Source organism: Micromys minutus (assembly GCF_963924665.1).
Source record: "Micromys minutus genome assembly, chromosome: 8".
NCBI classification, from domain to species: Eukaryota; Metazoa; Chordata; class Mammalia; order Rodentia; family Muridae; genus Micromys; species Micromys minutus.
In genome coordinates, this window is record NC_137977.1 from 25,338,879 (window position 1) to 25,410,211 (window position 71,333).

A 71,333-nucleotide genomic window follows, 5' to 3' on the forward strand; every position below is an offset into this window, starting at 1 on the left:
TGGCTGTTTTAAATTCTCTTCCCACCCCCACCCAACCCCAGTTCCTATTTTCTGAGGACTTTTCCACATTCTTAGGTTGTGCGTGCACTGAAAACTGAACCTCCTCTGATCCCACAGAAGGAGGTGGGCATGCCCCGTTCTGTAAGTACGCACACCATGGCGGTTAGATATTCTACAAAAGGTGACCTCGAAGATGGCAGCGGGTGTGGTGATGTTGAAGAGGAAGATAGAGGAGAAAGGACCTCCTGAGTGCTGCTGAGCCTGAGTCTCAGGTGATTGTTTTGAACTAATGAGAAATGAGAAAATGATGGATCATGAAGGTGATGATGACAATGGTGAATCTGAGAGGACAAGAGGTAGGAAATAAAGGAAACGAATGAAGGTAAAGGGAAGCTTCCAGAAAGGAGGAGCAGCAAAAAGCCAGGACTCTAGGAATGAGTGTATTGGTTTCAAATCCCACTCCATGGTGTGCCTGGGGAGCTCAGCACTTGCCTATGGTGTCTGGGCTCCGTCCTCAGTACCATTTCAAAGACAAAACAGTGGCACCAATCACTCCCTTAACTTCTCTGAGCCCGACTTTCCTGTCTGTACAGTAGGTCTTGCTATAGCACCTGCCTTGATCACTGGGTATTCAAATAGAACCTGGCTAGTCTAGCTGGGCGTGACGGTGCACACCCGTGACTCTCAATACTCGGGAGACAGAAGCAAGAAGCTGGTAAATTTCAGGCCTATCTGGGCTACATAGCAACACCACCTGTTAAAAAGAGGGCCAGAGAGATTGCTCAGCAGATTAAGGAGCTTCCGGGACTCACGTGGTTGGATGAAAGAACAGGCTCTTGTAGGCTGTCCTCTGACCTAGGTTTGCATGCCCTAGCCTGTGCAAGCTCAGCACCACCAAAATAAATAAATAACCAACCAAATAAACAAAAACCGTAAAGAAAAATGGAAGAAAGAAGAGGAGAATTTGATACAGGGTTAAATGACTTCCAGGCCAAGGGTCACAGAATAGAGCAACCAGCTTGAGAAAGTTCGGGAGCTCTTCCTTGCTTAGTTGAAGTGACTCCTGCCCACCCCCTATGCCACCCCCACCCCCATTTGGGCTGTCCTGAGTAAAATGAGGGATGATGTCTGAAGCTCAGCAGTCCCCTTGGGCAGTAACTCTGTAGGAATGACTGCATGGCCCGTGGGAACGTCCTGTCTGCAGACAGGCCCATGCAGGTGTGTAGGCTCAGGTACAGACTGAACAACATGCCTGTGCCAGGGGTCAAGCAGAGGGAGGTGCTGAGCAGGTTGGACCGGCCTCCTTCAGGAGTTATGGGAAGGCCCGCTTAAGGAGGAGGCTCCTGTGCCCCCTCTCCCTAAAACAACAGTCAAGCTCTAAGTAGTTTTTCTCCTTAGGTCCAGCTACAGAACCTGGTGAGGCTGTGACGGGGGGCCATATTAGCATTTGCTCCCAAGCTTAGCTAAATGTGGGCTTCACTAAGAAGTTAGCTTTTGCCATGTCTGCCCCTTCCTGTACTTTTCATAAAGCTCTTCCTTCTCCCCAGAGTTGGAGGACAGGAATGGGCAGCCAGGGTCATCCACTCACAGTGTCCGATTAAATCTTTTAAAGACTTTCCTCATCTGGACCTTGTCTAAGGATGTCAGAGCCATCTAAAAATCACAAAACAGCAGGTGCTAGCTGAGGCTGCAGAGAAGGGACTATGTTTTCCTTGACCCTGCCCCAGACTAGGGTCAGCTCCTTGTTCCCTGAAAGCCCAGGGTGGGGCCTCAATGTCAGGAGGCTTCATGGGTCTCTCTCTGTTCCTCACAGACATCAGCCACCCATTCACTGAAGACAGATTAGAGCTAAGATTAGAGCTAGGAATGCCTTAGGGTCCAGTTCTAGGGCCACTTGTTCACCTGCTGTCTGGTCCCGGTCAGAGGCTTTGAATATACATCTGGCTGGTGCTTGGAAGCCACGTGGTTCACTTACTGTATACTGAGCTTCAGTCTGTAGTGTGTTGGGTTTTGTTGTTGTTGTTGTTGTTGTAGGCCAAGATGGCCTAGAACTTACCAAGTAAACAAGGATGACCTTGAACTCCAGATTTTATGTATATGTGAGTTTGTACATGAGTGCAGAGCCTAGAGAAGCATCAGAACTCTCTGGTGCTTGAGTCATAGGCAGTTAATGAGACCCTGATTTAGGTACTGAAAACTAAACTCAGGTCCTCTGCAAGAATAGTATGCATTCTTAACCACTGACCCATCTTGAATCCTAGAACTCCTCCTGCCTCAGCCTCCTGAGTACTTTCTCTCCCAGCTTGTGCTAGGCTAGCTCATCTGCCTGTATCACTCCAAATACTTTCCTCTATTTAGAAGAATCAGTCTCAGAGAAGCTAGGTCACCTGTGCAAGGTCGTTATGATAAAAACATCAACGTGGCTACTCAGAGAGCACCTACCCACTAAGGTAAGCACCAACCACTTGGTGGATGAACGGAGCTTCCCTTCCTAATAATAAAGCAGCTGTGTTGAGATAGTACAGAGAGCTGAGATAGCAATCCCCCAGCCTCAAATGCACCTGTCCATCTGTGTTTTCTTGCCCACCTGGTTCTGCCTAAGCTAGGGACAAACCCCCATCTATCCAAGCAGTTCCCACGTCTTTGCTGAGTCAACAGACAGCCACCACCCAAATCTACAAGCAACTATGTCGTCCCCTCTACTGCAACCCCTCTCCCTTGCTTATGCCAATCTATCGAAGTGACCCTCTCCTCTCCTACGTGTCCCTCTCCTCCCTTTAGAAGCTTTAGGTTCTTTCCCTCCCTAAGTACATGGCCCCACACTATGCAGGCTTAGAGGGCACCCAGTTACAAATGGGTCTAATGAGCTTGTGTTTGGGACTGGGAGAAGCTGTCACAGTACCAGCATAATGTGACTTGTATCATCTACGTGCTTTTAAATCAAAGGAAGCCCAGACTCTCCTGGTTTGCTGATCCTTTGGACTCCCATCTCCCTTCCCTATCAGCTACACGATGTAGTCAGGGGAAGGCATGCACGGTCAGAGAAACCAGCTTGTTTCTGAGGCTAGGAAACAGAACTGTAGGAAATTAAGAGGCTGAAAAATGCCTCCGTGTTTGTGTTGCACCCTCAGTCTTTCTCTCTGCAGCACGACGATCCTCCTGCCCTGGCACCTCCACGCTGGCTCCCCACCCCCACCAGCCAGCGTGGGCGCCTGGGGCTTGGAGGTTGCGTGTTTGGGTCTTTGAGGAAGGCGCAGCTTGATGTGTGTGTGTGTGTGTGTGTTTCTGTGTGGTGTGTGTAGGGATGGCAGACCTACCCCTCCTTGGGAGGCAGCTTAGCTAGAAACGCCAGCGGCAGAGACAATTGTGAGGGCGGGGATGCTGAGAACAGAGCCGGCGGGGCCCGCGGGCAGGCAGAGAAGCACCGCACAAGAAATTGATTCCATTAAAAAGTAATCTTAAATTTAATAAAAGTTATGATTTGATTATAGCCACAGAACCTACAGGCAAGAGAGAAGGGGTGGCTTCTAGTGATGGATAAACAGAAGCGGGGGGGGGGGGGCCGGGGTGTTGCAAGGAGTAGGGAGGAAGGGAGAGAGATGCTTAGGTTTGGATGGATGAGAGGATTTAAGGACCCGGGGTGTAGGGGATTAAAACCATTTTCTTTCCCTCAGATGGGAGGGGAAAGAAGCCCGTGGCTGCTTTCCAAAGTGGAAGGAAAGGAAGCAAGGAGGATGAGGAGACTGGAGACGCCAGGAGAGACGGAGCGTTGGGGTGTGCGGGAGGGACAAGGGCAGGGAGTCAAGGCCTCAGCCCCGTGAATATGGCCGTGCCTGTGTGTGTGTGTGTGTGCGCGCGCGCGTGCGTGTGTGTAGAGGATGATATGGAACCTTGGGAAGGACCACAAAACGTCCACAGGGCAGGCAGGCCGTCCTGAGTTTCCATTCCAGATCAGCCTCTCCCTAGCAGCACGAGTGACATTCTCTCAGGCACCCGGATTCCTCAGCTAGTAAACTGAACCCTTTGCACGCGGCTCTCCTAAAACAGAATGGGACAGCACTGTAACTCCTAAGACCCCTGGAAAGACAGTTCTCTTTTGATACTCCCCCCACTAGAGGTCACTGGCGAGCACTGCCCTCTCGCTTTTTGTAAACTCTAGCCTAGCCTCATTCCTTTTCCAAAGAGGCCGACTGAACTCCTTCCTTCAGGCTCTAAGCTTACCCTAGAGCTGCGGTTCTCAAACTGTGGGTTGCAGCCTTTTGGGAAATGACCGGCTTCTTTCACAGGGGTCGAAGACCATTAGAAAACAGATATTTACCTTACAATTCTTTTTTTTTTTTTGAAGATTTATTTATTTATTTTGTATATGAGTACACTGTTACTATCTTCAGACACCAGAAGAGGGCATCGGATCCCATTACAGATGGTTGTGAGCCACTATGTGGTTGCTGGGAATTGAACTCAGGACCTCTGGAAGAGCAGAGGGCTCTTAACCGCTTGGCCATCTCTCCAGCCCCTACCTTACGATTCATAAATGTAGCAAGATTACAGTTATGAAATAACAACAAAAAATGTTTATGGTTAGGAGAAGGGTCACCATAACATGAGAAACTATATTAAAGAGTTACATTAGGAAGGTTGAGATCCACGGTTCTTGATGCTGGCTTTCTTAGGATGACCACTGCCCATCTTTCAGAGAGTGGCAAGCAGAAGAGAACCCTGAAGGCTCAGAAGGGAAAAGGCAGAAGTAGCTCCAGGGTGTATTTCCGGTCCAGGATCAAGGAAAACACTCCCCAGGCAGGCCCCCCACCCCCACTCCCACCTGCACCCTTTCTACCCTGCTCTTTCTCTCCTGATCATCACAGGCACAGGGTTGACACAGTTCATGACAGAGGCTGGGCTTGAACCAGGCCTGCCAGCCACTGCAGTCAGGGAGGTGGACAAAACATGCGGCTTGCATGGAAGTCTTGATGGCTTGCCTTAAGCAAGCCCTGGCCCTGTCTTGAGCTGGGTGGGAGGGTGCTGGGGCCTGCAAGTTCAGTTCCAGCACCTATGAGTGGGGCCTGGGCAGGAAGCCAGGACATCACTGTGAGACGCTAATGGAAGCGAGAACCAGAAAAATCTCAGCTACTCCCATGTCCAGGAATCAGGAACCAAACAAAACCATGAAGAGTACGAGAGCCCACAGGAGACACAGAAAATTCTGGAGCAAGAAAGAAGACCAGCTCTGCTTTGTCATGACCTCAAAGTCCATTGACTTGAATATTTATTTATTTACCTAGTGTCCATGTGACTCAGGCCGGTCTTAGACTTATGGAGCTGAGGACAGACTTGAACTCCTGATCCTACTGCTTAAACCTCCCAAGTATTGGGATTACAGCACTAAGCGATCATACTGGGCTTGATGTCACTCTTAGTGTGACCTTAATAACATCTGCCATTGTTTGCAGTGTGGCTCAGGGGTGGAACACTGGCTCAGAACCTCAAGGTCCTGAGTTCCATCTCTGGCACCGGCAAAAACCATTAACAGAGACAATGAGAAAGGCATTGCAAAAAGCTTTCTTTTTCTCTTATTCTTCCTTTCTCATTTTTTTAAAGACACAGTCTTATATAGACCAGGCTGGCCTCAAATTCTATATGTAGCAGAGTATAGACTTACCCTCCCGATCCTCATGTTCCTGTCTCCCATGTGTTGGGCTTATACGAGTACACAACTATTGCTGACTCCTCTAGGTTTAAAAATAATTTTTTTTCAGATTATAGTATAATTACATTGTTCCCTACTTCTCTTCCCTCTCTCCAAACCCTCCTATATACCATCTCTTGATCTTTTTAAAAATTTTATCTTCTTTTTCTTTTTCCGTTTTTTGTTTGTTTTGTTGGTTGTTGTATTGTTTGTATTTTGTTTGTTTTTTGATACAGGCTGGTTGTCCTAGAACTCTCTCTGTAGACCAGGCTAACTTTAAAGTCATAGATCCCTCTGCCTCTGCTTTCCGAATGAATGCTGGTATTAAAGACATTCAACATGGTCTCCTTTTTAAAAAATGTACACACACACACACACACACACACACACACACTCACTCACTCTCTCTCACTACATATTTCTGAATATATGCATACAACCTGCTCAGTCTATATAATGTTACTTGTATGGATGTTTTCAGGGCTGACATTTGGTATGGGATAATCAATTGGTGAGCTCTTCCCTGGGGAAGTCTATGTCCTCCCACCTCCAACTTCACTCCACTCCTTTGTGGCCAGCATGTCTTTGTCTAGGGCTGAAGTCCCCAGGGCTTTCTCCCAGCCTTTAGCATGTCTATTGTCCTCATCCAGTTCCTGTTTAGGCAGTTGTTGGTGAAACTTCACAGGTGTGCTTCTGACATTCCAAGGAGACAGAACCTCACAGCAACCTCTGTTCTTCTGGCTCTTACAATCTTTCTGCCTCCCTAAACGTCAGGTGAAAGGGTTCTTTTGTGGTTGTATCCTTGGGACTAAGCTGCAGGACTCTGCATTTTGATTCCCACATCTCCAGTCAGATCCGCCCTCACTACTGCTCCCCACCAAAGCCCCCCACAAGGTTCCTTTTTACTTTGCTGGTTTTCTGGGTTCTTTTAGGGTGTTTGTTTTGTTTTTGTTTTGTTTGTTTGTTTTTGAGACAGAGTCACTCTGTCTTTCTTGCTAACCTAGAATTTATTATGTAACTCAGACTGGCTTTGAATTCTCTGTAGTCTTCATACATCAGCCTCTCTGGTCCTGGGGTTTCCAGATGCAAGTCACCACACTCCACTGGGCTCCGTTTTTTGCTTTTTAAATTGAGATAGAACCGCACTCTGTAACTGGCCTTAATTCCAAATGCTCCTGCCATAGCCTCCTGAGTACTGACTACAGGCATAAACCACCACACCCAGCCTCTGGAGGTATACACAGTGGAGGTTGCTATCTTCATTTTACCAAGGAAGAAAATGACATTTGAAAGGACGTGTTACTCCCCCAGATCACAGAGCATGTATTGGATGGGTCTGGGAATGAAAACCACCTGTCCAAACTGTTTAGAGGCTTTAGAGTGTGCTCCCCAGGCCCACTGCCAACCACACGATCACCACCCATCACGACTCCACCTTCTGGAGACTTTGCCAGCACTGTTCTCACAAAGCTGTTCTGCTCCACCATTTTGGATCACCCCTCTAATTCCCATGCCAGCAGCTTTTGCACCCTCTTTCAGGGAGAGCAGCCTGGTCTGCTTGTCCCTTTGCCCATTATAACACCAGGGGCAGAAGACAATGGCTCTGATATCACAGGAAACCCTGGCGTATAGTGACCTGCAGCTGAGGGTCCCCCACAGGGACTTTGGAGGTGATCTGATGCTGCTATGTCATTGCCAAGGGCTTCCAGACCCCTTCTCAGAACCCCTCCCTCTGAACTGGGCTGGAGCCATCGCACCCATGGTTGTAACACTGATGCCCTCGAATGCCAACATCAGGCCTTTGCTGTGCTTCCTTTACTGGTTCCCGTTCCATGCTCTATGTAGACAGCATCTGATCATTCCTGTCACCAAACCCAGCTACTGTCCAACTCTTGACTCCTTCCTCCTGAGCAGTGGCTGAGCTGAACAGACAGACCATGGAAGGAAAAGACCTTTGTGCAATCCTGACTTCTGCATGACACTTACTAATAACTATCTGGGGCAGCTTCTCCCCAGAGCTGGTTTGCCATGGTGGATATAGAGAGTTCAGACAGGGAAAGAGAACATGGGCTGGTCAGGTCGAAAGCCTGTTGTGTGCTGGGGCAGCTAGCCTGGTATATTCAATGGTGAACAACGAAGAACCCCTGCTTCAAAGGACCAACCTGAGGTTGTCCTCTGAACTCCACATATGCTACAAAATGTCCCTGCCATACACATCACACACATAAGGGAGGGAGGGACGAAGGGAGGTAAGAGACAGACAGATAGACAGACAGACAGAGATTAAGTGGTTTAGTCAAAGTCATACAGGAAGGTGGCAGAGCAAGGACTTGAACATGCCCTTGTCTAATGGAAACCCTGTGCTCTTCCTGGCCTAGGTATCTTTCATCTTTGGTTAAGCCCCAGAGTGGGAAGGCTCCTTCACAGGGAAAAGGTCTCCACTCTAACTTGGCACAATCTTTCAAAATGAAAAATTCATAGGCATTTTGAGCCAGCAATCTCTTCTCTAGGAATGAATCCTCAAGAAACATTCACACATGCACACAGTGTCTAGATGTTCTTATTTGCAATGGCAAAAACTCAGGGACAACCTCAATGTCCAGCAACAAGGGAGGGGATAAATATGTTATGTGGCTTCGAGATGACACAGGCCAGACTGTAAACCAAAGAAGAAAATAACAATACATTAGCTATTGGTTACATTTACACGTATTTTATATGTGCATATCTATTACATATATGCATTTTTATTGTTATAACTGAGGACTCTTCATATGTTGTTGAAGGCTCCCCAGTGAGAGGAAGTGAGAGAAGGTGGGGAAGGGTAAAGAGGCTCCCTGGCACCAGGAAGCGCCCCCTCCACCCTGTCTGTCTGTTCTCTGTCTCTCCCTTGAGGATTCCCAATGCAAAGACATAGCAGACATTGAAGTGTGTCTGGGACAAAGGAAGGGAGTGGCTTATCAGTGCTGGGCACCGTTTCCTCCCACCATCCCATCCTGGCCTGGCATCTCCAGAAGTAGTCTCAGCATTGCCCCTACTGGGGGCCCCAGGGTTCACTTCACTAGGTTTGCCATTACAGAGAAGACTGTCGAGGTCACCTCTCTGGGCCACCTCATGACGCAAGGCAACCGGGGCCATTTCATTCTTCCCAGGCCTCGGGTGTTTATCACTGAGTTTTGTATACTGTACACCGGAAGATATCCGGATACATCTGATAAGAAACAGGGCATTTGGAGTAGGAGGCATGCAAGAATCTGTTGAATGTTTTTCTTTATCTTTAGAGACTGGTTAGTAGGGCATCTGTTGCAACCAAGTGCCGACTGACCAGACCCATTCCAGCTGACCTTGTCTTCCTCTTGTTCTACATTGTCCTATCACCTGTAGAGGTTTGGGGCTCGAATGGACAGCTGTCATCTCGTGGACAGACACCCATCGTGGATAGGCCTCTCTGAAAAATCCTCTTTGGTGCTGTGTTCTTTTCAATAAGCTCTCACCCTCCTGCTTCAGAAATGTCAGCTCAGTAATCCAAATAGATCCCTGCCCCCCACCAGAAACACACACACACACACACCTGCCTCACCCCAGAAACACACACACCCCTGCCCCCCCCAACACATACCTCTGCTGTCTCTTCAGACTTGATTCTCTGCTTGCCGTCGTTTCTGTCTTTAGGTTCTCTATGCGTTTCTCTAGGCTGATCTACAGCCTCTTGCATGTAAGCGATTAGGAATCCAAGTGAAGAGGGTGAGGATGTTGCTGAGTTGGTACAGCGCTTGCCTGCTGCAGCATCACATAAAACCATGCCGTGTGTGATGGTACATGTCTATAATCCCTGCTTGGGAGGTGGAGGCAGGAGGAACAGGACTTCAGATCATCCTCAGCTAAACAGACGGTCAAAGATCAGCAGGGGCCCGGTGCAGAGAAAGGAGATGGAGACAGACAGACACAGACAGAGACAGAAACAGAGACAGAAATCCAAATCAGGACAGCTTAAGATTTTTCTCACATAACTGAAAAAAACTCAAGAGATACAGGTTTCAGGCGTATCTGGATCAGGGCAACAGACAATGTCTCCGGGCATAGGTTGCTTTGATTCAGGTCTGTCCTCATTTGTGTTAGCTTTACTCTCTGGGCAGCCAAACCCCCAAAATGCTCTAAGCAGCCCATACTTAAATTCCCCACAGTAGCAAACTCTGCAGAAAACAAAAAGCCCTCTCCCCCAGGAATCAGCGAAAGGCTGATGGTACTGGGTCTGTTCTATTGAGTGGCTTGTGGTTCATGGATGGATGACACAGATTGGCCAGATACATTCCTGTGTCTATTCAGGGGTAAGGTCGAAGAGGCCTTTCTAACAAGACATGAAGAAGGGTAGTTCTGTGGGCAGGATCTGGGAGTGCTCCCCAGAAGGAAGATGAGAGTCTAAGGGCAAATCACACTACATTGGGGCAGCCTTCTTTTCTCTAGGTCATTTTCTCTTATGGAAAGTCGGTGGGGTGTTGAGATGCTCTGGAGCGTTCCTGAAGCCTACTTTCTTTATCTAGCCTTTAGCCCCATGATCTAGATTCAAGCAGCTACTTGACCTAACTCTGATAGGACCATTCTCACCATATACCCAGGAGACACTCTGGTATGGATGGGAACAGGGATGTGGGGAAGAGAAAGATGGATTGGAGAGGGAGGTAGCTCCCAAGAGCCTTCTACTCTTCTATGGGGAGACCAAGATGGAAAGAGCAAAAGATTGGAAGTGAAATAAAAGAGGCAGAGGCAGATGCGAGGCAGGTCCAGTGAGTTAGCACTCAGTGGAAACATTTGCCCCCTAATCTGGTCTGTGACATGCCACAACCTTCCCCACAGTCTGCTCTCACACAGTTATCACACACTCGGTACCCAAATCCACCACATTCCCCAAGTCCCTTGTCTGTGTTAAATCTGATAATTCCAGCTTGGTATGGCATCAAAGGTATGCAATCCTGTCAAATGGGAAGAGGAGGTAAGAGAATCAGGAGTTCAAGGGCAGCCTCAACTACACAAGTCCCTCTTGAAGAAGAGCAGGGTGGGGATAAAACCTTAGACACCCTACCCTAGACTCTTCCTCGTTGTACTCTGAAAAGGCGGCAGCTGAAGCAAATGCATGAAAATCTAGTGCATGTACCGGTTTCCCATTCAGCGCCCAGAGCAGACATGACCACTCAACACTAGCATGCTCTTCTCATGGTGTGTAAGACCTTGTGAGTGCTTTGCCACTCCTGGACTGTTTGGCCTCTGAAGGCTCTTGCCCTGCTGAGAGCTAAGGATTGTTTTGACCTTAGGGAATGATTCCCACTCTCTCACCTCTCCTTCCCCTCCACCTCTCCATTCTGTTCATTTCTGTTTGTCTGTCTGTTTGCTCGGTTTGTCATTGTTGTTCTTTGGGACAGGATTTCTTTCTGTCCCAGACCTTGCTCTGTAAACCAGCCTGGCTTTGAACTCACAAGGATCCAACTGTCTGCCTCCTAAGCGCTGGGATTGATGGTGTGCACCAACACCACTCAACTCCCAGCATTTGTGAGATCCTTCCCATCCCTCCCTTTCATGCTGTGTTACTGAGTTCTGCCTCTGAGTCCACACCAACCATTCTCACTACCTGGTGTCTCTCAGGTTCTGTCTACTGTGGCTCAACCTCGGGCTCCTTGTAAGTTCCACGTACCGAGCTGCTCTGTGGCACCAACTCCGAGAGATGCAGGCATTGACAGAGACCCCGGAGGCAGTCACAGGAGGGCAGAAGGAATGAGTCCTAAAAATTGTTTCCAGATAGCAGAATGAGCAAAGCAGAAGCTAGAGTTAAATTTATGTATCAAGGCTGTCTGGACAGGAATGGGGAGGGGGATCTGAATGAAATTTGTCCTGGAGTCCCCAAGGTCACAGTGGGAGGGAAGATCAGGTGAGACCTAAAACCACAAAGGACAAAAGGAATATATAAATTAGGATTTCAAATGACAAACATGAAAGGACAGGGGATTTTGGGGGGACTGTGAAGAATTGCCATAATGAGGTGAATAGGCTTTAGAGGTGTGACTGGGTCCACAGGTGACTGATCAGAAGAGCTTGTACCAGAAGGGTAGGTGCTGGCCAGCAGCCAATTAGAGGCTCATCGTAAAGCCTTACCTAGGTTACTGGTCATGGCTTATCCATAAGAACTATCTGCAGCAGTTTTAGACATCCAGGAAGTAATGCCGATTTTATCTAAGGGCTATGTGTGCTTGTGGGGTGTGCACAAAAGTCAATGGGTCTAGAGAGGAGTGGCCAGAGGAAAAGAACCCTGTCTATAATCTGAGGGTTCAAATCCCAGCTCTTCTCTTTTCTAACTGTAAGACTCTGGCTTCAAAGTCCTTACTTGAAAAATGAAGATGAATATCACCTACCCCTAAGAGTTGTCTTTTAAGTAAGTAATAAATAAAAATGTGTATGAGAATGATTGTAGTTGTTAATAAATTACTCATCTGAGTTTAATCCACAGAACCTGGGATGGTTTGTATATGCTCTGCCAAGGGAGTGGCACTACTAAAAGGTATGACCCTGCTGAAATAGATGTGACCCTGTTGGAGTAGGTGTATCACTGTGATTGTGGCTTTCTAACTCTCATATTAGCTGCCTGGAAGTCAGTATTCTGCTAGCAACCTTCAGATGAAGATGTAGAACTCTCAGTTCCTCCTGCACCATGCCTGCCTGGATGCTGCCATGTTCCCACCTTGATGATAATGGACTGAACCTCTGAACCTGTAAGCCAGTCCCAATTAAATATTGTCCTTAGAAGAGTTTTCTTGGGGGCTAGAGAGATGACTCAGTGGTTAAGAGCACTGACTGCTCTTCCACAGGTCCTACGTACAAATCCCACAACCACATGGTAGCTCACAACCATCAGTAATGAGATCTACTGCCACACTTCTGGTGTGTCTGAAGACAGCTACAGTGTACTTATATACATAAATAAATAAATCTTAAGAAAAAAAAAGAGTTGCCTTGGTCATGGTGTCTGTTCACAGCAGTAAAATCCTAACTTAGACAGAAGTCAAGTAAAAAATGTTAGGTGTGGTAGTGTGTTATAATCCCAGCTCCAAGGAAGCAGAGACAGGTGGATTCCTGGAGTGTACTGACCTCTCAGTTAATCTAGCTTAACTGGTGAGCTTCAAGTCAAAGGTAGATCTGCCTCAAAGAGAGGACAATGGTTCTGAGGCTGATACTTGCAGTTGTCCTCTGACATCTACAATGTGAATGTGTACACACATTCCCCCACCTCAATGTGCACCATCCTACATGAATACATCAAGAAAAACTAAGAGTGAGTGTTGGAGTCAGGTGTGGTGGTATAAACCTGGAACCCCAGCTATTTGGAAGACTGAGGCAGGAGGATCCCCAGTTGCTGGTTTACATAGCTTGTTCAAAGTCAGCCTGTAGACAAATTAACAAGACCTTGTCTCAAAGTAAAAACATAAATGAGCTGAGGCTATACCTCAGTAGTGCAACATGTAAGGATCTGAGTTCAAACACTGTAACAACTATCAAAAAATGTCACCAGGTCTAACAGCTCCTGGCACTTTGAAGGAGAGGCAGAAAGATCTGGAGTTCAAGGTCACCCTCAACTTCATATGAAAATTGAAATCCCAGGGCCATCCTAAGCTTCATGGAAATGTTGTCTCAGAAACAACAAAGAATGGGAGCTGGGGACACAAGCCAGGGGTGGTATTTGCTTAGCATACCCAAGCTTTGTGGCATAGACAGATACACACATGTGTGTTTATCAACTTTAAGGGTAGGCTAAAGGCTGCGTCTTTCTTGGGCATACCATCTAACTCCCATGTGATACGTAGTGTTTGTGTAAACAAAAGATTGCAGTCCCAAACTGCCCACTCATGGCATAGGAAGAGCTGGACGACATCTGCAAAGCTGTAGCAAAGGAGTCAGTTGTCTGGCACACGGAGGCCATATTTGGCAGAAGAGCACAGGGATGACTGGATGGACAGAGGGCTGAGAATGGCTCACGGACACTGACAAGATAAGTAGTCAAGTCTTTAGACCAGTCTTATCTTCTCTGTCATGGAGTTGTGGGCTGCCTGGCCTGTCCAAGCTGCCTGGCCCATTCTCTACCCGTCACGGAAACAGAAAAACAAACACAATGTCTGGAGCTCCTAGGAGGCCACCACCAACCAGAGGTGGCCTTCCTGGGCCCAGACTGCTGTTTTGCAGGCCTGGCTGACCATCCCTGGAAACAAGGGGTGAGGCTGGTGAGCACTTTCCTAAATCCCTCTACCCAGTGTCCTGGCAGCTGTTCAGAGGTTCTGACTAATGATGACTAAAGAATACAAGGTCCTGGGGTCACTTGTACCCATGGGATCTGCCACTTGGGGGAGTGTGGGAGCCAGGCCAGTGCAGAGGGAGACCCCAGCTTCCTTGAAAGCTACTGTCTCTCTCTACCCAGATATCTGGTCCCAAGGCACACGGTACTACTTGAAATTGAAAACACACCTGCTTTTCAGATTTTATATACCTGAAATATATATTTCACGCTCTCAGGCTAAGGCACAGAGAATGAAGGGAAAGGGCTATGGGGTATCCGAGTTCACATTCCAACTTGGTCATTTACTACTGGGACCCTTGGGTCAGCTCTGGGAGCAATCTGCATCTGTTCCACCTATAAGTTAGGAACGATAAAAATGACGTTCACAACAAGATTATCCACACATAATAACAAGCTTGTAGCATTTTAACCCAGGTGTGGAGCACAGGAAGTACTTGAAAGATATTAGCCATTTTTTTCTTCTAATTAATTGCTAGAGCTCACAAAGTCCCCAAATGTACTGCGATCAAGAACTTAAATAACTTCCAGTCCAGAATGCTGAAGAGAATTCTGCTCAAGTAAAGTGTGATGTGGTCTGGCCTGCAGTGGAGGAGTGTCCTTTCAGGTCCTTTCCTATGACCACCTGGTGGTACTTCAGGGAGCAAAGGCAATCTCAGAAGGACCAACACCTAGACTCCCTTTGACCTTTGTCCTAGCTAGGGCCCAGGAAGAGACAGCAGCAGGCCAAGAATAGGTGATCTTTCTCCCCTCCCTGGGAAGCAAAGCCACTAGAAGCCCCCCTGAGGGAAGGGTTCAAACCTGTGTCTGTAGGAAGGGGATTTCCCTGGGTTTTAGTTTAGTCAAGGCTGCCCTTGGGGATGGAGTTAATATTTAGTAGAACATACTCATGAGAACAGACAGGAAGTCTTGGGAGACCCTACATACTCTTTATCAGAGGCCTTACCTCAGGACTCCTCCCCCCTTCCCCCCCCCAGCTATGTTCTCTTCCTTCCTGGCCCCTTCCAGACTCTACTACTGCTTTTTTTTTTTTTTTTTTTTTTTTTTTTTTTCCTCTCCTCAGGAACAGCCTGTGTTCCTGTGTTTACCTGGGCTGTTTCGTCTGGGTCTTTCTGTTTGTGGGTCCTTCCTTGTCCCCCACCCGGCGGATGCCTGGACTGAATTGTGTGTTTCCGGAGTTGCCAACTTGAATCACAGGCTTTTATTTTTAGAAGATTATGAAGGCGGGGGCTGGGAGGAGAGGAGTAGGGACCCAGAGTTAGAGTGGAGGAGGATCTGAATATGGTGATTGTGGTACAGGAGTGGAGTGAGGCACCATGTGGGGCGAATAAAGCAGATTGGGGGAATAGTTGGGATGGTAGGGAGAAAGGGAGATGAGGAAGCAAGGGGGTGGGGGGTGAGGGTGGGGGTCCTATTCTCCCTGGGGGCCCTGAGAGGAATCGGAGTCTCTGGCTGGGGAGGTTGAGTGGAAGGGCCCAGGTCAAGGGTCAGTCTCTGGCATGCAGCTGGATCCCTGGGGAGGCTGAGGAGCCTGAGAAACAGGCTGAAAAAAAAAAGTGGCTCCCTTCCCCCCTCCCCAGAGGCTTCTGGGACTGGAGAATAGCTTCCTGTATGGACAACTTTTCTGTCCCTTCTGCTGAGGATGTCTTAACTCTTCTGGTGCTGGTGTCAGAGAACCCATGTGCTCACTGTTCCTTCACTTTGTGTGTGTGTGTGTGTGTGTGTGTGTGTATGAGAGAGAGAGAGAGAGAGAGAGAGAGAGAGACAGACAGACAGACAGACAGACAGATACAGAGAGACAGACAGACAGAGAGAGACAGAGAGAGACAGAAAAAGACAGAGAGACACAGAGAGAAACAGACACACAGAGAGAGAGAGATAAACAGAGAGAGGGAGGACATCAGTCAAACCCAAAGCTTTTAGGGTTAGAGAGTCCTCCTCCTGAAGGAACGAGAGGAAATTAGCCTTAAAGTCAGAAAGAAAACATGGCTTGCATTTCTATTGCAGCTGGGGGCTGTGACCTTGCAGAGTTCAAATCTGCCCTTCAGACGCAGCCTTGGGAAAAGCAGGAGGGACTCAAGGCAGAGATGTTGGTGCCAAGAGGAGCAGAGGGAGAGCACCTACTGCTTGTCCTCCGGGCCCTGCGTCCCCTAGCAAAGCCCTGAGTGCCCCCCACCTGCCACAACAAAAGGCAAGAAGCTGCTTGCTTTCACCCCTGAATGGGTATGCTCTGCACGTGCGACACCTTGCACACTCCGAGCTGCCAATAAGCCAGAGATGCAGAAGCAAACTAAAATAGATGGGTGGCCTACCTTAACTTCAGGATAGGCTGTCTTTTCCCCTTCCACGGTGCCTCCTGACGAGTACTAGATTAGAAGGCAGAAGAGGCTTGGATTCAAGTTCTGACCGATACAGTGGTGAAAGGCTTTGAACAAATCCCATTGATCCACGGGGCCTCAATTTCATTTAACTGCAAAACGGAGATCAGAAATAAAACTACCTTATGGTAAAACACCTGCCGATGACAGATCCAGGCACCTTTGTCAACCTCCAAGGGTGCAGAGAGCCAAGGCATGACTGTCAGTTGTAGACCTGGTCCAGAGGTTGGATGCAGCATGGGCATTGTCAGACAGAGGCAGCTTGAAAGTGTGACCTTGGTTAAGGGCCTTGGGTCTCCATCTCCTCATCTGCAAAATGAGGGCTCTGCTAATACCTACGGCATGGACTGTCGGGAGTGCAAATGAGATAGTACACACGAATGGTTATACAGTGCCTAGTGTTTGGTGAGCTCCATAAATAGTGGCTATTGTTGCCTTCACACACACACCCCCCCCCCCCCGACCATCTCCCGCAGCTCCCTACCCTCCTGCTACCTTCCCTGAAGGATAACAGATATGCCCAGGTCCTTACTCTGGCCTCATTGGGATGAAAATATATCTTCCTGAAGCTGGGGCTTCACAGCATCTGAAAAGAGAAGGGAGAGCCGGTTGCTGAGAGAAAAAAAGAGAGAGAGAGAGGTGGGGGGGGGGGGGAGAAAGCCCTAGGCTGAGGGTGCTGGGAATTCACTGGGGGAGGGCAGAAGGTCAGAGGCCAATGCTCCCTCTTCCTTTCAGCTGCTGGGGTCCAGTCTCTCATCCTGCTAGGCAGGGCGAGTGGAAACTGAGAGCTCCTTATCAGGTTAGCTTGGAGTCCATGTCTCTGGCTGTCTCTGCACATTATCCGACCCATCCATCCGCTCTCCTGCCCGCCCTTCCTGCCCCCAGTCCTGCCTGTGCTAACTAGTTAATTGGATCTTGGCTAACCTGGTTATGGACAGAGTCAGCGGGCTCCTCTGCCTCAAGAAGCCCGCGTGGGGGGAGGGGCAGAGCCGTGCATGTCTGTGTAGGAGCATGTGTATCTGTGTCTAAGAGCCTGTCTCTGAGCTCTTATCTAAGCCTCCAGGGATCCTATAACCCATAGGCCTTAATCTGCATGCTTCAGAGGAGTCCAGAGCACCCAGCTTCACTGGAAGAGTGCGGACACGGATCACATGACCTTTTCCTGAAAGCCAACCGGACCTGCTAACAGCCCATCTAGCCTGAAGGCATATAGATGGAAACTGTAGATGATTCTTAGCTTCCTCCTCTGTAAAATGGGATTATAAAACCTATCACCTCAGGGGAGTCATTTGTGAAGATCAAAAGGAACAGCAAGCACAGCTGGGCTTGGTGCTTAGTAGGCGCTCTGTGCGAGGTAACCGGCCACCACTACCATTAATTAAGCCGAGTTTCAGCCAGGTTCTTGGGATCCTGGGGGCTGGGCAGAGGGTCTCAGGGTGGAGGTGGAAATGCTTTCATTCAAAGAAGCTGGCAGGTGCGTCCTCAGAGGCAGGACTCCAATCTCCTCAATTGTTCCTTATGCAAATGTTATGCTAATGATCTCGTCAATGTACCCCAGTGCCCAGCAAGAAGAGGGCGGGCTATGTCCCCAGGTTTCACTTTGACCAAGCATGTCCCTTCCCTTTCCAAAGAAAAGCCAGTGTTGATCCTCCTAAGAGGCAGTCCTCAGAGCACTGAGCTAGAGAGGCTGTTAGAGGGAAAACAAAGAAAGGCCTGGGTCTGGGTAGAAAGACAGCCTTATCTGGGCCATAATCATCAACATCAAAACGGCCTTTGGAAACGTCAGATTCTTCCCCGCCCTGTGCAGACTACTCTTCAATTACGGAGGCCCAGCCCCTGGCCCTCAGGGTTCTGGAACTGGGGAAGGGGTGGGAATGGAGAGAGGGGAGGGGAGGAGTGAGGGAGAGAGAGGGAGAGGGGGGCAGGGAGGGGGAGGGAGAGAAAGAGAGGAGATCATGAGCTGACAGGCTGTTTCCTAACAAGCTAGTGTCCTTCTTCGAGTTCTCCTTGAGCCAAAGGCCAAGCTCAGGTGAGGAGGGCTCAGAGGACAGTGACAGAAGTGCTTGTCCCATCTTGCTTCCACTTTCTTCCCAATGAGCTGGCTCCACTGAGGTCTTATGTCAGTCCTCAACCATAAACCCTGAGATCTGATCATTCCTGCCTCTCCGGGGTACAGTGAGACTTAAGCCCTAAGTGATGGCCAGATTGATAGCAAAGTAAAGGCAGGTGGCCCTGCTGGCTTCTCCATGGCCCTGTAGGCTCAGCCACGTAGCTGTTCCCCCTCTGCACCTGCAGCTTGATAAGTCCCTTCCCTGTGGCAAGGAAAATGAGGCAATCAAAAGGTATGTGCCTCCAACTGGGTGGGTGAGAGTTGGGTCTCCATTAACCTTTCTGCCCTCTGGATGCCTGTCCTGTCTTCTAACTCTGGATTCTCCAACTCTGTCCTCCAGATTAAACAACAACAACTGGAGGTGCAGGGTGATGCTGTAGGCACAAACTCAGCAGCAGGTGAGGACTGCTAATCAGAAAGATGTGGACACAACCTCATCCCTGGGGATTCTGTGCCTACTCTGCCAGGCTCTTTAGCTAAAACACCCAGGTCTGTAGGTCACTTTCTTTTGGTTCATCCAGTTCCTATAGAGAGACTCAAATATTCCAAGGCAGACCAAGCCTTTGGCACTTAGTAGGTGCTCAATAATTTTTTTTTTTTTTAAAAGGCAAAACAAAACCACCAACTGGAGGAACCAGAGAGTCATACCTGAAGACTGTCTAATAAATGCCAACTTGTGCAAGTAGCTAGCTGCTGTAATTAGACCAAGGAGGGCAGTCACTTATTAATATTGGACTCATGGCAGGGTTAACAGTCATTGAGGGTAGGGATAATAAAGAGAGAATCACTTCTGTACCCTCGGGGGCGTCCTTCTGTGGTAGGCAGCACCCATGTGTCACTGCTAACTTAGGGTCCCTGGGTCCTGTGGCCTTACTAGTGCCTCAAATGGTCTCTGGCCTGGTGTCCCAGGTAGGATTCTGACCTCTCCTGCTCCTGCCTTTCTCCTGGAGCCCCATAACCCTTATGTCCATTACCTTATGATTCCTATCAGTAGAGAACTCAAATGAAAGTTCTGTACACCCAAGACTTTCCTTTCCCTTAAACCCAAAGCTTCTGAACCACAGGCAGATTTATCTTCTGCCCATTCTGTACCCACAGATGTGGGAGCAGAGTCCTCCTGCTAAAATGGAGACCTCAAGCGTTTGTGTTGTAGTAGAGCGTTCCGGTAGAGAGAGGGTGAGAGATAGAATGAGAAAAAGAAAAAAATAGAAAAACAGAAAGGAGAGAATAACAAAGAGGAAGGTAGCTTCCGAGAGAGAAGAGAGAAGAAAAATGGAAAGAAGGGAGGGAGGAAAGAAGAAGAGAGGGAGGGAGAAGGAAGGAGAGAGGGAAGAAAAAAGATGACCATGTCTGTTTTCAGAATCACAGATCATAAGCATGTTCTTCTTGGGGACTTACAGGTTATTGGGAAAGATGAGGTGGCCAAATACATCGCCCTGAACTTCTGTCCCTTGGTTTTGAAGCCTTGACTTGTACCTGCTCTCTGGCCTGCCAGCCCAAACCCCTCTTTCCTCACTGGCTGCCTCCCCTTGGCAACCAGTCCCTGAGGACATACTCCTGGGTACCATCCAGGGGTGGGGGCCCACTCAGGAGCCATGCCAAGCTGGGAAGCATGGCCAGGAAAGAGTCGGCAAAGCAGATGCCGCCCTCTCCTGCTGCCTTGATTAGAGAAATTGAGATGTTAATAATATTCTGAGATGCAAGGTGCTAATTAAAGTTAATTACTGTTTCCTTGTGAAGTAACCTCTCCTCGTGTTTACCAGGAACAAGGCTGCCAGCCGCTCCCCTGACTCGTGCCAATCACGATGCCCGCAGCTCAGTGTACCCCACCCCCCCACAGGTGCCCTCAGCTGCCCCAGCACAGCCCAGGCAGGCACCAGGAGCTGAGGTCCCCAGGCCCTCCCTCTCAACTAGCCCTGTCAAGTAACACAAAGGCCACCTGTGTATAAGTGACCATGTGACCTAGAGACAGGGCAGAGGACCTGGGGCTGTCACCATGTTCTCAGTCTCTTTTCCTGCAGGGTCTTGCCTGTCTCTTTCCAGCTCATTGACCTGGAGCAAGGTATTTAACCTCTTAGCATCTGTTTTCTCATGTGTATGTGGGGCTCATAATTCCTACCTCGTATTGTTTTTCTGAGAGTCAAATGGGACACGCCTGTAAAATGTTTAGCATAACCGCATACGTAGCTGGATTTAATAAGCTCTCAATTAAGATTAACTGTGATTGTTTTTGTCTGTTAATAATCATCTACCTTCTAAATCCCTCTGCTGTGTGGTCTGGCTGCAGGACATAAGTAGGTGAGCTGAGAATATATACAGTTATCCTCTATATACTGGGCAACCACCCCAGACACAATGCACATGGGCCCCACCCTCACCTCCCTTTGTGAAGGGCTAGCCTTCTCTAGTCTCCTATCCCTCTCTATAGCCCCTTACCAGGTTACCTCACTTGGAGAAGTGGCCAACCTCAGTATGTGAGCGGTCTCCCCCCCTCCCCCCTCACACACACACACACACACACACACACACACACACACACACACACACACACGTTCTCCTGTTCCAGACTTCATAGAGCTTTGGGGAAGAAGCCACCCTCTTGGGATCCCGTCAAGTTACCATGACAACTATTGCAGGTGTTCACCTTCAGTATCCTGCTCCCTCCGAGCATCCCCATCCCAACACAGCCATACTGGCCAGTTCTGGGGAAACAACACCTTTATGATAAGAATTGCCCAACACCTTGTCTGGACTACCTCTTCTGTCTTCCTGCTGGCTTCCAGTACCTTCCCTGGCTATAGGAAACCCCTGGTCTTTTCTCCGGAAGTACTGGCCAGCCAAGCCTAGGCCACCTCTTTTTATGGGCTTAGAAGGTAAGAGAAAGGCATTTTGTTGGACATCCAGCCCAGATTTGGTGGTGACTGTGATTTGGAGGGCACTGATGAAGCCAGCAGGCTCTGGGAAATCCCTAAGGTTTGGCTACTCCTGAACTCCCTCATTCTCTCTGCTGTGGCCCCAGATCCCAATCAGGCTTAGCCTTGGTCAGGACAAATCCTATTTTTCAAAACTCTGACTTATAAACCCTCTGGAGACCTGGACCCTACCACCAAAGTCCAGTTTCTGGCCCAAGATCCAACTACTTCCAACCCAAGTCCTTCCTGATTTCCATCGCCTCCCCGGGTGTCTCTAGCCCCACCCCCAGCAGTCCTCTTCTCCCCCACAGTCTCACCTTTACAGACCTCCAGTGACCCTAGCGCAGTTTCTTGCTTTGGCTATACAATCTCGAAGTAAAATTTCTTCCCTTTCCTCCCTTTCTTCCTTCTTTCCTTTCTCAAACAACTTTGGTGGAGGCAGAAAATAACATAAACAAGGTTCTTGCCCTCGGTAAGCTTTTATTAAAGTGGGAGGAGACAACTTAAACATGTGACAAAGGAATGGCCAATGGGGATAAGGTCAGGACACAGGGCAAAAAGAGGCCTGAGGCCCAGGTTGAAAGGGGAACCTTCAACTCCACCAAGTGGATAGGGAAGGGTGGTAAGCAGTTCCCTGGGGCTACTAGAAAGAACGTGGACAGTCTGTCCCACTACTTACCCTGCTGCTGTCCTCTGCTACCAGCTGCTCAGTCAACCATGGCAAAGGTGTCACTCAGGGTGGTCTCCTCCCAATGGTCTGCACTTCCAGCTTTCAATTCATAATGCTGAGGGAAAGAAGGCTAAAGGTGCCAACTCCTGGGAACTTATTTCTTTTTATAAATAGTTTTGGTTTTATTGAGACAGGGTCTCATTCTATGTAGCTCTGGCTGTCCTGGAGATCACTATGTGTGCCAGGCTGGCCTCAAACATACAAAGATCCACCTGCCTCTGCTTCCCGAGTGCTGGAATTAAAGGCGTCCATCACCATACCCAGCTTTAGTTAAAAAGCTTTAACTAACCCCCTTACCCGGACTAGTCTTAAAATCCCTATGAAACCCTGTGGTTGTTCTGAACTTATGTCAATCCTCCTGCCTCAGCCTCCCAGTTTATATTTTTATGTCTACACACATGGGTGCAGTACTCTCAGAGGCCAGAAGAGGGTGTTGGATTCCTCAAATGCTGGAGTCACAGTTGCTGGGAACAGAACGAAAGTCCTCTAAAGAGCAGCAAGTGCTCCGAACTGCTGAGCCATCTCTGCAGCCCTCCAGGAAAGTGTTTTAACATAGCCTCCCTGCTACACAAATTCCTACTGCTGCAAATAAAATATGCATGCCTTGGGAGGACTTCAGAAGGATCCTGGGCAGGAAAGGGCTCATGGGGGCAGCTTTCTGTGGGTACATGGTTTTGAGGGTTGGGAGTACAGAGGGCACTGGGCAAGTGGAGGAGGTCCAAGCCGAGTAGAAGAATCACATGCGCACTGGCAAACACAGCCCAGGGACTTTGCCCTTCCTGGTGCTGCAGCACCATGAAATATTCAGGCTTCTGGATGCTGCTCATCCCTTATTGTCCCCCTCAGCAAGGATACTTCTTCCTTTACATCATTTATGGCTGTCCTCTTTCCTCTCCTCAGAGGCAGGCAGGGCAGGGAAAAGCAGACCCGAAGCTAGAGAAGTCTTTCTGATCCTGCGGGTCGGAGGCAGAGTCCAAGCCCCATCTCACACATAGCTTTGGCCTTTGAAAGAGGACAGTGTTTGAATAGCATCAGGAGCAAGGGAAGGAGATGCGTCTGGAGCTAGGATGGGGTCAGTTTGCTTCCCATAGATAAAGTGCTTCAAGAGAGAATGATGTTCCTGAAGGACTCCAGAGAAGAGTCTGGACTGACCATAAAACCTGCCGCTTATTCGTGTGTGTGTGTGTGTGTGTGTGTGTGTGTGTGTGTGTGACTCTGAGTGTTTCTACGTGACTCTGCTGTCCTGAAACTTACTATGCACACCAAACTGACCTCAAACTCACAGAGATCTGCCTGCCTCTGCTTTCCAAGTGATGGAACAAAAGTTGTACACCATTATGCCTGGCTATCTATTTAATTTTTTGACATGACATCTCACCCCCTTACCTGGAGTAGTCTTAAAACCACTATGAAACCCTGTGGTTGTTCTGAACTTATGTCAATCCTTCTGCCTCAGTCAACTTATGTCAATCCTCCTGCCTCAGCCTCCCAAGAGCTGAGATCATAAGCATGTTTCACCATGCCCGGCCTAAAACTACAATTTATCAAGTTCTCATTGAACCTTTACTTAGCACTCTGTATGCATTAGCGCCATAAATCCACAAGACAAATTTTGGCTTTATTATCCTCATTTCAGCTAGGGGAACCGATACTCCCCCAAGCCAATTAGACAGCACCAGACTGAGCATTCACAGGCCTATTCTCCTCAATAACCTCCCTGGGCTCAGAGATCTCAGACAGACCCAGAGAGAATGAGAAATAAAGAGACACAGGGAGACGGAGATGGGAGGGAAACACAGGTGGAGAAGGAAGCAGGAAGAGGGTGTGGAGGGACAGATGGGTGACTCTCAACCTAGACTGGGAGATCTCATCCTGAAGTCCCAACCCCACCCCTTCTGACTCCGCCCACCTTCTCCCCCTTATTTCCTTCCCCTCCCCCAACCTCTTCTGGAGAACAATTCTAATTAGACTAAGTGACTAAGAGGTGGTTTCAGCCTGAACAGCCAATTAGGTCAGGAATAAGAAAAAGTAGCTCCCCCAAGTCTCTCACCCCAACCTACCCACCTTATCTGCCGTTTGGAAGTCTCATCCCAAGATTCCACACTGTCACTCAAGTTCCCCCATTTATGCTCCTTTCTCATTGCCCAGGAGCAGCACTACCTGCCCCCCCATCCCCGTTCCTAGTCCTCGCTCAGTCTTCTATCCCAACCCCTCTTTCTCAATACCTGAATCCACTGAGTTTTCCCGGCAAGTGGACACAAAGCAAGGGTAGGGGGCTTCCCAACAGGCCATCTTGTAAAATCTTTTTTTTTTTTTTTTTTGTCCCTCCTGACGTTTCTCTTCTCATTCTCTTCCCACACCTTCTCTCTTCTTCCTCTGGCACTTATTTCTAACATCCATGGACCAGGCCTCCCAGTTACCATGGAGACGCAGTGTGCAGCTGGATGGTGAGTGTATGTGAGGAGCTGTATGCACTTTGCAGTAGGGGAGGGTGGCTCTGTGGGAAATGCATCAGTGTGTAGGAAACATTCTTCAAGGGGAAATTAGACAGGGATCCAGGTCATCTCCCCGAAGTGTGACTGTACTGGGGGGATACTCTGGAGGGCCTTAACGTTTAAATAATAGATCTTTTCCTCTGGGAACACTGTCCCCCAGGTTAGATATTCAGGTCTATCTATCTAGTCTAGGCATCGGACAGGCTGATTCTGGGGGGGACCAAAGCTGCCCCTGCAGCCTAAGGAGAAGTCCAGGAAAAGATTAGCAGTGGACCAAGCTCAATTGATCTAGAGTCAACTCCCCTCAGAACTGGGAGAAGCAGCTGTATAAGAGCTGAACAGATGGGCTGACTGATGAAAAGACCAACAGCTCCCCAATACCATTCCAGTGAATGGCGGGGGGGGGGGTGTCAGCAAGCCGGACACTATTCTCTTCTATTCATGTCCCCTGTATTTAAAGAGGTCTAGGTACCTGCCTTCATGGGACTTCCTGGGATGCATGAAGAAGGCTACCTCCCACCTGGGACCCTTTGCAACTGCAGTTCCTAGCACCTGAATGTTCTCCCTAAGGGCCAAAGCTTGGAATTTCTCAACCACAACAGTAATAAAGCTTCCTGGGTACAATGAATAAAGCAGCCCCTTCCCCTACGCCACCTCCATCTGTCTTTCTTCCTGTCTCACTGTTTCCTTCCCCACACTTAAACACAATCTATAATTATCTCATTTGTTTGTTTGTTTGTTGTCTGTTTTCTCAGTTGGAATGTAAGTTCCAGGGGAGAGAGTAGGGACGCTGCCTAACTCAGGGCCCAGATGTCAACACCTGGCACAGGGCCTTCCATAGGCCATGAAATAAAAGGAAAGACTTCACTGATCCTTATAATCATTCTATTACCAGCCCCATTTTATAGATGAAAAAACTGAGGCTGTCACCTGCCCCAACCCTGATCACCTGGAGTTGTACAGACAACTTTCTGTTATAATCAAGTTCACAAGTGATGGAAGGACTATCTTAATCAACCTGAAATAAATCTAATTCCTCTTCCTGTCTTCCTGCCTGTGTGTGTCTCTACTTCCAGCCCAGACATCCCCAGAGAAAGTTGAGGCATGGAAGGAAGGAATACAGAATCCATAAAAAATGTAAATCTGACCTTTTCTCTTAGAGGTGTGGACTCCTTCCACGGCCCTTCCCCTCCCCCTTCAGTTCTTAGATGGAGGAGCAGGTCCTGCAGTCCTGGCTAGTATTTCTGCTCAACCGCTCTTGATTTTCCAGACCACCCTATCTACTCCACCTCCAGGTGCTCACATCCCGGACTTCCTGTGCCTGCAACTCACAGGCCCCTCCCTCCCTCTGTGAGCTTTCAGTCACATGCCCTTTGGAACTCATCATTTGGGAAAGCCTTCTGGCCTCGGGAGGAGGCAACCCCTTTGGTTCTTGAGCCAGAATTTCAGGCTCAAGTCTTGGCTGAACACAAGATGTGTTCATTGTTTACCTGTCTTTATTTCCCACAGAGATCATGTGTCATTCTTGGGGTGTCCCAGTATCTGGCTCTTTACTGGTAAGAGGGAGAGGCCCAGGAAATATTTGTAGAGTTAGTAAGTGAACCAGGGTCAGGATTCTGGTACCCAGCTGGCCACTCCCCATCTCCTTCAACTTCCGTGACCTTTCCTTGACACCCCCCCCACCTCCGCTTGGTCCTAACTGGAAGGCCTCCCCATCCTCCACCCTCTCATCAAATGAGGGTGAGGAGGATATGGACCCTCCACACTGCCTCCTCATCCAATGAGCTCTAAAGCCTGGAGGAACCACCACCATGGCCACTGGTAGAGGGGAGGGCTTATGAGTCTGTGGCTGGGGTACAGGGGGACTTGGCCAGGGAGCTGACCTAATCCTGCGGACTCAAGGCTGCCAAGAACTTTGCTTCCCTCATCTCTTCTGCCCCTTCTACCAATGTGCCACATTTAGGATCCAGCTGTGTCTTCATGACACTTTCACTGCCCCTGCCCCCCATCCATCCTCACCCTTCAACACACGGCTAGCTACAGGTCATCTCAAAAGTATCAGAGGCCTGGGATGCTGGGATGAGACTCTAGACCCCATGTAGGAACTGGATAAAGGGAACCTAGCGACCAACCCCACCCCACCCCACCCCGTAACTCCTCTCTGTCCTCGTCCCTAGTCAATCCGGGTTTACATCGTGGCTCATCCAGGATTAGTCCCTGTGCTCCGCTAATCCCAGTGGCTGGATGGACCCAGAGTCCGAGGCCTGGAAAGCACAGGCCCCCGCAGGCAGCGCGTAGGCGGAGCGACAACAAGTCGGGCTAGGAGAGGACGCGCGCGTCCGCAAGGTGGGGCGGGGAACTGGCCGATTCTTTATCAGTTCTTCGACCTGTCTCAAGCCGGTGCTTACCCGGGAGCTGGACAGGGCACTCCAGGCCGCTCCATACGGAAAGGGGATAAAAAAGCAGTTGAAGCCCAGGACAGAGACCTTGTCAGTCCCCTTCCCCAAAATCAACTTCCAATCCTCGTTCTTGAGCGTGGGAGGAAGCGCCAGACACACAGATGCTTCCCGCCCTCCACCCCCCCCCCCCATCCAGTTCCGCAATGCCTACTCATTGCCAAAGGAGCGGGAAGTGATACACCAGGGAACGACACAAGGGCCCCAGTTCCCACCCTCAAATCCCACTAGGGCTCCCCACTGAAGAAGGTAACACAGCACGGTCCTCCCAGGGAGCCTTCCGTGCCTGACCTGCACCTGAGCTCGGGGCGGATGAAGTGCGTGGAGTGCCGTGGCAGACAGGCGTCACATTGAGGTGCACAAACTAGGTGTCTTACCCTAAGTTCTTTTCCCACCCCGCCCCCTGCCTTCAACCCTGGAGGGCATCATTGATCCCAGTGTGGGTCTCTCTCACTCGTCTCCCTAGCCCAAGGCATCCACCCAAGAATAGCTCTATTCTCCCAGGGCTGTAGACCCGAGGGACTGGAAGAAGCGGAGTGGGGTCCGGTTTTCACACTTTTATTGTAAAGCTCGGGGATAATTACACGGGTCTTTCATTGACAGCTCAGCAAACAAACCGGAAACGAACCGAACCGGAGGGGGTAGGGGCGGTGCCTGCGCATGCTCGCGGCGAGGGGAGGGAGGTCAGAGAAAGAGAAAGACAGAAAAAGACAGAAATCATTACAAATCAACGGGATTGTGCTCGCAGCGCCAGGGGTGGGGATGGTGTGGGGGCGGGGCCCTTCCCGGGAGGAGCGAGGCGGTGGGAAGTGGCACGAACCGAGAGAAACACGACCCCGAAGTGGGCACCCGACGCGCCCAAACCCCCCTCCCCAACCCTCCCACCCGACACACGAGAGAGACACGGCCCCCCTCCCCACTCAGATAACCCGAGGAGACACAGTCTCCCCTCCCCATGGGCAGACAGACCCGCCCTGGAACCCCCTTGGGCGAGACGCCCCCAACCCAGAGAAGTCTCACAAGGAGATACTCCCCTAAGAGACTTTCTCATGGTCAACACAAGCCCTCCCAACACCGGAGACAACCAGGGAAGAAATGGCTCCAGGGGGCCAGGAGCAAAGACAACTCAGAGATGCTCAGTCTCATTGCAAGTGCTGCAGAGCAGACACTCCCATCGGAGAGATGGGGGTCAGAGACGTCTCTTCCAGAGAGCTTAGGAGACAGCTCTTGCCTGGAAAGAGAGCAGGCCCAAGACTGACTTGTCTTAGGTACTCCCAGGAACCCTGGGAGGCAAACAGGCTCCCCAGAGAGCCTGGGTAGGGAAGGGAGACATGTTCCCATGGTCCCCGGTGGGAAACCATGACCCCAGAGACTCCCAAGGGGAGACATAAGGAGTAGGAAGCCCCCAGGTTCGGGATGCCTAGAAACAGCTCCCTTCCGGATGTGAGAGATGCTTCTTCGGAGACCCTAGGAAATATGTTCCCACATACCCTTCCCCTACTAACAGACAAGCTCTGAAGTAGAGATGGAGACCAATTTGGTCCCCTCTAGGAAGACACTGACAGGGTCAGGCTGGGTTTGAGGGAGGTCTCCTCTGGCCAAATGTCGCCTATTGGTACATAAAACTGTACGCGACACAAGGCATTGGGGAGGGGTCTCAGACCTAGGACCAACAAAGCTAGTCTCTAGTGCTGTCACCCACCCCCTGCCCACCTTTGGTTTCACCTCTTGAGTGCCCAGGTGGTGACAGACTCAGTGCCCTTACCCCAACCAGGGGGTCAGGGCCCTGCTTTTGTCTGTGGAAGGACTTCTGCTCTGTGCTTCAGAGCCCTCCCAGCCATCTAGGCTAACCCCTTCCTTCTGGCTTCTCCATTGTGCAAAATGTTCCTCTGCCCTCCTGCTCAGTGCTCAGGAGTCTCCAAGGCTAGGGGAGGGTACCCAAGCCACCAGGGGCTTCCAGTGGGCGTCTACTGACCCCAGGGATGCCTCTTGGCTGGATTACCCTCCCCACTGAGCAGACAGGCCTCATACAATCTTTTTGTCCAGATCCTAACCTTCAGGACCCAGGACAGCCCTCCAGGCCACTGCCCCACTAGCCAGGCAGCTCATGCTACCAGCCCTGCCACTATTGCACCTGCCCCATTTGTGCAGGGGAAAGGGGCTGTGTCTTCAACAAGCCCCCGGTCCACTTTCTGGGCCTCCCCCAGGGATGGGAGCCTTTGGCCAACCCCTAGACCTGGCTGTTGTCACTTTAGCCACCCTACCCCACTGCCCTCCATAGAAGGGCTGTAGATGCCAGGGCCATCACCCTAATAGTGCACTCCTTCCCAGCACTGTTACCCCAAACACAAGTGGGGGTAAGGAGGCAGAGAATAGGGTGACTCTACAGCCCCTGGCTTTCCTGGGGGTGGGGGTGGGGTCCTGGGGTCACAGGAGTTAAGACTCCAGCAGCACAGCTCCCAAAGGCACCAGACAACCCAGCAGCCTGTCCACCCCCTCCACAATGGGCCACTCTCCCCAAGCTTAGACTAAGTCAAGTGGGAGCCATACCCTGAGTCTCCAGCCTCCCAGCCTGGGCCCTTGGGGAGCTGGAGAGGTAGGGGCCAAGGCAATGGGGGCTTCTGGAAGGAAGAGAGGCTATGAGATGGCCACAGTGGGAGATGGGGGGGCTTCTGCAGGATACCCCTCACATCTTGGCCCCCCCGAGGTGAAGAAACACCCCCACCTCATCATGGCTGACTGGGCTTCTCTGCCCCCTAACCTCCCCACCCCCTCCCCATGGGACCCCCTGACCCTGGTGAAGGGAAGCCCAACTGGAAGAAGGGGCCTGGAGCCCAGGGTGCCCTGAGGCAGCCCTTCCCACCCCCTGAGATCAAGGCAATGGTGGTTTTACAGGCTGACGGGTCAGTCATGGCAGGGGCTGGGGGTTGGAGGGCAGGGAGGAGGCAAGGTCCCCCATAAAGGAGGCAGCAACCAGCCACCCCCTGAGCAAACGTTCCTGCTCCCAACTCACCCAACCAGGCCAGAGGCACAGTCATCCCATCCCTGTCCAGCTGTACCCCCCACAGCCTCAGGGCCCCTCTTGTGATGCTCATCTGGGTGTGGGAGGCCAGTCTGAGCGGGGGACACCCCCCCTCAGGGCACAGCGCAACAGTTCCAAAAAAATAGAGATTTGTATTTTTTTTAAAAAAAAATTAAATAAAAGCCCAGCTCTGCTGATAGGCGAATGTTACCCCTGTCCCCACCCCCACCCCCTTTGTTTCCTTGGCCTGCACCCCCATCCCACCACAGCCCCAGGGGTATTTACAACATGGAACAATAGAGGCCTGGGGGGCACTGCGGCAGAGAGGAGGGGCACAGGGCAGGTCCCCCCCAGAGGGGCCCCCCAAGACAACACAACATCAACAAGAAAAGTTGCAAATCAGGCAGAAATGGGGGACATCATTCCAAGGTCCTTATATACAGACACCGCAAGACCAGCAGGGAAAGGGGTGCCCAGATGGGATGAGGCATGAGCCTGTGACAGGCAGGTGGGCCAGCCCAGGAGCAGTACCGGAAGAGGCCTTCACAGCACTCTTACCCCAATCCCCACCCCACCTTTGGTAACAAAAGCCCTTCAGAGAGCCCCTGGTGGTGGAAAGTTTCCTTTGAGCATTCCCAGGGAGTAAGTCCCTTAGTTTACCCAGCGGCAAGGCTACACTGCCCTGGTCAGCCATACAGGAAACAATGACTTAAAGTGTGCTGCCCACTCTTGACTCCACCATCTGCCCAAAGCAAGGGGGTGCTCCCTAGAAGTAGATGGAAGGGAGCCCAGTCACTGCAGAGGAGCCCTCAAGGGCATCCGCTGGGTGGAGCCCCATAGTGGGGGAAGAAGGGGCTCCTTGGAGCTAAGGGGTAGGAGTGGGGGAAAGGACTTGGACCCTGCATGGGGGCAAGGGCCAACGTGGTCTTGAAGCCAGTATTCCCGCGGATCGGGCCCTGGCCACAGAGTCCACGCTGGAGGGAAGGAGTGGGGTCCTGGAATAGACCCAGTTGGGAGCTGGCCGGCGATTGGGGGAGGGGTGGCCGCCGGCCAGAAGGGGGCTCACAGGTAGATCTCACGCTTGGCGGCGGTCTGGGCAGATGCCGGTGTGGCTGTGGGTGGGAAGTCCGAGGTCTGGGTCAAGGGAATTTCCTCCAAGGTGGCCGAGTCCTTGCAGGAGTCATGGCTACTGTGGGAGAAGGCACTGTAGGAGGGCAGGAGGCGCACGGGGGCCGTTTTGGTGTTCCGGTCTTCCGGGGGGCTGGGGCTTCCGGCGCCCGCAGGCTCCTGCCCTCCTCGGTCCTGGTAAGGCACGAAGGTGGAGAGTTTGAGGGCGCTGCTCTTGGTCCGGCGGCTGGGAGACGACTGGCCAGGCATCCAGCATGTGTCAGAGTGACCAAATTCGCTGCACTCCCGGGTACATGTGCCCGTCATGGCGACGTCGGGCAAAGGACGGAGGTCTGCAAGAGAGCAAAAACAGCCATTAGGGATGGCAACCTCAAAAAAAGCTCTGCTCCGTGGTCTCTCATCATACACATTCTGCTTCTGAACTGGGGTGCGGTTCCTCCTGCCCACCGAGCTCAGAAGCACACATCCCTCAGGCAAGCACAGCCTTCCTTATCTACCTGTGGCCCGATGTCACTACTCTCTGCCCTCTAGGTCAGTCCCCCATTCCCCTTACGTAGGTGCTGTTCTTTCAGCCTCACCTACTCTCCGGAACTCTTCTCTCTCACACGCCAAATCTGCCTTCAGATAGGTGCACAAACAGCTCATCTATATGAACCCTCACCTGACTCCAGACAGGTTCAATCAAGGAATTCCACCTTCAGGTAGGATTGAAGATACCGCATTGTAATTTAGAGCCCCCCCCCCACACGTAAGAGTCATGGTCATATGAATCTACTCCATCAGACACTTCTGTCCCCAGACAAGGACTGCACATACCTTCCAAGTCCCCTCAAGCCTTACATGCTTCCAGCTGCCTTAAAGCCCCACCCCACCCTAGCTGAGCAATGTTTTACTTTAAAGCGGAAGGGGAAAGGGGGAGGAGACAAGCTTCTATGTGGGCTGTACACACATAAGCACACACACACACACACACACACACACACACACACACACACCAAGCATACACATGCAGCCCCTGCCCACCTCACACCAGCCCCTCACCATCCACCACCCTGGCCTTGCCCCCAGATCCCTGCCCAGAACACCCACGGGAACAGGAATTGGCCGCCTGACATCAGCAGTAGCCAGTATGGTTGCTGGGCAGCGAAAGTCTCCATGGGAACGGCTGGGCCATGAGCACTTCCTGTCACAGCTGCCCCTGTGCCACCCTCACTCAGGGACAGTACCAGGCAGTGACCCTCCTCAGGGACATGACTGAGAAGCTCTGCCTGGGGCAGGGGCTCCCCCAGCAACAACCCACCCTAGCTTGGCCTCCTGCCAATGTACGGTGAGGAGGGGATCCTCTTGTTGTTAACCCTCAAAGTGCCAAAGCTATATCAGCCTTGGGGGACCCAGTATGGCACAGAGCACTGGTGGGCGGGGCTGGGTGCTGGGGCGAGTCCCATAGACCCCAGACCCCAGAGCAGCTCCCACCTACCTGGCACTCTGCCTCAGGGCCTGCTCCGGCCAGCCGGCTCTGCGCGGGCACAAAAAGGACGAGACTGGTATGAGGTCACGCATGGAGTGGCAGGAGAGGGGGCAGAGGGTGCTCTGGGCCCAGGGCCTGGGAGGTTAGACGGGGGTCCTATGACTCAGGGTGAAGCCTGGGATGTCTCATCTTTTGGACTGAGAGAGGTCTGAGGCCCAAGGACAGCTCTAAGTCGGTCTTTCTATCCCAAGGGCTGGCTTATCCACAGGCTGCCACGGATGCCTTCTCTCTCTCTCTCACACACACACACCTGTGCACACACACATGTGCAGCACCAGCACACTCTTACAATATATTTCACCATCCATTCCCACACTCACCTCTCCTCCAGCTCCAACCCCCTTAGACAGTCTAGGCCCAGCTTCCCAGACTTTCTCTCCCCTGGCTCTTCCTTAACCAAACCTTCTCCCACTCTTCTCCTGGGGCAAGGGAAGAGTTTGTCCCTCCCTGAGTTCCTCAGAGCATCATGAGAACATGTTCTCATCTCAAATTCTCCCAAGCATTTGGGGACCACCATCCCCCTTCCAGCTTCCTAACCATTATCTGAACCTCCTGGTCACCATTGCCAGGATCCCCGTGGCCAGTAGGTAGTGTAAGGTGATGCTGAAGCCAAAGGCCTTGGAGTTGGATTTAGATATAAATCCCTTTGAGGTTTATTACTTTCCAGATGTATAGCTTTGGGCAAGTTGCAGAAACCCCGACCCTTCCCTGAGACTGTTTCCCCGACCGACTGTAACTTGAGTGTCACAAAGTTCTCAGGCGAGGAGAAAATGAGTAAACATATCTTAAGGATTTGGTGCTTATGGTACACAGAGACAGAGCTCAGGACTTGGAGGCTAGTTTTAAAGCATCATCACCCTTTTGGATTTTACTCATCCCTGGGGTGCCTCAGCCTGCTTGAGGATCCTCACCATTCTCAGGGTGCTCCATTTCACCTATGCTGCCGTCAGGGGTGGTGCGCTCATAGTGGTCCTCGGGGAGGGCCAGGGGACCAAGTCGGGGGCCTGAGGATGACTTGCTAGATGGCGTTTCAGACTCTTCCAGGCCACTGTCATAATAACTGTGCTGTGATGGGTCCTGCAGCTCCTGGGCCTGACTGGTGGCCGAGAAGGTGACACGGCGGTGAGGTAACTGTGGGGGAGAGAACAGTGTTACTCTTGGCTGGCTAGCCTCCTCCGTGGGACCCAGCACCAGTCCCCAAGCCCAACAAGAGCCTCCCAGGCCTCAGCACCAGCAGCCAAAAAGAGGCCCAGCCCCATAGTACAGCAAAGGCCCCGGAAAGCACAACCTCTAGCAGAGATGCCTCAGAATTTGAGGCGAGTTCCCAGTGCAGCCAAGTCCACACACTGAAAGTCCCAACAGAGCATAGGTCCCACTATTATCACAGTCCCCAGATAGCCATCCCACCTCTAACCCAGCACTACATCATTTCAGCACAGCCTTTCTAGGCCTAGCCCAGCTTCCCAGTACAGGCATAGCCTCCCTTGCCTTTCCAAACAGAAGTGCCCGTAAAGAGTAGAGCCCAAGAGCAAGACAGCATAGTCTCAGCCAACTCCAGATGCCAACCTGGCCTCTAAACACCAGCACAGGTCTCAAGCTTCTCAAACAGCTTCCCTGAAAGCATAGGACTTCTAATTCCCAAACAGCTCCTCTGCACAGAAGAGTCTAAGTGTGCCTTCTAGGCTTGGGTTCCTCACCTGCCTCACTGCTCTGAAACGTGTGTCATTGCCTCCATCCAAAAGGTACAAACCTCTTGCATCTTGTTCCTCAGACCAAATCTGTAGTGCTGAAACCTCAAAGACCCATCATACTGAGACCTCACCCCTGCCCCCCAAAAATCCCTTCATAGAGGCCTGGGTGTGGGAGCAGATGGAAAGAGGAGAGAGAACCTGTTAAGAAGTCAAACCTGTGGTGTCAGAGAACATAATTGGAACCTCCCAATGCCCCATGTCAGAAAAGGGGCTTTGGAGGGCAAGACCCTGTCTGGTAGTGCAGGTAACACCCATCAAGGATTGGGAAGGCTCTTCTTCAGGGAGACCCCTCTAGGAAATGAAGAGATCTAGGAGGGACCTCCTGCTTGGTGGAACCAGACAAGTGTAGACTTGGGTGCTGGCATCGGGAGGATGGAATGGTGACAGGCTGTTTCCTGCCAGTAAGTCCTGTTTGCCTGCCACGGGTTAACGATCAGACCAGAAACCTGGCAACCTCAGCCTGGCACTTGGCAGAGCCATCAAGCCACCCACCTGGGACCTCCACTGGTTTTCCTGCCAACCAGAAATTAGGAGTTGGTGAGGGCACAGATCCTGGGCCCCTGGAGGCCAGAGGAGTAACAAGGCCCAGGTCCTGTTATTGAGTCAACAGACAAATCCTCCAGGATAGAAGCACCTTTTGTCTCAGCTTTGTGGCCCTTTCATAAGAGGTCAAGGAAATATTCAAAAGAGATTATCTCAAGTTTGTGAGCACACACTCCCACTCCCCAGCCCTTCTGCACCCTCTATTAATGTCTGGGGTTTAGGGTCAGGGTTGGGGTATTGGGGTATTAGGACACAGAACTTCACAACAGTAGAAAGGCAGCCCACTGTACCTCCCAATGTTTTCAAGAACCCATCTGATCCCAAACGAGGAACTCTCTAAAACTGACCTGCCCCTTGGGGGCAGCTTATACAGGAGCAAGGTCCATCCAGTGTTGGGATAAATGGGCTCGAGGATGGTCCTCAAAGGCACAGGGTAGCCCTTCTCTAAAGAACCTGGTAATCAAATCCTTTGGTCCTGCATGTGGGTAAGTCCCTTGGCTTTTCCCCAGGGGTTTTGTTTATCTTTTACTTCATTTTTTTTCCCAGTGAAAAGCTGGGTGATTATTCTCAACTTTAACTGCTTGGGCAATTCTATCAAATCTTAAAAGACCAGGTCCTAAATCACTCAGTCTCCAGTCCTGAGGGTCCCGAGACCTTGATAAGCATTTCATGGGCTACTACAGACCCTCCCGATCCAACATGTCTGAAATGAAATTATTTTTCATCGATTTGTCTTCCACACAGGCAGTGAGCTCATTACTATCCCATCACCCACACTCAGAGAGCTGATACCCACCTGGGAATCCTGGGAGTTTCTCCCTCATCCCCAACCCCACTCCCTATCAAGTAGGATCTTGGCTATTACTGGCCCTCTCTCCTTAAATTCAGCCAAATCCATCCACCCGTCATCCTCACTGCTATCCGTAGTGGTCCGTTGCTTACCCTCCACTCCCAACCCCCAACCCCAGTACAAAATGGGAACTGAGCTAGGACTTTACACAGGATAAGCAGAGCAGTGCTCTTTCTAAACTTCCGTTCCTCTGGGAAACAGACAGAAGGGACTTTCCTTCCCTTAGCAAGGTGTCCAAGTTCACTTTCCTTTCTCCTACAGCTTGCAGTTCAACCAGAATGGTCCCCTTCCACTCCCTTTTTGCTTCCAACCTGGTCATACTCATCCCTGCTTTAAGAGCTGTCCACACAGTGATCCTAGGCAAGGGTCTACCCAAATCCTACCCATCACTGACAAGCTGGCTCTGGGTTCCTATTCTCCCAGAAGCCCATTTCTATTTCCCCATATTATATCCTAAAAGTAAGAGGAGGCATTAAAGTCAAACCAATGTGGGAAACTCAGCTATACAAGTTTAACAAGTTCACCCTTCGTTGCAGGGTTTTGCAGAACCTTTTATAGGCTAATGTGATAGCTAGTCTCTTGCTAACTTAATCATGAAATCATCTTTTAATTGTATAGCAGATAATGGCAGACTCTGGAAATCAGACTCCCCGATGCTATGTGCTTAAATTCTGACTCCATCAATGGCTGGTTTTCACTTATGTGAAATAACTATAATAAACTGGCCCGTGTCACAAAGTCATGAGCGCTGAGTGAATTCACATATGGTACCTGGCACCTATCAAGGCTTCCCAAAATGGGAAAGAATAACAGTAATACAAGCTCCACATAATCCAACGTGATGGCCCATGAGTTAATTCAGGCACTAGGAAGGCAAGGGCAGTGGATCTCTGAGTTCGACGCCAGCCAGGTACACATAGCAAGCTCTGGGCCATTCAAGGCTACATAATGAAACCCAGTTGACTCAAAAAAAAAAAAAAAAAAAAAAAAAAAAAATCCTATGGCCTTTTCACTTGTCACCTAAGATTCATTTCACTTGTAACCATTTTTTTTTTCTATCAAAGCCGAGTACCATGCAGAGCATGCAGTAGAAACTTGGCTTATATGTTCTGATGATGACAACAGGTAGTGTGGTTTGGTAATATTCAAATGTTGGCAGGAAGCATTCAGTATGGTCCCACGAATGGGTTGAGTTGGATCCCAGTGAGGGACGAGCCTTTAAACCTTGAAGAAATAAAAGGATCAGCGAACTAGAAAGAAAGGAAGACTCATCGGTCGCCAGGCAGAAATGGAAGTGTGAGGTCAGGAGTTCCTGGAGGTCACCTGACAGAGCCTGACTTCTCAGGAGAGAGAAGTCGTAGCTAGATAGACCTCCCCACATCCTGCTCCTCCAAATTCTTCAGGTTGTCTTTTCACTTTGGGGGTACCCCAGGGCTTTTGGGAGTTTATAGATGGAACAAAAAAAAAGAAAGCTGGCACCTTGGTCCTTCTGGGAGTGTCTCAAGCCTCTTTGGTCACCATGGAGATAAGTTGCCTCTGGCCTCAGAGACTCCCCCAGGGCAGGAGGCCCCTCACCCACAACTTAACTTCCCTCAGGCACAACCAGAGACAGGGAAGACTCAGGAGAGCAAGAAGTGAGAGACGGAGGGAGAGAGAGAGCTAGCTGGCAGTTCTGGCTAGAGTACAGAGGTGAAGGAAGGGGAGGGAGGGGACCTTGGACAGAAGGCAGAGCTGGGACACCTCATCCTATGACAATGGCCTACTTAAGTATGAGGGTACAAAGTGGGCTGTGTGGAGAAGCACCTGTTTCTCCCAGGGACCTCCCTATCTGGAGCCTAGGCTGGTAATCATGGCGAGACACAGGGCAGGGCCAGCTAATTGCTACGTTGTTGGTGTGATAAAGAGGCTGGGAAAGGGACTTTGGGGAAGATCTTGCCCTGAGGGACGGTAGATGGTGTAATGAAAAGGTTCTCTGGCTTCACCTGGGGCAGGAAGGCTGACTGCCACCCCACACAGATGCTCTGTTATCTCCCAGAAGCTACTCCATGTAGACAGATGGGGAAAAACTGTCTTGGACGAGGGAGACAGCCTCTTCTGAACATGGGTTGAGGGAGCATGCTGCGTACCCCTCCATTTGAAAGCTCAAGGTTTCTCCAGACATGGAAATGGGTGTTGGGGTAGGCCAGAGATGATAGGCTAAGATAGGGCTGGAATAAAATGGGCAGGGAGGGATAAAGGGGACACATGATGAAATCAAGGTAGGATTTCAGAACAAAGCTACTTCCAGTCTCTCTCGCTGCTTCTCTCAGTTCCAAGAAAATAAGAAACCAAAACTCAAAAAATAGAGAACTTTATTGTGGGGCCACATGAATAGGGCTGGGGTAGGGGATGTGGGGCCAGCCCCCGGGGTCTGGGGATGAGGAAGAAGTTAATACACGGTACATATAGAAGGCACAAGTGAGGAGGTTCCCTCCCCCCTCCAGCAGAGTCCCCACCCAGATTCTAGGTCTTCCGTGTCCCCTCCAAAGAAGCACCTACATAGCTGATCTCCAATAGAGACCCAGGTTTGAAGTAGTTTTCTCCCATCTCCGCCTGTGCCCTTCTGTCTCCAAACCTATAAACCTGCCCATCATTAGCTCCACCTGAAAGACCCAGTAGCTAGTTCAGCATACTGGGATCTGACAAGTCACAGACTTCTCCCTTGTGGGGAGGGGCAGGGAAGACACACAAAGCCCCCTACCAGTTTCCACTCAGCCTAACCCTCCATTTCCGGGCAAGGCAGAAGGGTCCTTAGTTAGGGCCTCAGTTCCCAGAGACCAGTGTTCCCACCTCCCACAGTTAGCTCAGGATGCTCCCACATGATCTAGTTGCTCAAGGCAGGCAAGACACACCTGCTCTATCACTCCCACACCTCGGTCCAGATGGCCCCATGGTAGGGGTGGGGTGGGGGCTGGGGCGTGCTAAGCCGAAAGGGCTGGCCTACCTGCTTGCTGGGATATTTGGGGGGGTTGGTGCGATAGCTGTAGTCGGAGTACTGCTCGGAGCCCGTGGACGTGGTGTCCCCAGTGCCCACAAATGTGTTTGCAGGCGGCAGGTCCTGCACCACCTGGTGCTTCTTGGAGGCCGAGGGTGACTGGGGTTGCAGCTGAATAGAAGGCAGTGGGGAGTTGGAGCGGTAATGGCGTCCCAAGTCGGGGCTGCCTGGTGGGTAGTTGAGGGGTAGGTGGATTCGGGGACTGTCCCCAGGGGCATCGCTCATTAGGTTGAACTTGAGGGACTTCTGTAGCCCAGTGTCATCCTCATCCTCCACTGGCTTCACAGGTTTCGGTGACTTGCTTTTCTTCCCCTTGCTCTTGCTTCCCTTAGCAGCTTTGCCGCTGGGCTTAGGGGCGTACAGGTCCTTAGTCTCCTTCTTACCAGCCTGGTAGCCACTCTTGGCCTCCCGCTGCCGGCAGTAGCGCACGAGTACTGCCAGGGCGATAAGTAAGGCGACGGCCACCACTCCGGCGACAACTCCGAAGAGAATGTTGCCACGCTGCTTGGAGCGCTCATATTCTGGATCCCCAGCGATGTCAATATCCAGGGGCGTGTCCAGGCTATGGACAAGGAGGGTCTCTAGCAGCGTGCGATTGGCTAAGGTCTCGTTGACGTAAAGATGGACCAAGGCTGTGCCATAGCGAGGGGGCTTGCCTCGGTCGCTGACCTTCACCACGAGGCGGTGTAACCCATGGTGGCGCCGTTCGATCTCCTTCTCCAGGGTGATGGCGCCTGAATGTGATCCAATCTGGAAGAGCCCATAAGGGTTACCTCCAGCGATGCTGTAGGTCAGCTCAGCGTTGATACCAGAGTCAATGTCCTCCGCTGTCACCTGGCTGACTGTCTCACCGAGACGTGTCTGCGGGGTCAGCAGTCGGTGAGATGTGTTGGAGGGGGCAGTGATAAAGGGTGCATTGTCATTCTCGTCCAACACATTGATGGTGACACCGACATACGCCGAACGAGGTGGGACACCACCGTCTACAGCCTTCAGTTGGAACGTGTAGGTACTCTGCTGCTCCCGATCGAAGCTCAAACTGGATAAGATGGTGCCTGTGCCATTCTGGATAACAAAGTCACCATTGTCCTGCTCTACTGAGAGCTGCACCCGGGCATTCTCCCCCTTGTCTCCATCAATGACAGTCACCATACCCACTGGACTCAGAGCTGGCATGTTCTCCATCACTGAGAAGTTGTAGCCACTCAGCATAAATTTGGGGTCATTGTCATTACAGTCAAGCACATTGACAAGGACCGTGGCGGTGCCCTGAAGGCTGGGACTGCCCCGGTCGGCTGCCACCACCTTCAGCTCATAGCTGTCTCTCTGTTCCCGATCCAGCGATGTCTTCACCCGGATCTCTCCGTTCTCAGGTGAGATGGTGAAGAGCCCTTGGGCAGCCGGCTCAGGCTCCAGAGAGTACACCAGCTCCGCGTTAGAGCCAGAGTCAGCATCACTGGCCGTGACCTCGGCCACCACTTCACCAGGCTTGTTGTTTTCTGGGAAGGCGACTTCAGTGACGCTCTGGGTGAAGACAGGGGCATTGTCATTGATGTCTACCACCTGCACCTTGAGGGAGTTGGTGCTGGAGAGTGGAGGGTTGCCGGAGTCCACAGCCACGATCTCGATGGTGTAGTCTTTGACTTTCTCATAGTCAAGAGGGGTGGTGGTCTGCAGAAAATACTTTTTCTTGCTGTCGCTGCCTGTCTCGCTGGCCTGGCGTAGCTGGAAGGGCACATCACCTGCGACTACACAGGTGACAGCTGCATTCTCTCCCTCATCTCGATCAGACACCTGCACCAAGGCCACAGCGGTCTCCTCAGCCACGTCCTCTGATATGTTAGCCATTCCATCTTGATGAGTCACCAGCCCTATGCCCCGGATCTCAATGGTCGGGGCATTGTCATTCATGTCTTTCACAGTCACAACTACCTGGGCACGGGCACTCTTGGGGTTGGCACCTCGGTCCTTGGCGAGCACTGAGAAACGCAGCGTGCTTAGATCCTCACGATCCACGGGGCCCTGGACGGTGATAAGTCCAGTGTTTCTGTCTAGTCGCAAAAGGCGCCTGACAACCTCAGGTGCCTGGTGGAACGTATAGTCGATCTCCGCATTGGCACCTTGGTCCGAGTCATTAGCTTTCACCTACAGGAAACAGGGACAGATTAGTAAGCTAAGATGCACACACTGCTAATGTCCTTTCCCACAGGCACATCGATGAAGCTAACCCAGCACCCTTTCCATAAGCGGAACGTGGTACAGTCTTCCCCCTAGGCTAGGCACTATGGTAGACACCACTAACCTATTTTCCTAAAGAGACCAGATGCAGCTTGCAAATCCTTCTTAGTGATGCTGTATCACCAGGACTGGGCAGAATTATATTCTATTCTTCATTTGAGCAAGTCCACCTAAGCACAGAGATGAGGAGCTACCGAGCATTTCAGACAAATGAACTGTCCCTCCCCCACAGCCTTCTGAAAGGATGAGAAAGGGTTTGAGCAGTGAAGATGGTAAGCATGCATACACTTATGTGCATACCTTGTGTGCAGGCATGTGACATTCTTACACACAAGTGTGTGACTGTAAGCTGTGGTTTTATTTGGGTTGGAGAAGGTGTGCTTGTTCATGTGTGTGCACCGCATCAATGGAGACCCCTATGCCCAAGCTAGAGGCCCCAGTTGAGGGGATTTCTATTGAAAGCAGCCAGGTAGAGATACGGGTCAGAAAGAGCCCAGCAGGCCCAACCCAGCCACTGCTGTCAAACTGGGGAAACCTGTTTCTGTAGCTCCTTAACTGTTGTCTGCTGCTGGCAAGACACCAGTGGAGGAATCCGGCCTGAGCCTGAGGCCAGAAGGGAGGGGCTGGTGCAGGCCACAGAGCCTGCTGGCAGCGGGCTGGGCTTCCAGCACCAAACAATGAACTGCCTGTCCCTTTGCAGTGGGCACGCCCTCCCACGCCAATGCCGCCCTGCACTAGGACCAAGTCTATACAAACATGGGTGGTAATGGGGCAACAGAAGCCAGGTGGAAATGGTCATGCAGTATTTACATCCAAACAGAATGCAATGCAGTGTGTGTGTGTGTGTGTGTGTGTGTGTGTGTGTGTGTGTGTCAGGGGGAGAGGGTGGGAAGGAGGAGTAGGCATATCTTGGCAGTCTCGAAGGAGCAAAATGAAAGCCTTGAGTTCAAACCCCAGCTCTACTGCTTTCCAATTAATTATATGGCTTTGGGCCAATTATTTAATCTTCCCAGGCCTCACTCTACAAATATATAAAATGGGGAAGAATAATAGAACATATTTCATAAGCTCGTGATGAGGGTTAAATGGGATAATAAAGAAATAATACCTAATATTGAGTGGAACATGGCACGTGTTAAGTAATTCCTCTTTTCTTTTGATCTGTCTGTCAATCCTTCATTCATTCATTTACCCAGCCATCTGTTTCTAAAGAATCCGATTACAGTGCTGAGCACTGTACCTAGAAGGCCCTCATGCCACTGTTGAATTTCCATCCTTCTCCTTAGGAAGGGAAGGGCGTTCCTGTCAAGGCTTCTCTACAGAGGAGACTCCTGGTCAAGGGCTCCCAGCCACCCTGGTGTCCCTTTGAACAGCCCCCACCCCCAAAACATGGTTTCTCTGTGTGGCTCTGGCTGTCCTGGAACTCACTCTGTAGACCAGGTTGGCCTCGAACTCAGAGATCTTCCTGCCTTTGCGTCCCAGGACTGGGGTTAAAGGCGTGAGCCAGCTTTGCCTCTTCACACTTTTGAAGGCAAACCTCCAGCTTTCTCTCCACCCCAGCCCAGCGTCCATCACCAGCTCTCCCTCCTCGGCCTCCCTGTCTCTAGACTGGTCACCTCAGTTCTTAGCGCTCTCCTCCCCCCACGCCCATCTTTGTTTCTGTCTGTGCCTCCTGGCGTCCCACTCTTGCTGCGTTCTGACTCTGCCTCTTTCCACCGCCTGTTCTTTCCTACCCACTCTTTAGCACTGCCAACCTCTAAGACTGCCTTTCCTGTGTCATCTCACCGAGACGATGTAAAGACAGACTACTGGGCATGGGCTAAGGTGGGCTCTGACCTCAAGCAAGTTTAGAAATCTCTATGGACTCAGTTTCCCGTCTATAAAGTAGGGAATGCTCGCTTACCTTGTACTATAAGGATTAAATTATATAATACACACAGTGCATTTAGAACAGCGCCTGGCACCGAGGCTATTACTATTCACCATTCTGAAGGGCTGTCTTTCTATTCTTTCTCAGCCTCGTTTCTGTATTCTAGTCCACCAGCCTCTAGAAAAGATAAAAACTGCCACCCACTCACTTGGGCTTCTGGACCTAGAACGAAGGGTCGCTCAGGTTGGGTAACGGTGTCCAGGCCAGCTGAACTCTCTTTGGTTTGCTCACTTGGTGGATACAGAGAGAGGTAGCTTCAGCCCGTGGGGAAGGAGAAAGAAGATGGTCTGGCAGGAGGCCAAGGGCAGAGATGACAAAGGGAGATACACCCACCTGTCTGCAGGGACGCTTCTCTGCTCCCTCCCAGGCCCAAGCCCCACCAAGCTGCTGCCCAGCCCCCGGGGCAGTTCCCATGAGAACTTTCAAAGAGTTACTGGGCCCTCTGCAACCAGCTTAAACATCACACACCAATGGCGCCCTATGGCTGGGGAAGGAGGGAAGTGTACGAACTGACTATGAGATTTGCCAAGTGAGGAGCCTTCTGACTGAATCCCAGGACTTGGGCAGGAGCATAGTGAGGTGGCTTCAGCTAAAGGAAAAATCTCACCCGGCTAAAGGGACCTGCTCCTGGGTGGGAGGATGGATACTCTCATGGTAGGTGAGAATCTACTGGGCAAAAGATGAGTTCCTTGATCAAGGAGAGGGCACTCCCTAGGCTTGGAGCAATTTCACTTCCTGGAAGTTTCCCTAAGTTGAGGCTGATGGGGAGGTATGAGGCTCTTGAGAAGCTCTGTCGCTGTCATCTAAGTAGTTTGACAGTGGAAGAAAGTACCACTTGTTAAAGTGGAGGAGAGGGAGCTGGTGAGAAATTCTGCTTTGGCTGGGGCTGGGGAGAAGGAAGGGCAAGTCCCACAGTATTCTGTTTTGTTATTTCCCCAAGTGAAAGGATCTTCTACCTGCTTTTGGCGGATCCCATCTCTAAAGGTGGCTCACCCTGACAGGTTAGATGGAGTGTGCCTCTCACCTGGATGACCGAGTGGCCAATGGGACTATTCTCGGACAGCTCAGCTTCGTAGGTAGGCCGCTCGAACTTGGGAGCGTTGTCATTTGTATCAAGCACAGTGACACGAAGCAGGGCGCTGCTGGCACGTGGAGGACTGCCGCCATCCTGCACCTTGATGGTGAGGTCGTAGGAGTCCCAACGTTCACGGTCCAGGTTGCCCATGACAATGAGCTGTGGCTGCTTCTCCTCCTGGTCCTCAGCCACCTGCAGTCCAAATAGCTCCTGGGCCTCAGGCCCAGCCTGCAGCTCATAGGATGCTACGCCATTGGGGCCAGCGTCACGGTCTGTGGCCAGTGGGATGGGAAAGAGCGAGCCGATGTTGGTGTTCTCGGGGATAGCCAGGGTGATGACCGGTGAGGCAAAGTTCGGCGTGTTGTCATTGATGTCTTGCACCTCTATCTGTCCCTCTAGCAGCCGGGGGCTGCCGTTCTGCACGAGGTCCGTGATTGACACCTCAAACTCCAGGATACAGGGATTCCCATAGTTCTGGTTCTGGCATTCACGGAGCCCCTCTCGATCAATGGAGGTCTCTGTGGTGAAAATGTCTCCAGTCTTGCCATCCACTCGAAGATATGGAGCACCTACCTCTAGTTTATAAAGATGACCCACGTCTGGCAAACCGTAGTCAGCGGCAAGGCTCCCAATGAGGGTGTTGGGTGGCTGTTCCTCCGGCACCTTGTATACGACCTGCGTGGTATAGCTGGCAGACGGAGCCAATAGGAGCAGCAGTGCCAGCAGTAAGGGGGGCAGCAGCAACCGCTGCCCCCCAGGCCCTGGGCTGGGCCTCAGAGGCCCCATCCTGGCAGGCTCCAGAATCAGGAGAACTACAAGAGAACACAAAGTAGAAACCGTCAGCTACAAGAAGAAACTGACTCTGAAGGTTGCCAGAGCCACCCCCTACTCTCCCTCACCCGCTGAGACGCCATTCTCCCACAAAAGGAGAGTCAATCCTAGCCCAGAACTGTGATTCCAGAACCAAGAGCCTCACCCACAGTGGGGTGCAGCAGCTGTGTATGACCCAGCTGGAGAAGTTGATAAAGCGACCGGCAGGTCTACAGCGGCTCCTGCCCATGGCACGCCCTTACCCAGCTGACGTTCCCTGGGTACCGCCCCCCATCCGCTTTCAGCTCTAAGCTTTGCACAACGCCTCCTTCTCACCAGCATCTTGCCTTAGTCACCCATGGTAATTACCCTGATACTGAGATAGGGAGCAAAAGCAAGTGGAAGGGTTAGGCCTGGGACAGCTCCAGTTGGAGCACTCCGCCCCACATCTGTAGCGCAAAAGCAGCAGCACTCACCCCTCAGACACGCCCGGACCCTGGGAGACAGCCGCCCCACACTCATTGGAAGCCTTGCCGCTGACTACTTGTCCATACTTCCCACCCATGCTAACTGAAGAACAGTATTCCATCTTTCTTTCCTGTGTATAAGGTATTATAACCCCAAACAAATCCTCCATTTTTGACAAAAAGCATCCACAATACCCAGTGTTCCCCAGCCCCACAGTTGAATGCCAATAATCTTGTGAAAATGGCTAGCGGTAGGGCTCGGTGCATAAAGGTACCTACTGCCAAGCCTGAAGACTGGTGTTCAGTCCCTAGAACCCACATCGGGAGATGTAGAACCCACACCGGGCTCTTGTAAATTATCCTCTGACACCAAATGATTTCTGTGACATGTACTTCTCCCCAAATAAATATAATAAAAAGAATTGTTAAAAAATATTACAATTGAATGGGTGTCCTCCCTGATTTCCCTACAAATATGTCCACACACACACACACACACACACACACACACACACACAGAGGGTTCCCAGCACTTCTTGCTGCCTGCTGCCAATGGGCAGGTGTGTAGAAGGAATGAAGGTCAGGATTGGGGTTAGGAGTGACTGACCCTCAATTGTCATTGGGAGCTGCCCTAGCCTGTCCTAAGCAACAGAGAGCTTAGCAGGTCTAACTGGGCCAGAACTTCAATGACACTGTCAGCTCTTCCCTGTCCCACCCCCTCTGCTCTCCAGATGATCATCCGCCTCCTGGTTTCTTTTATTTTTTCCCCCAGTGCTGAGAATTGAGCACAAGGCACCACACATGCTTGACAAATGGTCTACCACTGAGCCACATGCACAGATCTTGTCTTTTTTTAGACAACGTCTCACTAGGTATCCCAGGCTATCCTTGAACTCCTGACTCAGCGTTCAGAATGCTGGGATTACAGATGTGCACTGTCACAGCTGGCTTCGGCTCCTGTTTAACCCCTGCAGACATCCCTTCCCCAGTGCTAACCAGTCCAGTGTATGTCACACCCTCCTGTCTGCCGACCTCAGAACCTTCCAGGAAGGGCTGTACTGTGAGCACTCTACAAGTTACACCACCATTACAATAGCTGCCTCTTTCGTCACCCTGTTCTGAGGCTGTCCATCTGCCCATGTTATCAGACCTGTCAGTACAGTCCTGGTCATTGATCTTTCACCCCGTCACCCCCAAAAAAACCCTCAACCATGATGAACCCTTCCTCTATTCAAATCCCAGGTTTCTGTCCAGCATTTCTGTAGGGAGGAAGAGACCTCACGTTCCATTTGTTTTCCCCATCCCTTTAGTTTCTATCCCAGGCCTGACACTAATCATGCCCATCCCACTGAAGACAGGTTCTGCCTCCTCCCGCAACCCTACAATGCCTTCCTAAGCCTCTCCAGCCCACAGTGACCTCTCCTCCTCTAAGTCACAGCCACTTATTGTCTAGTGCAATCCTCAGGCAATGAATCACTGGGCTGCCCCGGACACCGCCCGGCCCTGTTTGTTCAGTTACAATATTGGGCACCTATTCTTGTGTCCTCTGTCTCCCCAGGAAGAAGACGCCAGACATTCCAAAGGGACAAGAGTCCACAGTCTCCCTCATCCCCCTCACTCACTGCCCCAGTGCTGAAGTTTGGTAAAATGTAGTATATGCTAGTTGCTCACATACTCAACAAAGGCATAGCAGTCACTTAAGATGTGCTGCTAGGCTGTGCTCTGGACACTAGAGCACAGCTCTAAAGACAGGGTCCATCTGCTGTAACACTGGCTCTAGCTCAGGGACTGCCAGTTTGCTGGGTTACCTCTGTGTACCCATTTGGCATATGTACGACTTCGTGAATCTGGGGTGTGACTTCAGCCCCAGCTGCCTACTTCCTGGAGCAAACAATTCAACGCCTCAATTTTTTTTCATCTGTCAAATGGAGACGATACCATGTATTTCCCAGTGGGTTTGAGTTCATGTAGGCTAAATGTTTATAACAATGAAAGCACTCAACAAATGGTCTTTTCTTTCAAAGCACTTAGCACATTTGTAGTTACTGGTCTATTTGGAAAATTGGCTAATGTTTATCTTTCCTACAGAACTATGAAGAGAGAGCATTTCTTGAGGCAGGGTCTCATACACTGTAAACCAGGTTGTCCAGGAATTCAGAACATGTAGTCAACTAGGCTGGCCTTAAACTGGTGCCTGTAATCCTATAATCGTTTACTGTGTCATCTAGCATTGGACCTGACACACAGTAGGCCTGAAGTAAATGATTCTTGTGTGTTGGGGGTTATTTTAGTTGCCTGGATTTAGATCTTGACAGCCTTGGTCAACTCACTTGCCTACTTGCCAATCCCTTAGGAATCTATTGGGATAAAATGCAAATCTCCATTCAGAGTCAACTCTGTGGTAGACACTGGGCAAATGGTCACCAAACTTGGGGCGCCTTCTGCAAACATAGATCCCTCCTGAACCTGTGAGACCTTCACCAGATAAGTGTCCATGCCTCTTCTTGGCTATAGCTCACTCTCTTTAAAGGAGAAGGAATATCAGGGTGCTGCAATGAATCTCCAGAGGACTATCTAAAAAGCTTCTTCATTTAGACGCCCCACCCCCTGATGGAGAAGAGTTTGTGTTTCGGAGGTCACATCGCCTTAGAGAACTACACAACGTCATCAAGCAAGATTTTTCTAGGAATATGTTTGTTCACAAAATTTGGCGACAAAAAGAAGGGTCTGTGATTTTGATTTATGACCAATTTGATAGCAAAACACTATGCCTCTCACTCAGAGCTCTCTTCCTATCTTGGAATCACAACCCTCACAAAACCCTTAGTCCTCTCAGGCCCACTTCCCCTTTTAAGACCTTACTTTGCCTCTAGCCAGCTACAGTTCAGAAAGGCTTTTCACTGGGCAAGGCACAGTCTAAGGAAGCTCTGGGGATGGGGTGGTAAGAGAGGGTCCCCAGAATGGGGACAAGTGTTAAGGAGGGTTTAGGTTCTTGAAGTGCTTGGAGAGTTCTTCCAAACTAAGGATTATCTGGCCCTACCCTTAGGAATTTAGATGGGAAGGTGGGGTCTGCAGAACCCCCGTAGGCAATTGTAATACAATGGTCTGGGAAAACAACCCTGGGAGGCTGGTAGAAAAAGAGCTTAAGCCATGCAAACTATGTATCATCACATAGTCACTTCCACCACCCCAACAAATTAAGGTTCTACTAGTGCACTGCTGAACATCTTAGTGAAGCCTCCCAGTCATTCGAAATTGATATTTTTATTACAGCACTCTCCCCAAATCTTTTTTTCCTGTTTTTCAAGACAAAGTCTCTCTGTGTAGCCCTGGCTCACCTGGAACTCAATCTGTAGACCAGGTTGGCCTTAACTCAGAGATCTATCTGACTCTGCCTCCTGAGTGCTGGGCTCAAACGAGTGCCCACTGTACCCCATCCAGACTCAAAACTATGTTAAACACTCTAGGTGATAGCCGGTTATGAAAGGGTGGATCTATGAAAGAGCATCTCTTCCCACCTTAAAGACTGGATTTGGAAAGACTCAACAGAAGCTGAAGCATGGCATTCCCTACATTTATCACAGCTCACTCAACCCTGGACTGCCAACCTGGCCTGACTAGGAGGGAACCTAAGCTCCCAGCCATTTGCAGCTGTAGAGTCACGTGACCTGCCAGGAAGGGCCGGGAGAGGCAGTAAAGAGGCCTTTCCACATCCCTACCCCCAACACTACTGAACTTTGTCCTAGGCGGTTGGTGTGGGGAGTCATTAGTCTCAGGCGGCGGCCTTTGAAGCGATTAGTACCTTATCTGCCTGGGCTGCCTTCCTAGGCAAGGGTGCCTCTTCACCTAGTGACAGAGGTGCCCAAGACCCTGACAACACCGATCCATCCCATCAGGACTGAGGAGCCAAAAAACATCAGAGGTGTGGGAGTGAGGGACAAGGGTTCCGAAAGGTCGAAGGAAACCCCATCTTATGTCAACATCTGAGACACATGAGGCATGAGGACAGGCGAGGGTTCACTTGGAACCTGTGTCTCCACACCACTTTGGGACCAAGGTTCACTTCTTGCTGGATGCTGTGTGAACAGTTTTTACTGTTCGATGAGTAGGTCAGCTCTGAAGCCCCTGACCTCCACACCTGCCCCGGCAGGCACCATTACAAAACAGTCGCTGGTGCTGCAAGCTCAAAACACCAAAGTACAAAGGGACCATCAGAGAGCCTGGGCGGAGGGTAAGCAAGCAGAGCTGCATGGGGTGGAACTGCTCAGGGGCTTCCCACAGAGAGCAGTACAGTTCTTCTTCCCCATCTTCCAGAACCCGCTATTAGCCTCTGCAGGTTTCCAGGCCCCTGCATTCTTGAACCAGATTGCTGAGTTCAAACCCTCACCCCAACACTTCCCAGTTGTGTGACCTTATTTCTGTATTATCAAATGGGGTGCAGTGTGGGGGAGGGGGGCGGGGGAAGAGACCCTGCCTCTTGGGCAAGCAAGATGGCTCAGTGGATAAAGGGGCTTGTCCTCAAGCCTGATGACTGTAGTTTAAATTCCTGAGACCTACAGAGTGGAAAGAGAAAACTGACCATTGAAAGTCATTTTCTGACCTCCAAATGTATGTGTGCACACAGATAGACTAGATAAACAAATGGAATACATAAAAAAAAAAAAAAAAAAAAAAAAAAAAAAACCTGCCTCTTGAAGTTTTTTGAGAGAAATAATGAGATCAGACACACCGAAAGACAGACAGATATGTAAGTCTCCCAGTCCTGTGATAGAGCCTTTTACTTCACCACCCGGCACATAGTAGGTGCTCTGTGGCTCAGTGAATCAATGAACGAATATGCTAGCCCGTGAAAGAAAAGATAGTGCGTGTTCTACTACTGCACGCAATGGGCACTGGGAAACAGTATCTGCTCAATACAGTGTTTAACAAAATCAGCCTCTGCAACACCAACTACCTTTGTTCCTGTCAAGGGGCACCTCTCACCCCACATCAGAACAGGAACCCCCAGATTCTCTTAGCTACTCCCCACCTATGTGGACACCATTCCACACAGTGTCTCTTGTCCAGCTTCTGCAGAAGTACCCAGAGCTGCAAGATACTCCTTTACAGCTAGTGCCTTCTAATATGGAACTAGAGGTGGGAGAAGAAAGCGACTAGCTGAGGCCGCTCCAGAGCCCCGGCCTGTTCCCCCTACTCTGCTTTTCATCCTTTTTGAGGTCTCATAAATTCTTTCCTGGAACGTATGTATCCTCTGCCCTAGCCTGGTTACTAAAGGTTCCAGCACCACCGAGGATCCCCCTACCCAGGCGCTCTCACATACTAGACCTCGAAGGCTGCCACAAATACCTTCTGGCTTGTACAGGTCCAGGCGGTGCTGGGAGAAACACCACACCTTCCAGGTCTAAGTCTTGGGTTAACCAGCATGAGCAGCCCTAGTCCTCACCTTCTCGGTCAGTGAGCACTCTCCGCACACACCCAAGCACGCCCGTGCGCCTGCTCCCAGAGGACGCCTAGAGTCTGTGTGTTGTGTGTGTTTATGTGTAGTAGGGGACGGCGGCCGCTCCTAAGGTTTTGGTTGCCATCCCCGCCCCCACCAGGGTGACGCCTGGCCTCCTGGAGCCCAAGGTGAGACTAGGTGAGGCGCAGTATAGTAAGAACTCTCTTAGGCCGGGCGGCCACTTGCGTCCCTCGCCTTCAGGACCGCCGCGGGGAATCCCTTCTCTCCCGCATCTCCGGCCTCCGCCTAGGTCCCCCACAAGCCGGCGCCGGCGGGAGCAGCGCAGCGGGCGCCGGGAGGGGGGCAGGGAGGAAGCCGGCGCCGGAATCACAAAGCCGCGAGCCTGGCCGGGCGGGGACATTCTCATAAAACCGATCCTCTCAAGGCGGCAGAAACGGGGTACTTGCCCCGCACTCAGTCCTCGATGGCCTCAGCGTCACTCGTTTTCCCTGCTGAAGGAATAGTTACCCTCACTCCTGGGGAAACTGAGGCCAGAAGCCTCAACTACCAAAGAGCGGCCGGAGGAAGGAACGAGAGTCCTATTCACCTACCAGTTTTTCTTCTGCGCATGCTGCGGTCTCCATTCTGGCCCCGAGGCTTTGTCGCCACACCGGACTGGCCTGCAACCGGGCCCCGGTAGAGGGGCACCCAGGTGTGAGGGACCTAGGTGTGCTAGGGACCCAGGTGGCTCGGAGGAAGCAGCTAAATGGCCAGAAAAAGGTCTCAAACACCTTCTCTAGTGTTGTGCAAAGGGATCTAGGGACACACAGCTCCAGGGTGGCGGCATGGCGCGGCCTGTCAGGTCCAGCTTGTTCCCGGAATACCCAGCCGGTCAGGCCCCGGAGTGGAAGTGGGGGGAGGTGTCGCTGAGAAGCCGGTCTGGCCGGCCCGGGGGGCCCAGTTGTGACGATATTTACAATAACAAAGTCCCGATTGAGGTGACAGGGCTCTGGGTGCTCTCTAGGAGAGCCTGGAGGCTTCTCCCGAGGGAATCTGGCCAGGGAGAGTTGAAGTGTGGTGTGTGTGTGCGCGTGTGTATGAGTGTGCGTGTGCGTGCGCGAGCGCGCGCTGCAGAGTGTAATGTGACACTGTTGGTGTAAGGTATGTGTGACAACCAGTGTTAAGATGCTTGAAGCAGTGAATTCTGTTTGTGAGGCGCTGCTGTAGGTACCTCTCTGTTAGGGTGTGTGCTATCAAGGCGTGTGTTATGAGACACTGGGTTGTGTATGTGTGGGTGCAGTAGAGGCACAAGGAAGACCTGTGCTGTATACCTATGTCCTGGTCAAGGAGTGGGCAACCATTTATGTTAGGGTGTGTTCCTTCGGCCGTATGTGTAGGGAACGAGGCAGTTATATTCGTGCAGAAAGGCATGAGGTTGTGTTTGTGTGTCTGGCATTGCTCAGTATCACACTCGATTGTGCTGTAGCTATCTATGGCCACGGGTTGTGTGTCCCCGCTGCTGATCGTGCAGGCGCCGAAGCAGATTCTAAGCTGGTGACTGTGCCCCAGTGGGCGCTGGTGTGCGGGAGGTATGTCTGTGCTCACATATGTACGGATGAATGTATGTGTGTATGTGTCTGTGGTGTGGCTCTTCCAGGTGTCCGCGACGAGCTGGAAGCGCCTGAGTGAGCCAAGCAAATCGCCCAACAAGTGTGTGTGTGTCGTGGATAAGGTTCCTAGCTTTCCTAGTCCTCCGGCAGCCCCCGGCTGAGCTGAGGGCCTTGCGCTCCCCCGAAACCTTCTCCATTCAGCGCGCTCCTGGAGTCTCTCATCCCCGCGGCTTGGAGCGCGCCCGGGTGCGGACGCCGGGGCTGGGGTCCAACTCGGCACCCCCTCCCTTCTCTCCGCTTCTTGCACTGGACCTTACAGGCCAGGGAGCCCTAGCCACAACCCCCCACTCGGTGTCCCAGCGGCCTCCGCCTCAGTCCCGGCACGCTGGGCATCGACTGGGCCCCGGTCTCCTCACTCCACCGAGCGCCCCTCCCTCAGCTCCCGCCGGCCATGGCCGCTCTGGGCCCCGAGCCTCCGCCGCCAGATCCTTACCCGCCTCGGGGCAGCACCGGTCGCCCGCCCCGCTGTCCGTGAGCCGCCGCCGGCCCCGGTGCGGGCTGCGGCTCTACACGGCTGGGGCTGGCACTGCGGTTCAGGCTCCGGCTCCGGCTGGCTGTGGGCGCAGCAGCCCGGCGGCTTCGCGTCCTCACCGCGCTCCCGCTCCGCTAGTGTGTGAGGCGGCAGCGGCGGCGGCGACGGCGGAGGAGCCAGCAGAGAGCGGAGCGCACAGCCGGCCCGCCCCCTCCCTCCCCCTCCCTCCCGGCCTACCCGCCCTCCTCCTCCCGCCACCCCCCTATCGGCCGGGAGGTGGAGCCCGGACCGCTCTGGTCCCGCTGGGAGGGGACCCTGACCACCGCGCTCCCAAACCAGCACCCCCCGTCTTTCGCTGCCCCCCACTTGCCTAAGGCCGGCTTCCTTTTCGGCTCTTCATCTTACACTCATCCCACCCAGTCCTCCATCTAGGACCCCTTCGGAATGCTCTCTCCTGCCTCAAACACCTGTCCCCTACTCTGCCGCCTGTGAAGTCAAGGCACGGGGAGTGTCTCCGCTGGCTCTTTCTTTTCCAGCATCTTCTCAGGGGAGCTGCCCCTCCAGGCTCACCCTTTTCCCAGCCAGACCCCGGAGTCTGGCTCCGGAGTGGTCCTCCCTTCTCTTTGCTCCCCGGGGACGTCCGCCCCTCCCCCTCCGGCCGGAGCTGCGATAGGGGTGAACTGTAGAAAGGGTTAGGGGATGGGATCTTGGAGCTCTACAGTGAGGACTAGGAAGAAAATCAAGTGCGAGGATGAGATGACGCTCCCGATGTCAGTCTGTTCGAAGGTCCTCTGATCACCTGCCCTCTGGGCGGTGCAGAGCTTCTGCCACGGCCAGTGACTTAACACACCTCATAGAGTCAAATGGGTATCTACCCCGTGAAGCCGCTCAGTGTCACGACTTGTGTCACACGCCCTCACCGTGCCACAAGCTCCCTGTCACACACTCGGCGAGTCACACACCGTGTCACACGCAGTGTCTCACACTCCAATACTTGGTTTCTTGCGCTCAGCTCTGGCTCTCTGGCGCCATCTTGAGGTGCTTGAGCAGCGTGGGCACTCCCTCTCGCTCAGGTTTTGGTACCCAGGCTGCCAAGTGCCCCAGTTCAGTAGGACCTCCTGCCTAGTTCTGCTTTATAAGCCAAGGCTCCATATTCCAGGCCAAACGAATGAGGAAGGTTATCTGTAGCAAGGCCAGGAGCTGCGTGTGGAAAGTGTCTGCATATGAGACAACAGCTCTCTAGGTCTCAGCCATAACCGCTGGAATCCTGCCCCCCATTTCTGTCCCTCCCTCATTTTGCCATCTCCACCTTTCTTCTATCTCGTATTTCTTTCTTCTTCTTTCTCGTCTTCCTAGCCTCTGGACCTCTTTATGTGGAACATTCTCCAAGGAAGGGTGAGATCTGTAATTTGCTGAAGGAGCAATGAAAAACTGCCAGAGATCTTCCAGAGCACCCCCACCCCTACTCATCTTCCTTTCTGATCTGGACCTTCTGTTCCCCCTTGTCCCCAGGAACCCAACTGGGGTGCTCAACAGGAGGTGCAGAAAGGGCCTGTCCTTTAAGTGGCTTTTCTGTCTCTCGCAAAGCTCATACTTGCTCCACCACTAAACACAGCACCAAAAAGCAAATCAGTGGGCCAGAGAGAAGAAATCTTCCACAGAGGAGCTGCCCCAGCCTCCCTGCCCCCAGCATGTGCCTGCTGCCCACTGCAGCAAACCCTCCCAGGCTGCTTGCTGGGAGCCATTCAAAGGCTCCTCTGTTCTCTTCCTTTGCTCTGGGCTGAGCAGGACCAGCAGCCGCAGAGCTGGGGCAGGAAATGCTAATCTCCCAGATGTACCCCTCCATCCTCCCTGCTCCACCACCATCAACCCAAAATCCTGCACCAACTGGTTGGAATAGAACTGGGCCGAGGCAGTGACAGTAGGATGTGCTATTATTCCTCCCTGCTTCGCATCCCTTCCTACTCCAGCTGCCAGATTGTCTCTGTGGGGACCTAGGCTGGGACAATGTAGGTATGAGTATTGGGGCTTGCCCACCCCCAACCCCCCCTCCCGCGCTCCAGTAAGGCAGGCAAGAGAGCTGAGACTTCCAGGAGGATGGTCAGGGAGTAGAGGGGGTAGCATCTGAAGAAGGAAGCCAGGCTCTTGGCCCTGTACCAAACTGGGAGGAGGACCGGTTGGCAAGTGGAAGCATTGGGGGAGGCTCCTCAAACTGACAGTGCCTGAGAGTCCATCTGGGACTGTGTCCAGAGAATGGAGCCTGGGTGATGCTGGGTATGAAAACGGCTGGGATGCTTGCTGGAATGTGTTTACCTGGGATGGGTAGCTAAGAGGACTGGGATGCAGTAGAGCCTAAAACTGATAGAAAGGCTGGTGACTCAGGATACTGTGTGGCTACTGTGCCTAGACTGTAGCCAGATAACCAAATGACCCAAGAAACTATTGTAAAACAGTGTGTGTGTGTGTGTGTGTGTGTGTGTGTCTGTGTGTGTGTTAAAGACTGTTATAACTGAGAACTGGAAGCTGAAGGTGTGGGGCTGGCACACTTGAGACTGGCTATAGCTGAGCTGTTCTGTAATTTGATGCAGTTAGGGCTGTTGCTGAATCCACTGTGTAGGTCTTAAAGGAGATAAAAAGCTGTTGCTAGGAGCCTGTACCTGAGAAGCAGGCTGTTACCTGGGATGAGAGCAGAGCTACCGTTGTATATAGGATTGTAGGTAGCATGCTATTGGTCCTGAAGCTATAGCTGTGATGACAACATATTGAGGATTGGCTATAGCTAAGATACTATTGCCTGGGATTGGGACTGGGCTGTTCTGTGTGCAAGGCTTTCACTGGGATGCTGTTACAGCTGCAGCTAAAGCTCCAAAGCTCTGCTGTAGCTAGGACGCCATTTCTTAGTAATATAGCTGGACCACTCTTGTGTGGGGGCTGTAGCTAAGACTCCGTTGTCTAGGAGATGAGAAGCTGTTCCCCGAGATGCTGTTCTGGGAGACAGCTCACTACTAGAGATGAGAACTGATCTGCTCGGAACGGTCCTCCAGTGGCTATTGCTGGGTCTCTGATGAACTGGGTAGGGAAGGGCAGGTGAGTCCTGTCTAGAGGTCTTGGAGATGCCTGGACCCTAAGGTCGGGCTGGAGTTGCTGTTCTGGGGAGGCCTCAACAGCTGCTCTGCTGTGGAGCTCAGAAGCTTGTTTTCATTACTGTTTTAACTCTTTTTTTAACCTTGTTTTTCTCTGCTGCACTTTCGCTCACTCATTAATTTTGGTATTTTTCTCACGGTGTCTCAGCCCCTGTCATGGCTGCCATGGCAACAAGAGGCAGTGTGCATAGTGCCAAAATATCTGATCAAAAAATAACCAAAATAAGCAAACACCAGGATGGCTATACCCTGGGCTATGTCCAAAGAAGAGTGGATGGGTAAGATCCTGGAAATCCTAGGTTCCCAGGGGAGACCTTCCACTCCCCCCTTCTCTAAAGAAGCTTTGTGAATCTTCTGATGACTTGGGTGCCTGCTTCCCAAGAGATCTTACAGCATACTTTCCTAAGACTCTGAGATTTTTCAGTAGTCCATGGTCAAGAGACAATTTTTTTCCCAAAGTTGGAGTATAAGGAGAAAGTTCTAAGAACCCCTCCCCTTGCCCATCCCTCCCTTTGCTCACCCCTCCCTTTACCTAGTCTTAGCCTTAGAATTATTCCTCCTCTTCTGCTCCTAGCCCCCTTTGGCCATCTCTCCTTTCCTTCTCCCTTGCATCCGGATGGGATGGACTGAGGAGAGAAAACTGTCCTCCTCCAAACTAACCCTCCCACCCCCAACTCCCCAGTGAGGTGTCTGAGTCAGTTGGGATGCCTTAAAAGCACCTAGGCAGTCCTAGGCCTCTAGCATCACCTGCCTGGGGAAGGCTCTTGAGCATCCTAAATATTCTCAGTTTACTCTTATTTCCTCTCTCGTTTCTTAGTTCCCTGGAGATCTCCCCTCAAATGGACATGTTCTAAAAGGAAGAGAGCCTCATGCAAGAGAGGAAGGGTCAGAACTCCTGGTAATACCAGCCTCTCTTCCTTTATCACCCACTAATGTTCCCTCTGAGGAAGCTTGTCTAAATGTCTGGAGCACTGGGAATTGGAGGGATAAGAAGGAACCCCTCAATCATTCAGTTACATCTCTGTCTTTTCCTGTGTGCACCCCCCCTCACTCACTCCTCACACATCTGCATCCCCTCTGGGAATGGTTAGAACTTGTCTTCCGATCTGATCTTTGCTTTCAATTTCTTTTCTCCCCTCCCTTCAAGAGCAGTGGTGGCCTTGGCCTCCTGGCAGAGCCTTCCTAGCCTGTTTCCATAGAAACCTGGTAGGTTGTGCAGTGCAGAAGTGGGAGGGGAGACAGAAGGAGAGGGACCAAGCCTCAAGGGCAGCCCTAAATGAAGGAATATGGGTACAGAGAGAAGATGGGGACCATCTAGAATGGGACCTTGATTTGGGAGGGGAGATAAGAGGTAGAAAATGCCTGCTAGATTCTACTTGTATGTAGTTTGCCCTGCTACATCTTAAGATGGGATCACAGGAACTATCTTCTCCCGGAACAGAGAAAGGGGATTCCCCCTTCACCTTTTTACAATCCTTGTTTACCAGAAACTGCCTGATTAAGAATGATTCCCCCCGCCCCAGGACCCATGAGTCTCTAAGTCAGGAACATGGGACACCTTCTGTCCCCCAACAGCTCCTCACCCTTTCTATGACTCTGGAATCAGAAGGCTGGGCAGCCCCGGGGGACCCGGTGGCCTCTGCTGACCCCATGGCGTGCAGCTCTCAAAGGCCCCATTCATGTCTGGGGGCTGAAGGAACCATTGTCCCCCCCCGCGGGAGGGGGGAATGTTGCATGGGGACTGAGGGGGTCTCGACTCAGAAGGAAGGAATGCGGCTGGAGAAGTTGCCCGTACCACCATCAGCATCCCCCCCCACCCCCCGCGGCGGAGCAGGATAGTTCCAGTCTCAAAGTCCCCACCAGATCTCAATCCGGACCCTTTCATGACCCCAAGTTGGGTCCTCAGTAGTTCCCAGAAGCCTTCGCGTATCCCTTGAGGGTGGGGATTACTGCAGTGTCAGAGAAGGGGCGGGAGGAGTCTGGCCCCACCTCTCTGTACTCGGGAAATCAGTGCACAAGTCGGGAGCTGTCCAGCACTTCAGATTTGAAAGGCTGCTAATTCGCTTAGGTGCCATTAGACGCAGGCGTACAGAGGTAGCTCAGGTCTTCCTCGACTAAGACCGCAGACTACATCTCTCCTAGGTTGGCTTGGATGCTTTGGGTGTGGGGAATCCCTCGGTACTTAGAACTGACTTGGGAAGTAACATACTCCCTACTCAATCTGAGCAGAATTGAAGAATTGAGTGTTATTAGACCGCTCGCTCAAACCCTGCCTCAGACCTGAGCAGAAAAAAAAAAAAAAAAAAAAAAGACCCTCCGAGCTCAGGCCTCGCCTCGCCTCCCCTCCCCCATCTCTCTGTCTGCCTGCTTTCCTCCCTCTCTCCTCCCTCCCCTCCTCTTTCCATCCCTGCTGGGTTGGGGGCTGCTGAATTATCATTTCTCAGTTCTGCTAATGTGCTCCCCGCTGAGGGGAGGGATCATAATTCTGGGAGATGATTAAGTTTCAAATTGTTTTTCTTTCTGTTGTTGAAGTAGCTTTAATATGGTCCCTCCTCAGTGGGAAAAGGCACCCCATCTCTTTTCTTAATCTCTTTTTCAAGACCATGGCTTTTGAGGACTCCTCTAGACTTTTGGGTGTTTAAGGTACTAATGGAAGCGAGAACATAGGCTGACCTTTGACTCCTTTGGGTCATACAGAGTACAGTGAGCTTAACTGGTCTCTTACTTACTGCCCATGTGATTAAGTTACTGAACCTATCTGAGCCTCAGTTTCTTCATCTATCAAATGGGCTCATGAAGTGTTAGTGAAGATTTAAAATGTGTGGCTTAAGGGAAAACTCCATAAATGTTGATAGTAAACCTCACACTATGTCACCTGCTCTTGGAGACTCAGTAAATGTTTACAAAATGGCTTCCATTTTCCAGACACTGTGCAACAGACATGAAACAATCTAGATGTCTCTTAAATACTCCTTTATCCCCCTCCTTGCCTCATTTCAACTTCACATTACTCCCATGGTGTTCTGACTCCCATTGCGTTGTCCTGTCTACTTCCTGACATGACGTCATGACGTCATGATTCCCATTTGATTCTTTCTTCTCTTTTTCTCTTAATGTCACCCGATTCTTTTTTTCTTTTTTTGGAGACAGGCTTTACCCGTGCAGCCCTGGCTGTAGACCGGGCTAGCCTTGAACTTAGAGATCCACAGATCCACATGCCTGACTTCTGGGTTTACATTCAGCAGTCACCTGGATTCTTATCCTCTTAACATGCATGTCTCTTTTGTCTTCTCTGTCATTCCTCCTGCCACTGAAGCCATCAAAGGGGGTTGGAGGTAGAGGTTGAGTTTTCAAAAGAACAGAGAGAACTCTAAGTCACGGCTTGTGTGCATATGTGTGTAAGTCTGTATTGTACTATATCTTCGACAGCGGATGTATAGAAGACTTCTAAATGTTAACGTCTGAACTGTAAGCTTATTTGTCTGCATATTTCCTGTAGGAGCTATAAATCTCTGAAATGTGTATGTTTCTTTGGCTACCTGCCTATCTTCTCTGTCCCTGCCTCTGTCTTCTAAGAATGCATTGTTCTCATATTAATCACCTTTATTGAGATATAACTGAGATTGAAATGCTCATATTTAGTTTTTTGTCTAGATAGGGTTTCTTTGTCCTGAAACTCCCTCTATAGACCAGGCTGGCCTCATACTCAGAGATCTAACTGCCTTTGCCTTCTGAGTGCTAGGATTAAAGGTGTGTGCCATTGTGGTCAGGTTAAATTTTCTTTTTTTTTTTTTTCAGCTTAAATTTTCTTTTTAAAAAATGTATTTTGTACTATTCTTTCTCTGTTTTTGTCTCTGTGTGTCTCTCTGTGTCTCTGTGTGTGCGTGTGTCTGTGTGTGTCTGTGTATGTGTGTCTGTGTGTGTGTGTCTATGCATTACAGGGAACATATGGAAGTCAGAGGACAACTTGGGGGAAATCAGTTCTTTCCTTCCACTATGTGGGTTCTGAGAGTTGAACTCAAATCATCAAATTTGGCAGCAGGCTCCTGTACCCTTTAGTACATGTAATCTGAGTTCAGTTGTCTTGGTTTTCTCTGACCATGAAAGTTTACACTGTATTAGTAGGAGAAGCTGGTTTGTGGGAGCTGTTTTTGGTTTTGTAGGCCACAGTTTATTTGTGTTAAGAACAGTTTCACTGAGCTACATGGTCAGCCTTAGTAACAGTATACATTTAAATTATTTAAATTTCATTTTTATTAAGCAGCTATCCCTGTCTCTTTGGCTCTTTATTTCCATATGAAGGCTCCTGTGTCAGATAAGTCACTAAATAACTATATGTGGTTTTCTTCTGTCATTCTGTCTTTTGTTAGGGCAACCTGAGCCATAGACCTAAGCAATGGATTTTTAAAATGTTTCTTCTCCAACACTTTTATTTCTGTTTGCCTCACTTTATACCTATGTGAGGGTTCAGTTCAGTACACAAAACAGAAACCAGTCTAGGTATTTTAAACTGGAGGGAGTTAATTTAGGGAACTAATAATTCCAAAACAATCGAAAGCACATGTGGAATGGACTCCCATAGGCTGCACCAGGAGACTAGTACATTTGCTACGACTGGCAAGGTAAGACATCAGAGGGCCACGGCAATGGAGCTATTGATTTAAAAAACACTTTGCCAGAAACTTGCTTTCCAGGAACTAGGAAGCAGAGATTCACAAGCTGGAATAGCTCTTACAAGAGAATGCTACATCTCTAGGGTTCTACTGATCAGTGAAGAGCCAGGGAGACGGCTCAGTGGGCGAGAGCATTTGGACGGTCTGAGTTTGATTTCCAGAACTCACATGGTGGAAGAGGAGAACCTGCCTGTGCACCCGTACCATAAATAGCTGACATGTAGTGAAAACAGAGGCCCGGAGACAACAGAAAGACTTCTGTCTTCCTGCCATCTGATGACATAAGTGTACCACTGTTAAGGGGGCCAGAAGAAGGCAGGCCAGATCTCCAAGTTTTGAATTAGGAAAAAACCAGGAGCAGAGTACAGTGGCCCAAGCCTGTGTGTGACCTCAGTTACTTGGGATGCTTAAGCAGGACTGTGGGGTCCAGGTTTGCCTGAGTGGCCGGTCCCAACTTTTTATTCTACATTTTAGTAGAAAGAATTCTGGGGACCTCTTTCAGTGTTATTGTTCTTGCTTAAGACTCTACGCTTAACACACACACACACACACACACACACACACACTCCAGAGAAGTAAGAAGAAGCTAGGCTGTGGAAATTTTGTGACTAAGCAGGTCGCCTTAAAATCACAACAGGGGTAAGGTGAAAGAAAGTATCTCTCTTAGACCAAGTTTCAACAGCACAAATCTAGGACTGTAATCATCTCAAAATGGTCCCAGTTCTAACTTGGACCCAAGAGGCTCTGAGAGTCTCTGGGAAATTGAAGCAAAAGCCAGTGTATTGGGGAGAGAGAGGACCAGACAAGATTGTGGCCTCAAAAGTCAAAGGTATGACTGTCTCCCTCCTCACAAAGAGCTAGCTGTACATAATAATCCCAGGCCTCGCTCACAGACCCCAGGGAATAGTGGCAACTTCTCTCTTACACTGGTTAGGTTCCCTGTGGCTCTCTGCAGCCCACCTGCCACCTACCTCATAACCATCCTTCTGAGACAAGGCCCAGAATTTCCTGGAGAGGAATAAAGGAAAAAGCAAAAAACAAAAAACAAAAGAAACCAAAGTGTTTTTAAAGCTTCATCTTTCAAGCAGGAAGGCAGGGAGTCTAGGGGTGTTTTGCTGAAAAACACCATGGAGTTAATGCCTCTCAGCTGTTGATATCTGGTTCCTTCTGATGCAACAGATGTTTGGGCATCATCTCAAGTCTAGGAATCAGGAGACAGGTCCATAGGGTTGTAAGGAAACAATGGCATCTGCAGACATTCCAAATATGCCACGAGTCCATTAAATGGCATCGGTGTACATGTGTCTGTTGAGTGAATATGAAAATGTAAGAACAAGGGGTAGCCCAGCTGCCTAGCTCCTAAGGAGCTTTAGGCAGACAACATATTCTGGGGGCTAAAAGCTTGGTTTAGCTGGGTAGACATGCCTTTAATTCCAGCACTCAGGAGGCAGAGGCAGGAGGATATCTCTGAGTTTGAGGCCAGCCTAGTCTACAGAGTGAGTTCTAGGGCAACCAGTGCTACACAGAGAAACCTTGTCTCGAAAAACAAAACAAAATGCCTGGCCTCACAGTTCTGCTGTACCGTCATTTCTTTCTTGTATAACCTTAGGTCAATTCTTTCTTATCTCTGGCCTTATTCTTCCACCTATAGAATGAATATAATTGTGTACTTACCTCACCAGGTGGTTAAGAGGATTGGCTGGAAACTGATATGTGATCGATACAAAACACTGGGCCAGTCCCTGACATGTACTGAACTCTTGACAGAAAGTGTCTGCTAGTCTTGTTTGCAATGACTAACAAATATCTTTCAAACACAGATATCTTTTCTATGAATCACTGGGAAACACCTGTAAAAGTGCATTCTTTATCTGAGGTTTATTCTGTACATGCTTAGTCACTTTCTGGGTAAGTCGGGATCCAGGCCAGGTGAGGATGCCTCTTGGAGCCTGTTTCCTCTTTCTGAATAGTCTTCCTTTTTCATCCCTGGTCCCACTGGGCTTTTAGCATGTTCTGTGGAGGATGGCATGGTGACATCCTGGTAGTGAGGGGAGTTGTGTATATGTGATAGTAAGAGTTGTAAGATCAGCAGGGTTTAGAGTCACCATCTCAGACCTTTCATGTCCCCTTTTTTCTCAATTCTCCTTTCCCCAAATCCTCCAACTTCATCTAGATTTATTGAATATCTACCCTGTAGCAAGCATTATACAAGACAGCCCCTAACCTATTCAAGGCACGTGAATAAGAGCTACAACAAATTGAGTCATACAAGCATTTATTTAATCACAATTATAATGGCTTTATTCAGGGGGGAGGACAGAGAAAATTGAGGATGGATAATGGGACAATTTGCCCTCCCCTACCAGTGAGGTATAAATAGGACCAGACCTAAAGAATGACTAAGAATCAGTCAGACAAGGAGAAGGAAGTTCCCTGGGCAGAGGGGAGTTCCTGCCAAAATGTTAGATGATCACTTTATAGTGTGTTGCCTTGTCCGGGGGTATTTGATTCTCAGCTGGGGACTCCCAAAAGAATAAATATTTAATGGTGGGATTGCAAAGGCATGTGACCTTCGGATAGGATCAGGAGACCTTCTTGACAGATTTCCAGCCAAACCATGTGGTTAGCAGGTCTATCTCTGGGAATGCTGTGTGTGTGTGTGTGTGTGTGTGTGTGTGTGTGTAAAAGAGCAGGACTGTGGATGTATCTTTGCTACAGTAAACATCAGTGCAGGTGTGCATGGGTTTATGCAGAGTTATAGTTAATAACTTTTGGCTTCTGGACCAAGCAGCAGAAACATACATTGAAATTCAGGAGCATACCAGCTCCTGAATAGAGAACAGAGGAGGAAGACAGCACACACACACACACACACACACACACACACACACACACACACCAAAATACAGAAGCCTCCAATAGTCAAGTTCTATGTCCTTGACACTACATTTGGGGTCGTCCACCTCCGCCAAGTGCAGAGCACTCACTAGCCGGCACTTGTAGACAAGCATCACTGTTGAGGCGGGGAAGGGAAGAAGGCTTTAAAATCTGTAATCTTTTGGAAAAGCATTATTTTGAAATGTTTGACCCTCCTCTGTATCCCCCCCCCCCCGGGCCTCTAGTGAGTGTGGTTTACTAATGCTCGGAATGTACACATGCACATATGTATGCTGGTGGTATGTGTTCCTATGTAGAGAAACAGGCATTTGGCATGATACTGTGAGGAGGGGTAAGAGCCCCCATGGTCAGCACTGCAGCTCCTCTCCTCCTCTGTCCCATCCAGGGCCTCAGCCCTCCCACTATGCCCATCTCTGACGCTCTGATGGAAAATAAAGGCTGGGATGATCTGCCCATCATGCCCGAGGTCCTTCGTATTAGAGACAGACTGAACATGTACTGACCGCAACTGGACAGACAAAAATAATATGCTGTATCCACCTCCATTCCATAAAGTGAATGGAACCTGGGCCCATGGCAGTGAATGAGCTTCAATAATTCATCCCAGCTGCTGATGTGGTATTGACATAAAGCTAATTTAACACTGGAGGAGCCAGGGAAAGTAGGAGCAATTACGCCTTCACCTGCGGCATGGTCTTTCAGCTAGCTCTGTGCTGCGCCAGAAAGCCAGCTCCCAAAATAGGAGAAGTGCTGGGGAGGTCATTGCACCCCCCTTCCTCTATGAATATGGTTGACTTACTGAAGATTTTTTTTTTCTTGCTCGTAGTCTGGGTGTGCTTGCACTTGCTTTGTCTGTGCATTTAGAGGCTAGAGGTCAGCTTTAGATGTCATTCCCCATCTTGGGTGTTCTGAGACAGGGTCTCTCATTAGCCTGGAGCTTGAGGAATAGACTAAATTTTCTGGCCAGTGAACCCCAGGCGAACCTATGTCTCTGTCTTCCCAGCTCTGGGACTGTAGGTACATGTAAGCATAGCAGCCATGCCCGCGTTGTTTACTGTACATTTGGAACTAAATTCAGTTCCCATGCTTGCAAAACTGACACTTTACTGATGACTTACCTCCCACCTTCCCCCGACCTTTTGTGAGACAGGATCTCATATAGCTCGTGCATTTTTTTATATGTGTGCAAATGTTATGACTGAATGTGCATGTGAACTTGTATGTGAGTACACGTGTGTGTGGATGCATGTGCACATGTCTGTCTATATGAAGAACCCAAAAGTCCATGGCAGGTGCCTTCCTTAATCACCCGTCACTGTATTTGTTAAGGCAGAGTCCCTCACTGAACCCAGAGCTCACCAATTCCACCCAGTTCATCTACCTAGCTTGTCCTGTGAGCCTCTGTCTGCCTCGAAAGTGCCGGGGGTTACGAACAGATTGCCATGCTCACCCCTACTTCATATGCGCTCTGGGGACCTGAACTCCTGCATGCATGCTTGCCTAGCAAGCGCTTTACTCATTGAGATCTCGCCAACCTCATGTTTGAACATTTGATCCTCCTGCCTCTGCCTCCCAGGTGATGGGATTGCAGGCATGCAACACCATACATGTCATGTTGACCGAATTCTTGAGCAGAGACTGAACACCTCTCTCTCTGGATCTGAACTTCTCAATAGCCAAAGAGTTGTTTCTTTAAGATTCTTCCCTTCTTTCCTTTCTTTTTTTCTTTTCTTATTTATCTATTTGTTTGTTTGTTTGTTTGTTTGTTTTTTGAGACAGGGTTTCTCTGTGTAGCCCAGGCTGTCCTGTAACTCACTCTGTAGACTATGATGGCCTTGAACTCAAAGATTTGTCTGCCTCTGCCTCTTAAATTTCTAAATAATTATATATATATATATATACACACACATATATATATATACACTTTTCTCTCTCTCTGTGAGTGTGTGTGTGTGTGTGTGTGTGTGTGTGTGTGTGTGATAATGTGGAGTCAATACTCTCCTTCCACCTAGGGTCCTGGGGTCCTGGGGTCCTGGGGATGAAACTCACTTAGGTCATCAGGCTTAGTAGCAAGTGCCTTTACCCACTGAGCCATCTCAAAGACCCCAAGAGCTGTTTCTTATAGATAGATCAGGGTATTTCCTGTATCTCTTTCCATGGAATAAAACCCTCTAGGTCTTCCTATGGGATTGGACAGATGGACAAGTGAGGCTGCAGACAAATGGAACTATGACTGATGCCCAAAACGATGCCCAAGAGTCCCCTAAAATAAACCTCAGGTCTGGGGAGTACTCAGAGGTGGAGAAGTTGCCTAGAATCCCTAGCATCACACACACACACACACACACACACACACACACACACTCATTTGACATCACAGAGATACAGAAATACAGAAATTCTTGTTTTAATTTATTCAAAAATACATAAGGGGCTATGACTGTAGCTCTGTGGTAGAGTGCTTGTCTAGCTTGCACACGGTCCTGAGTTCAGTCCCTACCCCCTCCTCCCAAGACCCCCAGAAAACTCATTGTTTATTGTGATCAGGTTCACTGAATGGAATGGATCCTTGACATTAGAGAGCTGAAAGCTCAGTGGGAGAGGCAGGCATTAAACACGTAAACACATGAATGAGTAGATAATCGTAAATTGTTACCAATGCTCTTTGTTTCTCTTTATTTATTCATTCATCCATTCAGCTATCAAGCCATATGAGAGAAACAATAACAATAAGTGACAGTTTGGAATGACAGTGCCTCTGCGTCCTGAAAGGCAGATGGCTTGGGAAGGCCAGAGGTAGCCTGTGTATCTAATGTTTTCTTTCTTCCTATAGTTAGCCAAATAAACTTTACTGGAGCTGGTGGGAGAAAAGAAATTAGGAGTGAGTGAGTGAGTGAGTGTGTGTGTGTGTGTGTGTGTGTGTGTGTTTATTTGTGTGTGTGTGTTTATTTGTGTGTGTGTGCATGTGTGTGTTTAGTTGGGAAGATCAGTTCAAATCTTGCCTCTGCCATTGTATAACCGGTTTGGTGACCTTGGACAACTTATTTCTATCAGCTCTCATTTGCCCCATCTGGAACACAGAAATGATAACATCCCACACTTTATAGACTTGTTGTGAGAAATTAAGTGAAATAACATTCTAAAGTGCTCACCAATGCTTGGCATATGGTAAGTGTCAATAAATTACCATTATTGCTATTATGATTATCCTCAAGTGTCCTCAGTTCTTTATCACCCCCAGGCTTTGACACAGTTTGTTCCATCTGCCTGGATCACACCCTGATTCCTGGACTCATCCATGCTCGTCTTTCACATAACACCTGAGACATATTTCTCTGGGAAGACTTTTCTGGCCTCTAGATCAGTAGCTCTCTGGCACCTGTGAAAAGCACCATGCGAGTCCCTTTAAGATGGTTCAGGGATGAAGCTCTGGCCATGCAAGACCAACCCTGAAGTCAATCCCTGGAAACCAAATAGACAAGGATAAAAAGAACTGAGGGTCACACATTTGTCCTCTAACCTCCACAACGAAGCACTCTCTGCTCTCTGCACACTCACTGTACCACACACATACTAACACACTCAACCACGTGTGGTGGTTTGGAGGAGAAGGGACCTTTTAAGCTCATATATTTGAATACTTGGTTCTTAGTTGGTCGAACTGTTAGGGAAAGATTAGGAAATGTGATTTTGTTGAAGGAGAGGTGTCAGAGCATGTGGGCTTTGATATTTCAAAAGCTCAGGCCATTCCCTGTGTCTGCGTCTCTATGTCTGTCTCCATCTCTATTCTGTCTCTCTCTCTCTCTTTCTCTCCCAGTCTCTCTGCCTCATTGCTTATGAAACAGATGTAAACTCTCAGTTGCAGTTCCAAGATCATGCCTGGCTGTCATGTTTCCCAACCATGATAATCATGGAGTCTGACCCTCTGAAACTGGGAGCCCCAAATTAAATGCTCTCTTTTATAAGTTGCCTTGGTTATGGTGTTTTTCTTGGCAATATAAAGGTAACTAACACATACACAAATGCTAAATAAAAACGATTAATGTCACTGTGTGGGGCAGAAGATATGGCTCATTAGTAGAGCTCTTGTCTAGCATTTGTGAGGTCCCCAGGTTTATCACACATATGCATGTGTGCATGCATGGATGTGTGTGCTCTATCTATCATCTATCTATCTATCTATCTATGTGTATGAGCATACACTCGTGTGACAATAAAGTGGCTGCTCAGACTGGGTATCAAACCATGCTCAGATGACAACATTTGAAGACTTATAAACAGTGTGAGACCTACACAGGGGCTTTTCTTACTATCTACAACTTCTTTGTAAGTCTAACATTACTCCAAAATAAAAAAAGGTTATTTTAAAATGAGGACTCTGTGCCAAACCACAGTGACAGTGACATACCATTTCAGAGTATCAAAGTGAAAAGGGAAGGAAGGTGAGAGGGGGAAAAATCAATCTCAGAAAATAACAAGTATTAGTGAGGATGTGAAGAAACTGGGAACTTCATGCATGGTTGTCAGGAATTTTAAGTGGTTTCTACCAAAATATAGGATGATAGAATCATAATCAAAAAAAAAAAAAATAAAAATAAAAATAGGGTTGCCAAGTTAGCTGAGCTGATAAAGGTACCTGGGAAATCTGAGTTTGATCCCTGGAACTATTCTAAAGGTGAAAAGGGAGACCCAACACCACAGAACTGTCCTCTGACTTTCACAAAAACTTCTGGTTTCTTTAGAAAGTCAGTTATGTCAAAGAATGTTTCACTGAAGCAGACACAGGTGAAAGGATGATTTGCTGATGCAAGCACGTGAAAAGACACATGATGGAGGATTCTTTACTAACAACACGCATGTATTGGTCCGCCTTACATTGAGTAGCTGAGCTCCATTTGTTGGGACTCCATAGAGAGAAACACCAAAAACCTTCCAGTGGTGTGCTGGCAGCTTCTTGCCACTTCCTTGGACTCAGGCTGAATTGGCAGAGTGATGTCAGCTGAGACGGAGTCACCCGGAGGTATGCTAAGACGGGCTCTCGTGCTGAGCCGAGACCTGAGGAGGACACATGAGTTTGGAGGGGGTATAAACAGGACTCAGTGAACAGAGAGGGGCAGGCTTGCCTGGCTCGCTTTGCAACGCTTCTTGGCCTCCCAACTCTGCTGATCTTCACTTCGTTGAGAGAGCCACGGCAAAGAACTTCCGGTGTCCAAGCAGGTCCTAATCCCCCCCTACAGATTCATGTGGATTTGGCTGAGGCCTGGCTGTTTCTGTTAGGTCGTGCCACTGCCGCTGATTCACGTCTGCTATCCCAACACTACTGAGCTGGATGGCTGGTGTATTCGTGAAGTGTATGTGAGTGGATTGAGCTGCTGCCGCTGCTGACCTGTGAACTGAAACGCCGATTTCCTGACAACGCAGATGGGATTTACTCCAAAGAACAATTTCTAAACAGGTCTACTGCCCCCGTATCCTAATAGCCTTTCTTTCCCACTACTTCTGCTGGGTGTTGGGTGAGAAGAGCATTTAAGAACAGTTATTAAAATTAGGGTTGAGAAAAGTTTAGGCATACACAAATGCACTGTGGCATATATGTTCATGTGACACACATACACATAATAAGTGAATATGATTTTTTAAAAATTAAAACAGGCAACTTTAAGTTGTGTGTATTTTACCCATAACTTGTGTGTTTATTTTTTCAGTCACTCCTGGGCTCTATCTTCAGATCTTTCGATTCAGTGCAGAAATGAAAAAAATTGATTCCAAAATCCTAGTGGAATTGTAGGGGCTCTGGAAAGCCAAAACAATTTTGAAAAAGAAAAACTTGGAGGGCTCCCACTTCCTGATTTCAAAGCTACAGTTACCAAAATAGTCTGATACTGGATTAAGGATAAATATATCTCTCAAGATAACAGCATCGAAGCTTGACTTTTGGCTCATACCTTTAGCCCCCAGCACTGGAGAAACAGAGACAGGCAGGTCTCTGTGAGTTCGAGGCCAGTCCAGCCTTCATAGCAAGTTTAAAAAGCAACAACAACAAAAGACAACAAAATTATGGGATTAAGGGCCCAGGAAAAAAACTCATACAACTGTGGTCAACAGGTTTTTAGCAAAAAATCCAAGACCAAGGTGACTCTCTTATGGTGTTTGGACACCTGGATACCTACCTACCTACCTACCTACCTACACACACACACACACACACACACACACACACACACACACACACACACACACACATTATTTGGAGGTTGGACCTAATAGCAAAGCAATTCAGAGGCTAAAGCAGAAAGGTCTCAGTTTAAGACTTCCCTAGGCTATATACCAAGACCTTATTTCAAAACAATTAGTAAATACATAACAAGAATCCCAGAATTTTTTGCCCGTTATGATGGTTAATTTTGATTATCAATTTGATTGAAAGTATGTTCCCCTAAAAGACATCCTTCAGGTTGTGTGTAAGTGTGTTTTTAGAGAAGCTCAAAGAAAAAAAAAAAAAAGACCCACCCAGGACATGGGCAGCACCATCCCACAGGCTGGAGTCTCAGGCTGGATGAAAGGAGAGAGAGGTGAGTAGCAGCATTCATCTTTCTGATTCCAAGCTACAGGCAACATGTGACCAGCCACCTCAGAGTCCTGCTGCAATGCCCTGCCTGCCCAGGTGAACCTTCTTCGGGAGCTTTGCTCGGGTACTTTGCTACATCATTGTCTTAGGAAGTACCTAATGAACACCATCTAACACTATACATAAAATTGATCTCACTAAACAGCTTCCTAGTAGCTGGACATACCTAGAGAGGGTGCTGATGGTGTCCCTATCCATGCCTGACCTAGCTATCTCTTCCACACAGATGTTTATATGTATCCTTTAAAGTATACTTATAAAGAGGTAAACATCACATGTCCATATGGTAGGTAATAGTGGTTGAACACTTGATTTCTATCAGAGGCCAGGAATAAACTTGGGAGCAAGGTTCTTGAAGTATGAATACTTTTGTGTAAGAAGGCATAAGGCATATCAGAGAGAGAGAGAGAGAGAGAGAGAGAGAGAGAGAGAGAGAGAGAGAATTAGTAGCTTTCTATCAGGTGTTTCCAGATGGTTCCTGTTTGCAACACACACTTGGAGCATTGTTGACTTGATGAGTGTCTTACTTAGGGTTTCTATTGCTACAACATAACACCATGACCAAAAAGCAAGCAAGGAGAAAAGAGTTTATTCAGCTTACACTTCCACATTGCTGTTCATTACTAAAGAAAGTCAGGACAGGAACCCACACAGGAAAGGAAAAGAACCTAGAGGCAGGAGCTGATGCAGAGGCCATGGAACAGTGTTGATAACTGGTTTGCTATGAATGGCTTACTCAGCCTGCTTTCTTTCTTCCTTTCTTTTATTTATAAAGTGCTCTATCAGCATGTAACCTACATATAATGCAGATGGTTGTGAGCTACCATGTGGTTGCTGGGACTTGAACTCGGGACCTCTGAAAGAGCAAACAGTGCTCCTAACCACCAAGCCATCTCTCCAGCCCCTCAGTCAGCTTTCTTATAGAACCCAGGATCAC

General features: G+C 50.0%; 1 protein-coding gene across 1 annotated transcript; it reads right to left on the reverse strand.

The window, feature by feature from the left end:
* Positions 1-30,845: 30,845 nt before the first annotated feature.
* Positions 30,846-53,160, reverse strand: PCDH1 (protocadherin 1). The gene is made up of 5 exons (XM_080919964.1): positions 53,016-53,160; positions 44,148-45,010; positions 38,905-41,100; positions 33,689-33,908; positions 30,846-31,581 (listed from the first exon to the last, which is right to left on the reverse strand). The coding sequence occupies exons 2-5, from the start codon at positions 44,982-44,984 to the stop codon at positions 31,184-31,186; spliced, it is 3,651 nt and encodes a 1,216-aa protein (XP_080776090.1). The 5' UTR covers positions 44,985-45,010; positions 53,016-53,160; the 3' UTR covers positions 30,846-31,183.
* Positions 53,161-71,333: the final 18,173 nt, after the last annotated feature.

Excerpts from the sequence above, each read along its gene's own strand:
- PCDH1 (XM_080919964.1), bottom strand. The coding sequence starts at position 44,984 with ATGGGGCCTCTGAGGCCCAGCCCAGGGCCTGGGGGGCAGCGGTTGCTG. Across the intron at positions 33,909-38,904 it reads CCAAATATCCCAGCAAGCAG|TTACCTCACCGCCGTGTCAC; the intron begins GTAGGCCAGCCC and ends TCTCCCCCACAG. Across the intron at positions 31,582-33,688 it reads AATGGAGCACCCTGAGAATG|ACCTCCGTCCTTTGCCCGAC; the intron begins GTGAGGATCCTC and ends GCTCTCTTGCAG.